This window comes from Bubalus bubalis, chromosome 18, assembly GCF_019923935.1.
Source record: "Bubalus bubalis isolate 160015118507 breed Murrah chromosome 18, NDDB_SH_1, whole genome shotgun sequence".
NCBI lineage: Eukaryota > Metazoa > Chordata > Mammalia > Artiodactyla > Bovidae > Bubalus > Bubalus bubalis.
The window spans coordinates 54,100,645-54,153,698 of NC_059174.1; the positions used below are offsets into that span (position 1 = coordinate 54,100,645).

The 53,054-nt window shown below is 52.9% G+C and overlaps 4 protein-coding genes and 2 non-coding genes across 8 annotated transcripts; 4 read left to right on the forward strand and 2 right to left on the reverse strand.

Moving 5' to 3' along the window:
• Positions 1-3,765: 3,765 nt before the first annotated feature.
• EHD2 (EH domain containing 2) lies at positions 3,766-8,905 on the forward strand. The gene is made up of 3 exons (XM_045163507.1): positions 3,766-3,912; positions 4,146-4,310; positions 7,083-8,905. The coding sequence occupies exons 1-3, from the start codon at positions 3,781-3,783 to the stop codon at positions 7,632-7,634; spliced, it is 849 nt and encodes a 282-aa protein (XP_045019442.1). The 5' UTR covers positions 3,766-3,780; the 3' UTR covers positions 7,635-8,905.
• A 1,654-nt stretch (positions 8,906-10,559) lies between these two features.
• Positions 10,560-19,295, forward strand: NOP53 (NOP53 ribosome biogenesis factor). Of its 2 annotated transcripts, XM_006067435.4 has the most exons (13): positions 10,560-10,812; positions 11,243-11,307; positions 13,095-13,203; positions 13,819-14,018; positions 14,388-14,458; positions 15,541-15,636; positions 16,844-16,948; positions 17,030-17,230; positions 17,568-17,743; positions 17,970-18,036; positions 18,728-18,804; positions 18,912-18,968; positions 19,236-19,295. In XM_006067435.4, exons 1-13 carry the CDS (start codon positions 10,589-10,591, stop codon positions 19,240-19,242), a joined length of 1,455 nt encoding a protein of 484 aa, XP_006067497.3. In that variant the 5' UTR covers positions 10,560-10,588; the 3' UTR covers positions 19,243-19,295. The 2 variants fall into 2 exon arrangements, with proteins under 2 accessions (XP_006067497.3, XP_006067498.3); XM_006067436.4 differs by lacking the exon at positions 19,236-19,295 and having other exon boundaries at positions 18,912-18,972.
• Positions 18,075-18,183, forward strand: LOC112580488. The gene has a single exon (XR_003104886.1). It is a non-coding gene; the product is annotated as a small nucleolar RNA SNORD23 (small nucleolar RNA).
• A 5,023-nt stretch (positions 19,296-24,318) lies between the features above and the next one.
• Positions 24,319-24,390, reverse strand: TRNAM-CAU. The gene has a single exon. It is a non-coding gene; the product is annotated as a tRNA-Met (tRNA).
• Positions 24,391-33,442: 9,052 nt separating this feature from the next.
• On the forward strand, positions 33,443-37,643 carry SELENOW (selenoprotein W). Of its 2 annotated transcripts, XM_006080946.4 has the most exons (6): positions 33,526-33,683; positions 35,473-35,497; positions 35,617-35,670; positions 35,844-35,918; positions 36,021-36,119; positions 37,270-37,643. In XM_006080946.4, exons 1-5 carry the CDS (start codon positions 33,655-33,657, stop codon positions 36,099-36,101), a joined length of 264 nt encoding a protein of 87 aa, XP_006081008.2. In that variant the 5' UTR covers positions 33,526-33,654; the 3' UTR covers positions 36,102-36,119; positions 37,270-37,643. The 2 variants fall into 2 exon arrangements, with proteins under 2 accessions (XP_044786738.1, XP_006081008.2); XM_044930803.2 differs by lacking the exon at positions 36,021-36,119 and having other exon boundaries at positions 33,443-33,683.
• Positions 37,644-45,706: 8,063 nt separating this feature from the next.
• LOC102415392 (retina and anterior neural fold homeobox protein 2-like) lies at positions 45,707-48,125 on the reverse strand. The gene is made up of 3 exons (XM_045163508.1): positions 48,064-48,125; positions 47,438-47,607; positions 45,707-46,948 (listed from the first exon to the last, which is right to left on the reverse strand). The coding sequence occupies exons 1-3, from the start codon at positions 48,086-48,088 to the stop codon at positions 46,457-46,459; spliced, it is 687 nt and encodes a 228-aa protein (XP_045019443.1). The 5' UTR covers positions 48,089-48,125; the 3' UTR covers positions 45,707-46,456.
• Positions 48,126-53,054: the final 4,929 nt, after the last annotated feature.

Sequence of the window (53,054 nt, forward strand, 5' to 3'; positions counted from 1 at the left end):
TCCCCCTTGCTCCTGCAGCTCCTCTGTGGCTCCCCAGTGCCCCTCAAGATATGGGATCTACTTTGACCGAGCCTCGGTGCCCTTCCCCTGCCCTGTGTCACCCGCTCACCCCCCCCACACACACACCTGGTCCAGCCATCACCCAGCCGCCCACACCATTCACCTCCCCACATGTTTTCCCCCAACAGTACAAGGCCTCTCCTCACTCTTGGTAACTACCCCTCTATGCCTCAGTTTCCCTGTCTGTAACGATCTAGGATGTGGGTGAGCCCTCTGGCTCTGCCCTTTGTTTGAAGCGACAGCTGCTGTTAGAAGGAGCGATTTCCATGGGCTGTGTGACGCTTGAGCACAGATCAAGACCCTTGATGGGCAGGGTCTTGGGAGGTTCTAATTCTAAAGAGGCCAGGGTGCCCTGAGCCTTCCTACAGAGCTCTCTGAAGCAGCTCAGTAGCTTTCATTCCACAGAAACTGAGCACCGACACTGTGCTCCTGTACTGTTCTAAACCCTGGGGATGCCGCAGGAAACAAAAGCAGATAGTTTCTTTCCTTGTAGAATTGCTTTTTAATGGGGAAGTGAGTATTAAACAAATTCAGCTCTAATACACTGAGTGTGATAAGGATTATGAAGAAACATGAAGCAGAGGAGAGACTGGTGGGCTATTTAAGGGACTAGGGTCATCAAGGAGGGTCTTCTGGAGGAGGTGATTCTCAAGCAGAGAACTAAAGGAGGGGAAGGGGTGAGCAGAGTGGAGATATGGGGGAAACTGTACCCAGGCAGAGGGAATAGGAAGTGCAAAGGCCCTGAAACCAGGACATGCTTGAATATGGAGCCCAGGGTGGCTGGAGGAGACAGGATGGTGGAGATGAAAGGATATGAGGATTCAAAGCCAGCCAAGGTGTCACCAGAATGTTTAGCATTCTAAACCTATGACTCATGAAAAGGAATTTTTAACGAGTGTTTCTAATTGAACATTTAAGACCATCTCATGGGGAAGCACTCATGTACTGTCAAAGGTGCCCCCTCCCACCCCTGACCCTGACAGCCCTCAGGTTCTCTTTCCCGCAGACAACCCCCAGGAATAGTTTCTTCTTTTTCCAGATACATTCTATTTTCACTTAAGCATATCCATTTAATTATTGAGCTTCCTATTTAAAAAAATAGGGCTTCTCTGGTGGCTCAGATGGCAAAGAATCTGCTTGCAATGCGGGAGACCTGGGTTCCATCCCTGGGTGGGGAAGATCCCCTGGAAGAGGGCATGGCAACCCACTCCAGTATTCTTGCCTGGAGAAGCCCATGGACAGAGGAGCCTGGCGGGCTACAGTCCATGGGGTCGCAGAGTCAGACACAACTGAGCGACTAAGCACAGCACATTTAAAAACAGGACATATGAATGCCGGTTTTCTCTCCTCGTTTACTTTTTGATAACATACGAGATTGTGGCTCAGAGGTTCTCAAGTTCACTGGTTTACTTCACAAATATTTCTTGAGTCTTTTCTCTGCACACTGTGCCAGCGCTGGGGACAGAGGAAACAAAAAGGTCCCAGCCCTCCTGGAGCGCATTCTGATGAAAGGAGACAGAATAAGTAAATAACGGATTGTGATAAGTGCTGTGAATGAAACAATGAAAGTAAAGATAGAGAGAAATTGGATGGTGGTGCTTGGGGCACCCGCTTCCCACAGGATGGTCTCTGAGGAGGTGACATCAGAAGGAAGCTGAAGGGTGGGATTTCCCCAGTGGCCGGGCTGTTAAGCCTCTGCCTTCCAGTGCAGGGGGCACGAGCTCAATCCCTGGTTGGGGAACTAAGAACTAAGATCCACATGTAGCCTGGTGCGGCCAAAAAAGAAAAAAGGAAGCTGAAGGACTCAGTTGTTGGAAGACTGGGGCGGAATTCCAGGCAGAGGGTAGCATGTGCAAAGGCCTTAATGTAGGAGAGTTTTGCAGGCTGATTTTTTTTTTTAAAAAAAAGGAAGGCTGTTGAGGAAGCTTGAGCAGATAGGGGCAGGGGGCAAGGCATGTCGAGCAGTGCTTCTCAAACCTTTCCATCTCAGGACATCATCACACTCTTAAACATTATGGAAGACCCCAAAGAGTTTGTATATACACAGATTAGATCTTTCTGTATTAACCATATTAGGAAACTGAGGGAATTCCCTGGTGGTCCAGAGGTTAACACTTGGGGCTTTCACCACCATGGCCTGAGTTCAGTCCCTGGTTAAGATCCCACAAGCCTCGTGGCACAGCCCCAAAAAGAAAAAGTTAAAACTGAGAAACGTTTCACTTTCTCTCATAATATTAATTAACTAACAATACTTATATCAGCCTCACCATGAGGCTTGTAGGATCTTAATTCCCCAACCAGGGATTGAACCGGAGCCCTTGGCAGTGAAAGTGTAGAGTTCTAACCACTGGACCACCGGGGATTCCCAAACAATACTTATGTACTTAATAGTAGATAACAATTTATTATAAATGTTATCAATACATTATTGATCATGCCAATGTATATTAACAGATATTGATAGTCTTATCAAATCATTTAAAATAGCAAGAAAACCCTATTGCCTGTTAACCTAAGTAGCAGATGTTTTGGGCTTCCCTGGTGGCTGAGATGGTAAAGAATCTGCCTGCAATGCAGGAGACCTGGGTTTGATCTCTGGGTCAGGAAGATCCCCTGTAGAAGGAAATGGCAACCCACTCCAGTATTCCTGCCTGGAGAATCCCATGGACAGAGGAGCCTAGTGGGCTACAGCCCATGGGGTTGCAGAGTCAGACATGACTGAGCGACTAAGCACAGAAACACACAACAGATGTTTTATGAAAATTAACTGTTTTCCAAACCCCCCCCCAAAAAACAACTTAGAGAGGACAGTGGCCCTGTTTTGCATGCTTGCAAATCTCTTTAATGTCTGGCTTCAAAGGTGACATCTGGATTCGAACATCTGTTTCTACATTCAGTTAGTTGCAGTATCTTTTAGCCTTTAAAAATTCCACGATTCACTCAGGAGGGAATGAAGGTAAAAAAGACAAATAGCACCTCAGCATTCTTGTGAAAGTAGTTTTGAGTGTGCAACCCCCTTAAAGAGTCTTGGGGACCCCCTGGGGATTCCCCAGACCACACTTGGAGAATTGCTGCCATAAGGCCTTGGCGGCTGTGGGAGGAATTTTGCACTTGGATAAGAAGCAAATTGAAACTTGGGAGCAGTGTCTCATGGTCTGGCACTTGTTCCTAAAAAAACAAAAAACTCCAGCTGCTGCTTCACAGGGAAAGGATTGAAGGGGCCAGAGGGTGAGCCAGGAGTCCAGTGGGGTGACAGGTGTGTCCCCCACCAGGCAAGAGATGGTGAGGTGGAGAGAAATGGAAAAATGGGAGAGAGTTCAAAGGAGTTCAAAGGAACGACTGATGAAATGGATGTGACCAATGAGACTGCTAAGTCACTTCAGTCGTGTCCGACTCTGTGTGACCCCATAGACGGCAGCCACCAGGCTCCCCTGTCCCTGGGATTCTCCAGGCAAGAACACTGGAGTGGGTTGCCATTTCCTTCTCCAATGCAGGAAAGTGAAAAGTGAAAGTGAAGTCGCTCAGTCGTGTCCGACTTTTAGTGACCCCATGGACTGCAACCTACCAGGCTCCTCCATCCATGGGATTTTCCAAGCAAAGTACTGGAGTGGGGTGCCATTGCCTTCTCCAATGAGAAGGGAGGATCAAATCAGGAGTAATTTCCAGATCTCTGGGCTCCACTGGGCAGGCGGGGGGGGAGGGTGCCATTTGCCTCCAGAGATGGGCACAGCTGAGGGTGACACGGCCGGGCGGGGCCTGAATTCCACCACGGGCGTCCCCGAGATGGAGCTGTCCAGGAATGTTGACAAGGCAATCGGCTCTGAGTCGAGCTCCAGGGAGAGGCCGAGGCTGGTATGTAGACTTGGCAGTGGACATGGAGGGATGTTGAAGCCACGGGAGGGGCTGAGAGGAGAGGGGAGAGCCCCTGTACCCACGGCAGCAGCAGCTCGCCTGTAACTGTTAGAAATTCATACTCTCAGGCCCCATGCCAGACCTGGTAACTTGGAAACTCCAGCCAACCCATGTTTTAAGGAGCCCTCCTGGGTGACAGAGGCAGGCTCAGGCAAGAAGTCTCCTCCCTACAGGTTCACGCCTACATCATCAGCTACCTGAAGAAGGAGATGCCCTCCGTGTTTGGGAAGGAAAACAAGAAGAAGCAGCTGATCCTCAAGCTGCCCGTCATCTTCGCCAAGATTCAGTTGGAGCATCACATATCTCCTGGCGACTTCCCAGACTGCCAGAAGATGCAGGTGGGTGGACGCCCAGGAGGGAGGGGCAAGGGGTGATGGGAAGGAAGGTCAACTCCCGTAGGCTCAGGATGGGGCCTTGAAAACTAGAGGGATGGATGGCAGGTTCCTGAAAGCACCTCCCACAAATGGTTCCGTGAGAGTATGGTTGTGTGAGTTAGGATAAGGGAGTGAAGAGAAAACCCAAAGTAATAGTGGCCTAATTAGGACTAGAAGTTTATTTCTCTCCTTCATAAATATCCTGGAAGATGGTCCAGGGCTGGTTTTGTGCTTTACAGAACCAGTTCTCTTCTGTCTATGCCTGGCCCATTCTCCTCCATGCCTGGCCTCCAGGCCCAAGAACTCCTCATGGTACAAAATGGCTGTGGAAACTCCAGCCATTGTGTTTGCATTCCAGCCAACAATAAGTGGGGGAGGGGTAGTTAATGGTACAATCTCTCTAAGAACGCTTTTTAGAGCAGTGCCGTCCAATACTGCTTTCTATGATGATGGAAATGTTCTATGCTGTGCTGTCCAATGTAGTAGGCACTAGCCACATTAAACCTGAAATTTTAGGTTTTAACTAATTTAAATAACCATATGTGGCTACTATATTGAACAGGGTAATTCTGTATTTGCAAGTGCAACCTGTGCTGACTTCTGGTTGGCCAGAACATAGTCACATGGCCACAGTGCTGCAAGGGAAGCTAGGAAGTGTAGTTTTTCCTCTAGGTGCCTAGGTAACTCGGGGATTCTATACTGAGGAGGAAGGGAAGATGGATATTGGGGGATCACTGAAGGCTCCTCCCATGTTCAGGCCCAGGATTAACCAGTGACATGGAAAGCACTGGGTCTGGGGGTGGCAGCCTGGGGTAGATGGAGAGCCGCTGGAGGTGGGCCCGGGCAGGAGCAACCAGTGGACATGGGACAGAGGTACGAGCTCAGGCATGGAGGTGAGGACTAGCCCCTTGCCCAGGCTCTGCTTTGAGGCTGTGTTGGGGTGATACTCAAAGCCTGTGACCTTTGGGTTTGCGATGTTTCTACTCCAAGACTGAGGAAATATAGTACAGTAAAATTCCTCTTGGCCACTGACTAGCTCCGTGAACCTGTGCAAGTCACTCACTTTCCTGAGCCTCAGTTTCTTCAACTGGAAAATGGGCATCATCCTGACTGTATCTACCCTGAATGCTGAATTGACTGGTGTTAGTGACTTCCTTAGGACAGTATCTAGCACTGAGTTTGGGCTGGATCAAGGTTTCTCAACCTCTGAGCTACTGACATTTGGGACTAGAAAATTCTTCACTGTAGGGGGCTGTCTTGTGCATTGCAGCCCCCTGTGTTTAGCAGCATCCCTGGGCTCTACTCACTAGATGTCAGTAGCACTCCCGAATTACGACAATCAAAAACATCTCCAGATATTGCCCACTGTCCCCTGGGGGATACCACCATCCCTGGTTGAAAGCCGCTGGACTCGATAAAGAGCAGCTGTGAAAATTACAGTGACGTTTACTGAGCACTTGATCCAGATGAATTCATTTAGCCTTTGCCACCTCCCAATGAGGGCAGCGCTAGTTCTCAACCTGTTTTACACATCTGAAAACTGACAGGGAAACCAGAGAGGTCAAGTCACTTTCCTGAGGATGCACAGCTCCCAAGCTGGGTTGGAACCTGGGCAGCCTGGCCTTGGAGTCCTCCTCACTCACAACCATCACACCCCTGTCACTTTTTTGTTGTTATGATTTTTTTTCTGGCTAGGCTGGGTCTTTGTTGCTGCTCAGGCTTTTCTGTAATTGTGGCGAGCGGGGGTTACTCCGGTTGTGGCGCGTGGGCTTCTCACTGCGGTGGCTTCTCTGTTTCAGAGCACAGGCTTCAGTAGTTGCTGCACCTGGGCTCAGTAGTTGCGGCTCTCAGGCTCTAGAGTACAGGCTCAATAGTGTGGCACTTGGGCTTAGGTGCTTCGAGGCATGCGGGATCGTCTCAGATCAGGGATCAAAGCCGTGACTCAGGCATTGGGAGACAGATTCTTTACCACTGAGCCCCACCAGGGAAGCCCCCATACCCTTGTCTCTTTATGGTCTCTTATGATCTTTATGCCTTGGCTCTGGAAATTTAACGTGGCGCCAGAATGTGGATTAGTCTTTGCAGCGACTATCCTGGTGCAACTGACTTAGCAACGGTGCACGTGAGAAGCAGGGTGACCACAGACTCCGCCCAGCAGGGGCTCAGCTCTTGCACCAGATGACTTCTTGCCTGGGGCCAGGATTTGGGGGTGGGGTGGGGTGGTGGGGGAGGTCCCAGGATCTCCTGATAACTTGTCCATCCCAAACCTAACCACCAAATAAGGAGCAAGCCGCTTAGCCCTTTCTGTGTGGTGGGGTAACAGAGCCAGTAGAATGGCAGGAATTGCATTTTCTTAATTTGCATGATGGTCGGGGGTGCTGGCTGGGCGCTGGGGTGCCTAGCGGGTGGGCAGGGCTGAGGGCTGTGCTCTGGTAAAGCTCATGTCACCATGTTGAAATCCTCCTCCACCGGCTGGCGGCTGCTCTGAGTCAGAGGTCCCTGTTCTCCCTCTCGTCCAGTGAGTCATGGGGCGGTGGGAACTTGCTGCCAAGTCTGTACTGAGTGGTGGGTACCCAGATGAATTGGGGTTTTCCCCCATAATCAGATACTTCTGCCCGTCTCCATCAAGAGCTGCCTGAGTGTCCTGGAGCCAGCATGGGGCTGGGGGACCTGGGGATGGTGCCTCCTGACTTCTCTGTGTCTCCCCCTCCGCCCCCGCCACCTCCCTGCAACCAGGAGCTGCTGATGGCTCATGACTTCACCAAGTTCCACTCGTTGAAGCCGAAGCTGCTGGAGGCCCTGGATGAGATGCTGACCCACGACATCGCCAAGCTCATGCCCCTGCTCCGGCAGGAGGAGCTGGAGAGCACGGATGTGGGTGTGCAGGGGGGCGCTTTCGAGGGCACCCACATGGGTCCCTTCGTGGAGCGGGGGCCCGATGAGGCCCTGGAGGACGGAGAGGAAGGCTCGGATGACGACGCCGAGTGGGTGGTGACTAAGGACAAATCCAAGTACGACGAGATCTTCTACAACCTGGCGCCGGCCGACGGCAAGCTGAGCGGCACCAAGGCCAAGACCTGGATGGTGGGCACCAAGCTCCCCAATTCCGTGCTGGGCCGCATCTGGAAGCTGAGCGATGTTGACCGCGACGGCATGCTGGACGACGAGGAGTTCGCCCTGGCCAGCCACCTCATCGAGGCCAAGCTCGAGGGCCACGGGCTGCCCACCAACCTGCCCCGCCGCCTGGTGCCACCCTCCAAGCGGCGCCACAAGGGCTCGGCCGAGTGAGCCAGCCCGCCGCCCCACCCTCGCCTGCCCGTTCTCCCTCCCTCTCGCCCTGCTGTGGCTCCCCAGCTCTGGATGGCTGCACACACGTCTCCACCCCCGCCCACAAGCGCGCTCCCTGCCCACTCTCCCAGCTGTAAGGATGGGGGTCCCTCTGCCCCCACCCCCCCACCGTCAAACAGTGGGGACCAGGGAAGGGGCAAGGCTTCTCTGCCCACCCTCCACGTCTCCACCCTCACGTTACACGTAGCACGTCATTCCGACACTAACACACGGAAGCACCCATCCGTGCCTCATTCATTCACGTATTTATTGAGCACCTTCTATGTTCAGGGCTCCTTCTAGACACTGGGGAGTAAAACAGACACATTTATCTGCTGCTCTCATGGAGCTGACATTCTCAGGAGAGAGCACGCCCAAGGGTCACTCACACTCAGACACACACCCAGCCCCAACCAGTCTGATCCCTGATTCTGAGAGAGACCCCTCGCCTATCCCCATAAGTGAGCCGCCGCTTGGTTGAAATGACTAACACAGGGGCCCCACCGCCCCACTTCCTCTTGCCCATTGGGGCAAGGCCCCTCCACCCCATCGGGTCCTCAGGACCACCGGGGGCTCAGAGCCGGGAGATGCAACCTCCTACTTCCTCCGCGGGACCCCTCTTAGCCCCGCCCCCAGTTCCGGCCACACCCCTTTCTTGACTAAGGATCCTCGGTTGACGAAAAACCCCCTCCACGCTTATTCCTCCCAAACCCGCGCACACTCGGAGGCCTTCTGTCCTCCAGTGCTCACCTGCTCTGGACTGAAAGCCTGGCCTGCTACCCGCCCCCCACCCCCACCCCCGCCCCCCAGGCTCCCCACAACTGATGGTCTGCATTTTAGACGGCGGGGGCACGGCCTCTCCGCCCACCGTCCATATTTAAGTGGAGCCCCTGCCAGATAGGAAAGCCCCAGGACGTCATTTTAGTCCCCTTTTCAGGGACGTCGTGGGGGGAGGGGTTCTTGGTGCTACAGCCCTCCCTCCCCTCCCCTAAAAGGAACTCTCACCCCCCACTACACACACCTTTTCCTGCCTTCAACACACTTTAGTGCTTGGCCCTGGTGGGGGAGCCCACGGAAAAGATGGGGGGAAGAGCGAAATAGATGGGGATGACGCCCCCTTCAGGGAGCTCGCTGGGATTCCCACGCCCATCACCTCTCACCCCGTGCCCCGGAGGGGACTGTGAACGGAATAGCGTTCCCAGAGTGCAAATAAAGCCAAGGCTTCTTTCCCAGTGCGAGTCTGGCTGTCTTGGGATGGGATGAGGGCAGGGATCGCTCTCGGCCCAAACCCCCTGGGGAAGGACGACCCTGGGCAGGACTTCACGGCGGGGAGGGGGGGGGGCGGTCCCTCCAAGCTCTCAGGGGCAGAGGTGGAGGCCATGACTCAATGCATCGGGAGCCTGATGACTCAGGCCTGGGCTGGGGGCCAGACCGACATATTTTCCGTAGAAAAGTTACTCTGGGGCCCTCCCTCTGGGACATCCCTCCTTCCTACCTCCTGTCGTGGGAGCCTGGGAACCAAGCCCTGGGGCGTAGGGTTTTTGTGTGTGTGTGTGTGTGTGCACCCCTGCCCTCCTCCCTCTCCTCCAACGTCCACCCACACAACCTGGATACACAGCTCTTGACATGTAACACCAGCGGGCTCCCGGAGGAGAGGCGGTGATGCTGCCCATTAGGAACACCAAGTGTGCGCACGCGTTGGCTCACACCCGAGGGACTCGGGCCTCTGCAACGCAGCGGACCCAGCTCCGGGTTCCGCGAACTCACACCCAGGCCACACCCACGGAGCCCGGGGACACGCTGTCCTCGCGCCTTCCCCGCCCACGCGCGCCCAGTGGTTCGGCTCCTGGCGCCCCCTGGTGGACGCTCGAGAGCTAGGCTGGCGAGTCGGTGACCACACCCCAAACTTCTCACACTGCCCGCCCCGCCCCCCCACCCCACCCTGCCCAGTCCCAGGTGATGGGTAAGCGGGTCTCCAGGGCCACAACCCGGGGGCCGTCACCTTTCCCATGCCGAATTCTGCGGTGTGAATCCCCGAGTGGCGTTTTCCCTCTCTGTGCGTTTATGAGGCTCTGGATCCCTATGAATGCTTGCCAGGACCCCAGGGCCTCTGAGCTTCCTTCCTTATTTGTAAACAGACTAGATTTGTTATAAGATGAAGTCTCAAGGGGCAAGGCAGTAACAATAGCTAACATTTAGCTCCATCTTAAGGGCTTTGTATATATTACCTTGTTTAATCTCCAGAATAACCTATGAGGCTCAGTATTCTGAGCGTGCGCTTCTAGGGTTCTAACATTTTATGTTGCTAACATTTGGCGTACGGCATGCATACATAACGTTCTGTGCTCCCAACCTCGACTTCTGAAAGTTCTTTAATTTCCAAGATTCTAGGATTGGAACATTGACAGGTCAAACGTTCTGAGATTGGAATGTGCCTTGTCCCGAATCTGCCCTGACAGTTCTTTTTTTTTTTTTTTTTTTGGCTGCACAGCAGGGCATGTGGGGTATCTTAAGTTCCCCACTATGTCCCGCAGTGGAAGCGCAGAGTCTTAACCACTGGACAGCCAGGGACGTCCCATCTAACTTTACTTTTTTAAGAAAACTAGACTTTTAAAAAAAATTAAGCAAATTAAAAATATTCAGATTAAAAAAGTACTTCTAGGCTGTCGGGAAAGGTATTTCGCCTAGGTCTAAAACCCGGAACCTACGACCCGGGCCCTGCCCGAATCTGTAGAAGAGGGAGGAGCCATTTATCCTTTACCAATATGGCGGCCTTCAAGCCTCTTTGTGGCTCCAGCCACCCTACCAAGATGGCGGACAGCGGAAGTACGTCACTAGAAGGGGCAGGATTTCGGCGCGCGCATGCCCCAAACCGGATTTCTGGGTACCGGCGGCGTGGTTCTTTCTTTAACAAGATGGCGGCAGGAAATAATGGTGGTGGTGGCGGGCAGTGCTCGAAAAGCGAGACCGATACCGGCTTCTTGGGGCTGCGGCCCACGTCAGTGGATCCAGCGCTTAGGAGGCGGCGACGAGGCCCAAGAAATAAGAAGCGAGGCTGGAGGCGGCTCGCTCAAGAGCCTCTGGGACTGGAAGTCGATCAGTTCTTGGAGGACGTGCGGCTGCAGGAGCGCACGAGCGGGTGCGTAGGGCCGGACTTCCGGCAGCAGGACCAGGTTCTGTGCAGCGGGGTGGGAAGCCGTGCTGCCTGGGGTTAGTTCCGGCGGGCTGGGAGCGCCTGTTGGGGCACAGCCGAAGAAACCCAGCAGGTGGGCCGGGGACTCTGGGCGAGAGGCTGGGAGACTTGATCAGGTTACCAGATACGAGACTCCCAGGTAAACCGCGAATAGTTTTCCTGATGTCAGTGCGTCCAATGACCCACCGTAGTTTAGTGCGTTTTACGTATTAAATTCTGCAAATTGGACGGAGGGACCCTGGCCTGGAGGGGACTCCAGGCGGTTAGTGCGTGGTTGAATGACCATCGTAAGAAAACCTGGCCCTGAGAGGTTAAACCTGCTCCTTCCGCAGCCCCCTCCGATCTATGGCTGACATTCTGCATTTCCATCTCCCAGTGGCTTGATATCAGAGGCCCCCGATGAGAAACTTTTCTTCGTGGACACTGGCTTCAAGGATAAAGGTGAGGAAGGGTTTCAGTGGCGGTTTATGGCGATTAGTCGTTACCTAAGCCACCTCGTGGAAAAGGAAATGGCAACCCACTCCAGTATTCTTGCCTGGAGAATCCCAGGGTCAGAGGAGCCTGGTGGGCTGCCGTCTATGGGGTCGCACAGAGTCGGACACGACTGAAGCGACTTAGCAGCAGCAGTAGCAGCAGGCCACCTCGGCCTCCAAAACACGGCGTGGCTTGGATGGCAAACACCATCAGAAAAGGGTCTCTGCTATAAACAAGAGGACCTGAAATGAGTAGAAAGCAAGCTAATGACCAACCTAAATAACTCATTTTCTTTCTGAAGTTTCAGAGAAATTTCAATGCCTAGAGAAGAAGCTAGTAGGGATCTGCCTTGATGAGGAAATAAGGACGTAACTTAGGAGGTCTCCGTTAATTTGCAGAAAAGCAAACTAAGGACTTGTAAGGAAACAGCCCTGTCTAAGTCAGTAAGATGGGCTTTAATGAGAACAAAAGGATCAACTCGAATGAGTTGGTAAGAAACTTGTCTTGGCCTGCTTGCTTTAACTTGTCAAAATACAGGGTTGGAACCTGGCTAAAATAAACAGAGGAGAAGCAAGCTAGGGTTTGCTTCAGTAAGGAATAGGGTTTACTCTCAATACGTAGAGAAGATAAAGAATAAGCGGCCTTCTTTAAGGAGAGGATAGAAAAGCTTAAGAGATGCATTTTAATAGGAAAGCCAATAGCTTTAATAAGCAAAACACCAGACTGCTGTTACAGGAGGGTACCCTTTATGAGCATTTATGAGATCAGTCAGGGGATCTGGTCTACGGAAAATGAAGGGCTGTCTGTGGTGGGTGGGTGGAGTCTTTAAGCAGGTCAGAAAGGGTTATTAAAGACGTTGGCTTTTACAGAAGTGAGGAGATTTGTTCTGTATACTGAAGGGTCAGGCAGGGAGCTGCCTTGGCAAGGAAGTAGTTATAGATTCTGTCTTAGTTTTTTTTTTTTTTAAACAATGACAGCGATTGCATGCTTTTGTGGGTGATCACTGCTGTGGGATCTTGAAATGCAACGGACCCTCGAACAGGACAGGGGTTCAGGGCACTGACCTTCCTACATGGTCGAAGGTTCGCAAATAATTTGTGATCAGCTCTCTACCCTTGGTGTTATATCTGTGGATTCTTGTAGTATTTAGTATTGAAGCAAGTCCGGGTATGAGTTCAAACCCGTGTTGTTCAGTGGTCAGCTGTAATCATATCTTCACCTGACCTCTAGGGTAGGCATTAAACATTCTTGTTTTGGCCGCATAGGAGCAAAGTCACTTCCGTCAGGTTTCGTAGCCAGTGGAAGGATACAGATTCTGTCCCAGCATGTTTTGTCCTGGAGTTCTTACTGTGCTTTAGAAGTAAAGGCGGGAAATGGCCCCGTGCTGAGAATCAATGGTCTTGGGTCCGTCCTGAGTCCAGCTCCCTGGGCCTCATGTCACCTCATCACTTTTTTCACTTTAGTATTGAAGGTTCTGTAGCCACTTCTCTGCTGCCTCAGCAAGCCTCTTGTGTGCAGGGCTATGGGGCTGGGTCCCCAGCACAGGGCTGCCTCCAGCTGGCTCAGGAAATGGGTGTGGAGGGTGGTCACAGCTTGGGCCCTGCCCTTGGGGGCCTCTTTCCTCAGGTGGGAGCCTGGGGCCTGCAGGTCTGATGGCTCCAGTGGTGGGGGCGGGGGGTTGGGGGGGGCTGGAAGGCCCTCCTGGGTAGTGAGGAGGCCTGAAGTGTGGACTCTCTGCTGTCTGCCAACCCCAGAATTGAACAAGAAGAGGACCAAAGGCCAGAAGAGGTCACTGCTTCTCAAGAAGCCCCTCCGGAGCGACCTCATCCTAGAGAACACCTCCAAGGTCCCTGCTCCCAAAGAGTGAGTGTTCCCTGACCCCCAGACTGTCCTCCCCTCCCCCACCACCTCCAGGTCTGGCCTCGTGCCCTTCTGTGGGACCCCTACTCACTTCTTGGCCCCAAAGGAATTGTAGGGAAAGGGGATGACAGGTGAAGCGTGCTGGTGGGAAGATGGGGTCGGATTAGGGGCTTTGGAGGACACACTGGAGGCAGTGAGGATGGGGCCCGGCTGGGGCAGGCAGAGAAGAGCCTAGACCTGCCCAAGGGCTTTGGGGCCGGAGGGCAGGGCTGGGCGGGCGCCCCCGTTGGGAGCAGGGTCCGGCAGGGCTTGGTGACTGACTCTGAAGGAGTGTGAGGGGGCTGGATGGGGGGTGGGGAGCGGAGGGAGACCGAGGTTGGTTTTGAAGCGACCTGTGAGTTCCCTGGAGGCCTCCCGGCTGAGGGCCCTGAGGCCATGGTGGTGTTGGGTCTGGAGCTCAGCAGGGAGACAGGTGTGGGAAGCGGGCTCTGAAGCTGCCGGCCTAGTGAGGAGTAGCAGGAGCCTGAGAAGGCGCCCCAAGGAGGGAGGAGATGCTGGGGGTGTCTGAGGGGCAGGGGCGACTCACCCACCGCTCCGGGCTGTTTCTCCCCCACCCAGCGTCCTCGCCCACCAGGTTCCCAACGCCAGGAAGCTCAAGCGGAAGGAGCAGCTATGGGAGAGGCTGGCGAAGCAGGGCAAGCTGCCCGGGGAGGTGCGCAGGGCACAGGCCCGGCTCCTCAACCCCCCAGCAGCCAGAGCCAAGCCTGGGCCCCAGGACACCGTCCAGCGGCCCTTCTATGACCTCTGGGCCAAAGGCAGTGAGTGTCCCTGCCACCAGGCCCAGGCCTTTGGGTTTTGCAGTGACCTCAGGGAGCACCCTGAGGGTGTCACTGAGCGTCTTCGGCATAGTCAGGTGTCTCGAAGTGGCTCCCTGTCCTTGTTCCTGCTCTGCTTTCCGGAACGGGCTGATGCCTGTCCCTTGGCCTCAGGTCTTTTCTGCTTTCTGGACCCCGTTCATATGCTTTCTTCCCTGGTGTTCGAAGCCCTTTGGGGTCTGAGAATCAGTCCCTCCTTGGCTATCTTTGCATAAGTACTTCGGTGCCATCTTTCTGAAGGGAGGAGGGGTAGCAGGGAGCCCCTTGGGGCCAAGATGTTGTCCCCACAGCCGCCCCTCACTGCCTCCACAGACCCTCTGGACCAGCCCTTGGAGGACCAGGATGAGTTTTTCCTGGAGCAGACCAAGAAGAAAGGCGTGAAGGTGAGAGAGTTCATCAGCAGGGCGTCCTCGGAGCTAGGGGTCAGAAGATGGGCCCATAGAGATGCCGTGTTAGAGCCCGAGCATCCTAGGACTGTGAACACACAGGCTGGAGCCAGGCCGTGCGCAAGTCTGCTGCCTCCGAGGGAGGAAGCGGAGCGGTGGGACGTTTTTTGGGGAGACGAGGGAAACCTTCGCAGGGAAATAAGATGCTGCAAATGGGTTGGAGCCCTGGGGTGGTGAGCGAGCCTTTGGAGATGGAAGGGCGGAGCCTCCAGGCAAGGGCAGGCCTGTGGGGCTAGCTGGCGGGGAGGAGAACTCAGCGGGCAGCCCAGCTCTGGCTGTGAGCTTTATCTCAAGTGCTTCTGCACAGGAGAGCAGTGGTGTTGTGGGGCGCTCTGGAGGTGGGGTTGTGGTGGGCCAGGCACCCCGGCATGGAGAGGAATTGGGGGTGACCCAGGAGAAGTCCTCAGGCAGAAGCACCCAGCCTGGCGGGCAGTGGGGGCTGGAGAGGGGCAGCCTGGTGACCCCCAGGCTTTTGCTGGGGTGGGAGCCAGCTGAGCAGGGACACGGGGGTCTGGCTGGGGGTTGCTGCTCAGAGCTGAGCTGGTGCTCGGGCCCCCCGGGGGCTGTTAGAAACCCATGGGCAGGTTTCAGCTGAGCTGGGAGCTGTGCCTTCGTCACAAGCTCACGGGGGCCTGCTCTGAGGGTCTGTCGGCCCTTTGTCGGCTGTGCCCTCTGCTGACAGGGACCCTCGTACCCTCTGCGCAACCTGGCTGCCGGTTGCAGTGGCAGCCTGATGAGTGTGCCGCACGATTTTGCAAGCGTCCCCCAGCACCTGGATGACAGGGACTCTTCTCAGGAAAGGCGAGCAGAGCTCCTGCTTGTCCTGGGGACGCCGCACCTGGGGTGCCAGTCCCTCTCTGCATCATTCAGATGCCACAAGCCCCTTCCAGGTTGAAGGCCGTGGGTTGTGCTGAGGCCTCTGCCACCTCCCAGGCCCGGGGTCCCAGCACTGGTGCCTGCGGGAGCTTGAGACGTGGGACTCCTGGGTCTCACCCAGCCTTGGTCTTGTCTTCCTCCAGCGGCCGCAGCATCTGCACACCAAGCCCTCCCAGGTACCTGCCGTGGAGGTGACACCCGCGGGAGCCTCGTACAACCCAACCTTTGAGGACCACCAGGTACGCCGGTCCCCCACCTCGCCAGGCCTCTCTCTGGTCGGCACTTGGCCAGTCAGATCCCTGTGATCCCAGGGATCACAGTCCTCTTGGGCAGACAGACCTCTTCCTGGACCATGATGTCTCACAGTGGGCAGGGCTGGGGTGGAGGGGCACGGAGGGAGTATCAGATCCAGCCTTGGGAATCAGGGAGGGCTTCCTGAAGGAGGGGGCATCAACACTGGGACTGGGGGCAGTTTGCTGTGGTAAGAGACAATGGGGTGTTCCAGAGAGAGGGAACAGCATCTGCAAAGGCCTAGAGGTGAGGGAGACAGTGGCATGTTTCAGACATAAATGCAAGAGGCTTTCAGCTGTTAGCAACAAACCACGTGACCACATGAGCCTTGCGGGTTGGCAAAGGTAGTTTAGCAACCGGAGAAACTGGTGGCGAGAGTCGCTGTTCGTTTCATAGGTGTCTGTTAGGCACTGATGTCACGAGCAAAGAGGACAGACCCCCGCCATTGGGGAGCTCAGATTTCCCAAGAGAAACCCAGGTCACTAGTGGACACAGGTGCTCTGTGCATGCATCCAGGGCTCCGTGCATGCATCCAGGGTCGTTTACTGGGGGATGGATTCCTAGCCAGTTGGGCGGGGGCCGCGACCCTCACCTGGGGAGTGGTGTCTCTGGGAGCAAACCCATGCTGAACTCTGAGAGGACAAGGCTGATCACCAAGGTTGTTCCTCACGGAGAGATCAGATAGTCTTTCTCTTTTTTAAAAAATAATTGAGATCTGATTCCCAGGCCGTTGTGATTTGCCCACATAGAGGGCACAGTTCAGTGGTGTAAGGTATATCCAGAGTTGTGCAGCAAGTCAGTTTTATACCATTTTCGTTACCCCGGAAAGAAGTCTCATGCTGGTCAGCCGTCACCCCCCAATGCCCTGTCTTCCCTGGTCTTGGACAGCCCCCGCTCCGCCCTGTCTGAGGAATTTCCATGTACTGGGGCGGAGTAGACTGTCCTTGAAGAGGAAGGGGAAGAGCAGGGGTGAGGTTAAGAATTCGAAGTCCCTTGGCTGTTGTAGGGAGGCCAGGGTGAGGAGCAGAGCCTGAGCCAGTGCAGGGGGGCTGGGCACCAGGGTGGGGGTGCAGGTCGGAGGTGGGAGGGCCAGGTCTGTGACTCGAGAGGGCCCCCCGGATCTGGGTCCTCACCCGTGTCCCCGTCCCCTCCCAGAACCTGCTCTGGGCGGCCCACGAGGTGGAGCTGCAGCGGGAGAAGGCGGCGGAGAAGCTGGAGAGGCAGCTGGCCCTGCCGGCCTCGGAGCAGGCTGCTACCCAGGTGAGCGCAGACCCACCCTCGCCGCCCGCCCCGCCCCTGACCCGCCCCCTGGCCCACGTCTGACCCGCCCCCTCTCCCCAGGAGTCTGCCTTCCGGGAGATGTGCCAGGGGCTGCTAGAGGAGTCGGATGGGGAGGGCGAGCCGAGCGAGGGCCAGGACGAGGGGCCCGAGGCGGGAGACCCGGCCGCAAGAGGGGAGGCCTCACCCGTGCCCGGCCGCCCGGCTGCCCTGGAGAAGAAGACGGAGCAGCAGCGGCGGCGGGAGAAGGCCGCCCGGATGCTGGTGAGCGCTGCGGGCCCCGGCCTGCTTCTCCCAGGCTCACAGCCTGTCTTTCGGGGCTGTTTGGGATTCCTGAAGCCACTTGGTCAGTGGAGGACTAGTTCCCGACCTCATCTCTGAGGACACAGTGGGGAACATTCTAGGTCAAGCCCCTGCCGCCGTGGGGCTGATGTTCGGGATGAGGGCTAGGGAAGGGTGTGTGAACTGTAGAGACAAAGGGGTCAGGATCAGGAAGGTGGGCTCAGCAAACAGTCCCCGTGGGGACATGCCTGTGACCTGGCAGCAGGTGGCCAGGGCGGGGTGGCGTCTGGCCAGGCCCCTGACCCTGCTGTCCCCGCAGAGGACGCAGCAGGCTGTGGTGCGGGCCACCCGCCTCCGGCACCAGGAGCTCTTCAGGCTGCGCGGGATCAAGGCGCAGGTGGCACGGCGCCTGGCGGAGCTGGCCCGGCGGCGGGAACAGCGGAAGGCAAAGCGGCTGGCGGAGGCGGACAAGCCCAGGCGGCTGGGGCGGCTCAAGTGAGGCCCGGCCCGGGGGCTCCCCGGGAGGCCAGGAGGGGTCCCCACCCCATGGCGGGCGCCCTCCTACCTTTGCTTAGCCTGGGCTCCTCCCGGGAGACCCTCTTTCCCCAAAGCCCCAGGTTCTCGGACCCTCACCGCTGGGCCTGCGGTTCCCGGGAGCAGCCCCAGGTCCTGTGTGCCAGGCTGGGCTGACCCCCTGGACACCCCGCCCCGTGTCCTCCAGGTATCAGGACCCCGACATCGACGTGCAGCTCAGCTCAGAGCTCTCTGACTCGCTCAGGACCCTGAAGGTACTTGTTCGGCCAGGGTGCTGAAGGGGAGGCGCCCGTGCCCAGTGATGACACCATCCTTGCTCCCCGTGTCCGCAGGGACTGTGGGCGACATCACGGCTACCCCCAGGCGGGGCCGGTTGGGCTAATGCCTGGGGGCTGAGGGCACGGGGTCCCCCAGGGTGATGGGCGGGTGATGCGATGGTTGGAGCCTGGGACCCTCAGAAAGTCTTTTCTCCTGGGCTGTCCCTGGTCCCCCAGCCCCACCCTCCGTGTCTTTGGTCCCAGAGGGGTCTCCCTAAAGCTCAGAGCAAAGCCTGTTCTTCCCTCGCTCAGAAGCTGCTGTGGCTCCCCGGTGTCCCCAGGAGAAAACCCGGCTCCTCGCATGGCCACGGGCCCTGTGTGGTCCTGCCTGCTTCGGGGGTCCGGGCAGCAGGCCGCCCTGCACCCTTCTCCCTCTGACCCTCCAAGCCCCACTGCTGGCCCCACCCGTTCCCACTTCTCCAGCCGCCTCCTCAGGGCTGGTCCACGGGTCAGTACCTGTCAGCCCACGAGCTCAGGACCAGGCCTAGCCCCTAGTGTACACGAGGCCAGACTGGGCGCCTTGGCTCACGGGGGGACTGCAAGGCTGACTCCCCACTGGCCCCCGTGGAGAGGTCAGGGCCCGAGGGTCTGTGCCAGGCGCCCGCTGAGGCCTCTCTGTGTCCCGCAGCCCGAGGGCAACATCCTCCGTGACCGGTTCAAGAGCTTCCAGAGGAGGAACATGATCGAGCCTCGTGAGCGAGCCAAGTAAGGGCGGGGCCGTGGCAGGGGCGGGCCTCCCGGACCTTTCCGAGGGAGTGGGGGTGGGGTGGGGGGGCTGGTGGTCGCTGACTGCTGTCTCCTCTCTCCTCCAGGTTCAAGCGAAAGTACAAAGTGAAACTGGTGGAGAAGCGGGCGTTCCGGGAGATCCAGTGAGTGGCTACCCCTCTCCCCAGGTGTCTCCAGCTGATCCCGGGGCCTTTCCCATACCCAGTTGCCGTGGCCAGGGGTGGAGAGATGCTGCCTTGGCCAAGCCCAGGAGAGGCTCAGCCGGCCAGAGCCACCGGACCCCAGGGTCGGGCCAGGGAGGGTGCCGCAGGGGATGTGGGGTGGGGGCCCCTGCCAGAAGAAAGGTGTCACGTGGGCAGGATGTCGGGCCCCCTCCCCTGGTCTTCCCTCAGCCTCCCCTTTGTCCCCAGGTTGTAGCTGCCAAGGGACGCCAGAGCCCCACCCCACAATAAAGCATCTCCTGACCAACATCTCGGGCCTCACTACCTGTAACTCGTGACTCGTGTCCCTTCCGGGGGCAACTGCTACCCCTGCCCGCCCTGCTTAGCACACAGGGATGTGGGTGCCAGGACCTCATTTCCACCGAAGCCTGGTGGGAAGCCAGGGCGGGCTGACGGGCAGAGGAGACAGGCCTGCGGTGTGGGTGTGCACTTGGGTTTCTGATGCAGGGGATGGCTATCATGTGGTGGGGAGGCAGACCTTGAGAGCACCCCCGTCACAGGGCCTGCCCGTCCCGCCTTATCCAGCCACCAGTTCAGGAGGCAGGAATGATCTGTCCCCCTTTTAAAAGTGAGGAAACTGATGCTCATCAGTAGGGGTTAATCCTCTCCCGCCACCGTAAAGGACTTTTTCAAATCTTTATCGTACAAGTAGTAAAGTGTGGTCTCACTGTAATTTGTCACTGTGGTTCATAAATGTACCAGAGAAAGGGTGAATATCGCCCTTGACCTTTGACCTCCATTCCAAACCTCTCTGCACAGGTAGCTAGATTTCTCTGCAGTTTGCTGTGAATGGCTCCACCCTGTGAGAGTCTATTAAATTATATACACGGGTGTCAGAAAATAGAAGTCTTCATTTTTCTGCATTTTGGATAGGATGATATTAATGTGGTTCTATAATTTGCCCTGTAGCGCATGTTGGGGAATTTTCTGCATCTGTGTAGGCTCATCTTTATTGTTTTCTACAGCTGCATAGAATTCCACTCACCCAGGCCCATATTACTCCTGGTGAAGCTGGAAGGGGATGGCTGTGTACCTGTGCCATTTCACATGAGTTTGTAGGACAGGTACCTGGAGGTGGATCTCTGGGCTGCAGGGCAAGTGTCTAAAGGGTCGTTTGGATTAGCCACATTGCTCTCTGCGTAGGCTGTGCTGGTGTTTGCCCTCCAACAGCCGAGGCGCCCCCTTGCTTGCTCAAAGCTCTACTACTGTCTGCTGCTGCTGCTGCTAAGTCACTTCAGTCGTGTCGGACTCTGCGCAACCCCACAGACGACAGCCCAGCAGGCTCCGCCGTCCCTGAGATTCTCCAGGCAAGAGCACTGTACGGCCTCATGACTTTTTGAAGTTTACTGTGTGATTACCAGTGAGGTTGAGCAGCTTTTCAAATGATCACTCGCAGTTTCTTCCATGCTTCTCCAAACCTTTGGACTGTTTTCCTCTTGGACTGTTGTTTATTTGTAGTAGCTGCTTGTTTATTACGGATCTGAAGACTGTCATACATGCTACAAACACTTCTCCCAGGCTCTTCGTTTTGACATCATGCATGGTATCTTGCCAGAAGTGTTTATTGCTTTTTGGTTTTCCTTTAGTCTTCCTCTGGTTTTTTTTTTTTAAACCACAGCCTTTAGGCGGATTGCTCCAGGACAAGATGTTTATAAAAATAGAGCAGGCAATTTATAAAACACAGCTGAAGGGAGAGACTAACGTCAGAGCCTCCCCTTCCCCCCACATCACGATTTAAGGGTTTCTGCTGTTCCTCCCCTTGTGCCATCTTAAAAATAGAAAAGAGTGTTGTACAGACAAGGAAACCACTCTGTGTGTATATACAGGAGGGGTCAGAAGAGGGTAAGTTGAAGTGAAAATGAAAGCTGCGTCTGGTAAAAGCCATAAGCCTCAGCCTTTTGACCCAGTAATCCATCCTGGGGAGGGAGTCTGAAGGAAGCTAAACTGCTGGAAGAAGGGAGATTGTTAATGTCCATAGATGGCCCGCGGAGCATCTGCCAGGTACTAGGACACCTGGGGGAGGGGGGTGGTCCCAGCTACCGGAGGGCAAGTGCTGAGGTCTCAGCAAGTGCTGTTTAATGGCCCCGGGGGAATGTGTGTGTTCCTGTGTGCAAAAAAAAAAAAAAAAAAAAACCGGGGGTCAGCTGCAAAGACAATGTGGGTTTTCCTGCACGGAATTACATTTCCACTTCTGGTTTTTACATTAAAAGAAAAGAAAATGCTGAACTCTGGTTAAATGATTTGCAAGCTGCAGTGATATAACCCCATGATCTGCAGCTTCTTTTGAAATGAATAAAATAGTAAGGGGGAGTAGGGGACAGATCAGGGAGGGATAGATACCTAGATTCGACTTCAGACAAGCTCAGGGAAATGTGATGGTGGAATCGAGGTGGCAGTCCCAGGAAAATTCTTGCCTTTACTGTCTGAAAATCTTCCTAATAATTATTGGGGGAAAAGTACATTAGGATTTAACATGATGCTGGTGAAGCTTAGGTTCGAGGCCAATTACTTGCACTAGTCCCTTTCAAGCTCCTACACCACCTCCTGAACTTGTAACTTGATATTTTTCCTACAGTGAGTCCCCCAATTGTAAAAAGCTTCCAGCACCATAGAACCTGTATCTGCCTGATTGTGGTATAAAAATGGAATTAGCCGACCAGCTGGGTGATGACGGAATAAATGATAGTACACTGATACTGCAGAGTGGCCGTGAGTTGGCCTTCTAAAGCTTTAGCTACTAGGGGCTTCCCTCCATCCTTGACCACTACCCTGCTGGTGGTGGTGGTGGTTCGGTAGGATAGATTCTGCGCAGCCAACGCAGGGGGCGTGGTTTCATTCCTGGTCCGGGAACTAGATCCCACACGCCGCAGTTTGCATGCTGCAACTAAGACCCAGTGCAGCAAAAAAAACCCACCTGTAGACAGGAGCCTTAAATTGTGGTTAGGAGCGTCGGCTTGGGAGACAGTTTCTGATTTTACACCCCAGCTCTCTTACCTACTAGCTGTGTGACCTTGTGAAGCTGTGTGACCTCTCTGTGCCCCAGAGTCCCTGTCTCCAAGTGTGGGTTATTCCAAGGATGGAATCAGTACATAAAAGTGCTTAGAAAAAGGGCCTGGGACAGAGTAAGCCCTACAGGAGTGTTGGCTATTATAATAATGTTCGGGAAGAAACAAAATGGTTAGGGGAAAAAAAAGTATGGAAACTTGCAATCTGTGCCAAAGACTTGTCATACATGTTCTTACCTTTTGACCCGCTGATTGCACTCTTGGGAACATACCCGAAGGAAACGGCCGGAAGTTTGGGGAAAAAACATAATGTAGAGACAGGTTGGTCAGAGGGCTGTGCAGAATGGAAGGAAGCGTGGTAATGGCTGCGGGGCGGGCGGGCCCCTTGGGGGAGGGAGGCCAGCCTCTGCAGCCGTTACCCAGGGTCGGAAGCGTGTGTAATACCCGGAATGTGTTTGTGTTCTGCTCTTTTGTGGAATAAAGCAAACAGGATCTGCCCACATCCACGCTGCGGTTCACTGAACTAACCCCAGAGTCTCTTGGGTGGGGGATTCCAGGGGATTCTTTTTCCTTAAACTTTTCCCAGTTTTTCCACATTTTTTTTTTTTCCAAAAGGAATTCAGGAATTCAAAAGATGCCTCGATGGATGCAGAGATGTCAGCCATTGTGCTGTTTGGAAGACGGAACAGAAACAGTTGAAATTAGAAACAGACTGTCCAAATGTAGGCAATAGAAATGGTCTTTACAAGTGGGATGTCTACACAATAGGATATTTCATCACCATTTAAGAGAACACCATCTTTGGGGAGAACTTTTTGGGAAGGGGAAGAATTTTTAATGATCAGGGGAATATACTTAAGGTCTAAGAAAACTGTTAAAATAGGGAAGGACACAGTACCACTCTGACCAGTTTATTTATTTTTACAGTATTTGTATTTGGCTGCACAGGGTCTTAATTTCGGCACGTGGGATCTAGTTCCCTGACCAGGGTTGGAACCGGGCCCCCTGCATTGGACCGCAGAGTCTTAGCCACTCGACCACCAGAGAAGTCTTCCTAATTCTTCTAAGGGTAAAGGTTAGATTAGAGTGTGTTTTACCACAGTTAAAACATACATAACTCCCATTGCCATTATTTCCTGTAAGAAATGATAACAAGATCATTGTTTAAAAAAGAATATCTGGAATGTACCAAATGCCACTGAATCCTACAGCCTAAGATGGTTAGTTTTATGTGATGTGAATTTAACCTCAATTTTTTAAAAAAGGACCCCCCCCCCCCCCGCCTCACACACACCCCCCCCCTCCCAAAAGAAAACCTCTGAAGAGGCAGTGTGTCGGTCGTGTTCCGGGAAAAGCAAGGAGCGCAGTGTAGTTGGAGCGTCGTGAGGAGGGTGTAAGATCAGAAGGTAAGCGGGAGTCGGAACATAAGTTCCGGTGGTCCACGCCGGTGACTGCGGGTGAGGAAGCCAGGCGTGAGCGGCCGCTGGTGTGGACTGGCGCCCCCTGGTGGCCGTGTGGGGAACAGACTGAGGGAAAGCAAGGCCTCCCTGAGTCCCGCCCGGAGGTGGTGGCGGCTCCATCAGCGCCAAGCAGGTCGGGGTGCAGAGGGGTGGGTGCATCCAGGATACATTTTGAGAGTGAATCCACCATCAATGGCTGACCTGCAAAGAAAAAAGCCAATGGACTTTTGCCTGATCTGGAGTTGTCATTTCAGGATGGGGGAAGACGGGGGAGAGGGGCCCAGAAGTGGGGTGGGTGAATCAGGAACTCCGATTGCTGGTGCCCGTTAGACGCTCAACTGGCTGTGTCGAGTAGGCAGTTGGATGTAAAAATCTAGCATTCAAGGGCTAGAAATATGCATTTGGAATCTGCATTAATTATATCCTATACCCATAAAAAAATGCCAATCTCTCCCTACTTAGTGCTGTGCTTAGTTGGTAAGTCGTGTCCGACTCGTTGGGACCCCTATGGACTGCAGCCTGCCGGGCTCCTCTGTCCATGCGGATTCTCCAGGCAAGAACACTGGAGTGGGTTGCCCTGCCCTCCTTCAGGGGATCTTCCCAACCTAGGGTTCAAACCCAGGTTTCCCACATTGCAGGCGGAGTCCTTTACCGACTGAGCCACCAGAGAAGCCGAAGAATACTGGAGTGTTAGCCTATCCCTTGTCCAGAGGATCTTCCCGACCCAGGAATTGAAGTGGGGTTTCCTGCACTGCGGGCGGATTCTTTACCAGCTGAGCTACCAGGGAAGCCCAAAAACATTGCAGCTAGCAGAGAATGGTTTCGATCCATTGACCTCTGGGTTATGGGCCCAGCACGCTTCCGCTGCGCCACTCTGCTAACAGTGCAGTAGAATTTAAATTTCATAAAGCAATTCCTGGCAGCCCACACACAATGGAACAGCGAACAGTATGGTGTAGTTTGCATTTTAGACTTTTTTTCAGGCACCGCCCCCTCTCCATCTGGGTCTGACCCAGGGTTATCAGTTGAGTCAGGGTCTCCAAACCACTCCCATGTTCAGCGACTTGCTAGGAGGTCCTACAGGAATCAATATAGAGTTTATACAGTATAGTCAATACTGTAGAGATGTAGAGATCAGGACACGCAGCTGATCAAAGGGGAGAGTCCCCTTCCTGCCTCTGGCTCTTCCCAGCAGGGCTGCCCCAGCACGTTTCCCTAGCAACGAAAATGCGGCCACGTGTATTCGTGTATTCAAAGTTTAGGCGCAGAGAAATGCGTTAGAGACTCAGGACCCACCTGTGAATTTGGGGGAGGCTGTTCACGTAGGCACAGTCTACCCAGCATGTACCTAAATTCCAGACTTCCAGAAAGGAAGCAGACACCAGCAGCATAAACCATACTGCTTTATAAGTCCAGGCAGAGAGAGCAGTTCTTAGCTTCAGGAAAGTTTTGGGTTAGGGGAGGAAAATGCTTATCAGTCAGTTTCCCTGATACAGAGGGAGGGCGGATCTCGCCTGCAGTCCTTTCTAATGCTAGTAATTGTTTCTGGCGCTCCAGCCGCCCCCACCTCCCACCCCTTGATGCCTGCCGTCAGGCTGAATCTGTATCTCTCCACTAGCAGTGATGGATTTGAATGAGACAAGAAGCCAGGTTAGAAAAAGAAAGCCTAAATCCCCAAAGCAGAGCTAAAACCATTAATCTTCTTTAAGAAAATATAGGCTCATGGGTTAAGAATCGGCCCGCCAAAGCAGGGGACACAGAAGACGCTGGTTTGATCCCTGGGTGGGGGGAAGATCCCCTGGAGGAGGACAATGGCAACCCACTCCAGTATTCTCGCCTGGAAAATCCCATGGACAGAGGAGACGCAGGCTACAGTCCACAGGGTCGCAAAAAGAGTCAGACACGACTGAGTATGCACACACAGGTTTGATATAAACACCTTCAATTCACTTCACTCGCTCAGTCATGTCCGACTCTCTGTGACCCCATGAACAGCAGCACGCCAGGCCTCCCTGTCCATCACCAACTCCCGGAGTTCACTCAGACTCATGTCCATCGAGTTGATAATGCCATCCAGCCATCTCATCCTCTGTCGTCCCCTTTTCCTCCTGCCCCCAATCTCTCCCAGCATCAGAGCCTTTTCCAATGAGTCGACTCTTCGCATGAGGTGGCCAAAGTACTGGAGTTTCAGCTTTAGCATCATTCCTTCCAAAGAAATCCCAGGGCTGATCTCCTTCAGAATGGACTGGTTGGATCTCCTTGCAGTCCAAGGGACTCTCAAGAGTCTTCTCCAACACCACAGTTCAAAAGCATCAATTCTTCGGCGCTCAGCCTTCTTCACAGTCCAACTCTCACATCCATACATGACCACTGGAAAAACCATAGCCTTGACTAGACGGACCTTTGTTGGCAAAGTAATGACTCTGCTTTTCAATATGCTATCTAGGTTGGTCATAACTTTTTCCAAGGAGTAAGCATCTTTTAATTTCATGGCTGCAATCACCATCTGCAGTGATTTTGGAGCCCCAAAAAATAAAGTCTGACACTGTTTCCACTGTTGCCTCATCTGTTTGCCATGAAGTGATGGGACCCAGATGCCATGATCTTCGTTTTCTGAATCTTGAGCTTTAAGCCAACTTTTTCACTCTCCTCTTTCACTTTCATCAAGAGGCTTTTGAGTTCCTCTTCACTTTCTGCCATAAGGGTGGTGTCATCTGCATATCTGAGGTTATTGATATATCTTCCGGCAATCTTGATTCCAGCATTAATCTTTAAGGAAATGCAATTTTATTTTAATTTTTAAAGTATTTCATTTTTAAAAAAAATGTATGTATTTGACTGCACCTAGTCTTAGTTGCACGTGCAGGGTCTTGGACCTTCATTGTGGGATGCGGCATCTTTAGTTGTGGCAGGTGAGCTGTTACATGTGGTATATGGGATCTGCTTCCCTGACCAGGGATGGAACACAAGCCCCCTGTATCGGGAGCTCAAAATCATAGCCACTGAACCACCAGAGAAATCCCGACAAACGCAAAATTAACACAATGAGATAGTTCCCCAGGCCCATTGGAATGTTGAAATGAAAAAAAACTGAGTCTTCCAAATGCTGGTGAGGGTTAGGATAGGGATGAAGCAACCAGAACTCTGGCACCTGGCTTGTGGGAATATGAAATGTTACAACCTCTATGGACAACAGTTCAGGAGTTTCCTTAAAAAATGAACCATACGCCCCACTATGATCCAGGAATTTCACACCTAGGTATTTATGCCAGACAGAGGAAAGCCTATGGCCATGCAAAGACGTGCGTACACGAAAGTACAGAGCAGCTTTGTTTGCGTGTTTGTGAACAGCTGGGGGAGCTCCCTGGGCTTCCCAGTTGGTGCAAGTGGTAAAGAATCTGCCTGCCAATGCAGGAGACGCAAGACTCAGATGCAGTCCCTGGGTCTGGAAGATCCCCTGGAGAAGGAAATAGCCACCCACCACGGTATTCTTGCCTGGAGAATCCCATGAACTGGGATTTTAGAGGAGCCTGGCGGGCTACAGTCCATAAGGGTGGCAAAGAGTCGGACACGACTGAGCAACTCATACTTCAGCCCGTGGGACAGGCTCCAGACTCGGGGCAGCCCTCACCATGTGGGAAGGGGGGTGAACCCCCCAAGGCCACCCAGCCAGGTGTGGCTCCAGGGACCTGCGGGTCCCAGGTCAGCAGCCTCAGGGAAGATGTAGTGTGGGGAGGAGTGAGGGGGTAGCCCCCGACAGCGAGCGGCACCCCGAGATCACTGTGCCCCCTCACACCCCTGATGCAGGGCTTCTCCCCACCCCCGCCGGGGCTCCCGGTACCTCGGCTCCCGTCGCCCCCCTGGCCGCCTGCTCCTGCGTGTGCAGCACCTCGGGGCTGTTGGTGAAGACGCAGGTGGGGTGCAGCACAGTGCCCTTCTGGGTCTGGGTGTGGAAGATCCTGCTCTTCCCGCTGCCAGGTTCCCTCTTCCAGGAAGCCCTCCCTGACACAGAGCCTCGGGTAGCATCTTCCCTGGGACAGGGATGAGGCAGAGGCTGGATCTCCTGGCTTTTCAGAAGTCCAGGCCTCCTTCACCCCCTTGGAGCTTTCAGCGTTAGTCGCTCAGTCATGTCCGACTCTTTGTGACCTCATGGACTGCAACCCGCCAGGCTCCTCTGTCCTTGGGATTCTCTAGGCAAGAATACTGGAGTGAGTAGCCATTCCCTTTTCCAGGGGACTTTTGGATTCAGGCATCGAAACCGCGTCTGCAGCATTGCAGGCATATTCTTTACCATGTGAGCCACCAGGGAAGCTTTCGAGGTCCCCGACAAGTCCCCACCTCACCCTATCCCCACCTCCCCACCCTGCTTTTATCCATCGTGCTGACAGGAAGCTGGTTCAGAGCACAGGCTCTGCAGTCAGACAAGGCCTGGTGTGACCTCAACCAAGTACCTCAGTTTGCCCATCTGTAAAATGGGATGATTACAGTTCCTGCCTTTTAGGGCCCGAAGGAGACTTTTATGTCTTTGTATATTCAAGGGCTGGCTGCTTTTATTAGTAACAGAGCTGCATCCCCTGATCTGTTTATAAAACTCCCCACCATCCTTCCTGGCTTTATTTTTCTTCCCAGCACTTGCTACAGCCTCTTGAAATCCCTGTTTGTTTCTGTTTTCCTGTGTCTGTCTCCTTGACCATAACATGAGTCCCAGAAGGCAGGGACCATGTCTGCTTACTGTGTGACCCCAGGCCTGCGGAGCTTGGGTGCGGGTCACTGCGAGGCTGTGGGTGGGAGCCTCTGTGTGCCATGTCATTGGGCTGCAGTGTCTCTGCCTGAGTGTGTCTCTGGGGTGGTGTGTGGTTGTGCAATGGTGTTCAAGTCGAGAGGCATCCCAGTGAGTCTGGCTGGGTTATTGTGTTAGTTAGTGTTGTGTGTGTGTGTGGTTGTACTGTTGTGTGCTGGGGTCTGCCTCCCAGGGTGGCACTGTGGTTGTATAGTCTCACTGTGTGTCTTGTCCCTGCCATGGTGATGTGTACTATTGTATTACTGCGTAATTGTGTGCCTTTGTCTCTTGGGAGCAGGTGGGGTTGTCTGTTGCTGTGTGCGTAGGTCAGCGGGCATTAATGATCCTGTCTGTGTGTGCAGCTGTGCGGTTGTGTATCAACGTCCGTGACCAAATCCAGTGGTGTGTGCTCTGTATACAATCGTGTGTCCCAGTGAGCAGGATCTCAGGGTGGGCTGTTGTGTCTCTGGCTGGATATGGGTGTGTTGTGTTATTGTGTGTCCAGGGTACAGTTGTGTGTTCCGCCACATGGCCGAGGAGAGGCGGCAGTCATTGTGAATTGTGTGTTTGGAGGTGTTGATGTTGTGATCCTGGCTGGGCTGTTGTGTATTGAGACTGTAGGGTGTTTTTGTGTCGCTGTGTAGCAGAATAGAGGTATGTGGTGTGTTGTGTCTCTGGTTGGGCTGTGGTTTGTCTGGATGTGCAGTGGTTTAGCCAGATGAAGGTGAGAGCTGTGTGTTACCATTTGTGTGTGTGTGTGTGTATGTGTGTATACACGTGTGTGTGTGAGGGAGAGTGAGCAAGCAAGGAATGGTTCCCCAGCTCCAGAACCATGACTAATGCCTCCAGCCTCCCCCATTTCTTGGCGACAGAGACCTTTTTGTTCTCAGTGGCATAAAGGGGGTGTTTCACTCTTCAGGCCCCTGGCAAATTCTCAGCCTTAAGTCCGGTCAACAAAACAGCCTCTGGGTATTTGCCCTGTGCCCAGCCACTTGCTGCGTATTTGAGAACATCAGACCTGGGACAACCAGAGCGGTTGGGGTAGTGATAGGGGAGCCCTACAGGGACCCTGGCCAGCCTGAGGGCTGTGGGCGGGCTTCCTTGATGACAGCATTGTTAGAAGATAATTGTGGGGAGAAAAGACTTGGGGAAGAGACTTTGGGGAAACCGAGACTCATACAGATCTAAAAGTTAACACGTGTTAAAGATTTCACTTAACCCTGTGAAGTGTTACAACTGGTTCAGAGGAGACTCAAAGAACAGACACACTGACTTCCCTAGAAGTCCAGTGGTTAAGACTCCGCACCTCCAGTGCAGGGGGCGCAGGTTCGATTCCTGGACGGGGAACTAAGATCCTATGTGCTGCAGGGTGTGGCCAAACAATAAAAAGTTAAAAAAAAAAAAGAACAGTTGCATTTATAGATCAGAGATAGTGAATCAAAAATGCAAGTAGAGGCAAAACATTGGGGGGGGAGTCTTATGGTCTCAAAATTTGTGTTTCCCCCAAATTTATATGTTGAAATTCTGCTCCCCAAAGATGATGGTATGAGGAGGTGGGGTCTTTGGGAAGTGCTGAAGTCATGAAGGTGGAGCCCTCGTGAGTGGGATTAGTGCCCTTAGAAAACAGGCTCCAGGGAGCTCCCCAGTCCCTTCCACCTGGTGAGGTCACAGCGAGAAGGCACCAGCCATGAACACGAGAAGGCCCTCATTCAACCATGCTGGCACCTTGATCTTGGACTGCCAGCCTCCATAACTGGGAGCAATACATGTCTGTTGTTTATAAGCATATAAGCCGTAGTATTCTGTCATAGCAACCCAAATGGACTAAGGGAGGTAGGGTTTTCCTTCCAGACAGAATTTATGTGCATACCTCTATAGAAGATTCATCGTGGAATTTCCCTGGTGATCAAGTGGTTAAGACCCTGCACTTCCAATTCAGGGCGTGCGAGTTCCATCCTGGTTGGAAGACTAAGATCCCACATGCTGTATGGCACGGCAACCCGCCTCCACCGCCCCCCCCAAAAAAAACAAAAACACGAACAAGCAAACAAAAACAGATGTATCTTGTGTTGCCATCACTTACCTACAGTTTATACAGGGTTGTAAAACAGACCCCATAGAATCAGGTAACTCTGAATGATTGGTTACAGTTCGAATTATCTCCCACCCAGAATTCGTCTGTGAAGTCCTAACCCCCAGCAGCTCAGAATGTGACCTTGTTTGGAAATAGGCTTGTTGAAGATGTAACGGGTGAAGAGGAGGTCATTCGACATAGGGCAGGCCCTAACCTAAAATGACTGGGTCTCATAAACTGGGGAAACTTGGACCCAGACATGCGCACTGGGAGCGTGTCCTGTGAACGTGCAGGCAGAAACTGGGTGATGCGCTTATAAGCCAAGGAACACCAAAGATTGCCAAACACCAGAAGCTAGGGGAGAAGCAGGGAGCAGATTCTTTCTCACAGCACTCAGGAGGAAACAACCCTGCTGACACCTTGATCGCTGACTTCCGGCCTCTAGAACCATGAGATAAATGTCTGTGGTTTAAGTTACTCAGTTTCTGGTGCTTAGCAATGATAGGATGATTAGCAAACTAAGACCAGTGGTCCTGTACGATGTGAGAGTTGGACCATAAGGAAGGTCAAAAGAGGGACCATAAAGAGAGCGCCAAAGGATTGATGCTTTCCAACTGTGGTGCTGGAGAAGACTCTTGCGAGTCCCTTGGACAGCAAGGAGATCAAACCAGTCAGTCCTAAAGGAAATCAACCCTGAATATTCACTGGGAGGACTGATGCTGAAACTGAAGCTCCAATACTTTGGCCACCTGATATGATGAGCCAACTCAATGGAAAAGACCCTGATGCTGGGAAAGATTGAAGGCAGGAGGAGAAGGGGACGACAGACGACCAGACGGTTGGATGGCATCACCAACTCAATGGACATGAGTTTGAGCACATTCTGGGAGATAGTGAAGGACAGGAAAGCCTTGTGTGCTGCAGCCCATGGGATAATAAACAGTGACCACAAGGCTTAGTGACTGAACAACAGCAACAGATGTATTAATAATATGGAGAAGCCACAGTTTACCAAAACACAAAAATTCTCCTACAATATGTTGGAACTGATTCCTGGAGGATGAGCAGGATCAGGGAGCAGGGAAGGGTAGAAATAGCTGTGCAAAGGCCCAGAGGTGGGTGAGTGGGTGAGGTCCAAGATTCCATGTGGCTAGGGCACTGAGAGGGACCAGAAGGGAACAATGGGGCCAATCAGGGGCAGAGCATGCTAAATCTTGGGTTATCTTGTTGCATTTTTTTTTTCTTTTGGGCCAAGCTTCCCCTTCAGTTCAGTTCAGTCGCTCATTCATGTCCAACTCTTTGCGACCCCATGGACTGCAGCATGCCAGGCTTCCCTGTCCATCACCAACTCCTGGAGTTTACTCAAACTCATGTCCATTGAGTCAGTGATGCCACCCAACCATCTTGTCCTCTGTTGCCCCCTTCTCCTTCCGCCTTCAATCTTTCCCAGCGTCAGGATCTTTTCCAATGAGTCAGTTCTTCGCATCAGGTAGCCAAAGTATTGGAGTTTCAGCTTCAGTAACAGTCCTTCTAGTGAACATTCAAGACTGATTTCCTTTAGGATGAACTAGTTGGATATTCTTGCTGTCCAAGGGACTCTCAAGAGTCTTCTCCAGCACCACAGTTCAAAAGCATTAATTCTTCGGCATTCAGCTTTCTTTATAGTCCAACTCTCACATTCATACATGACTACTGGAAAAACCATAGGTTTTACTAGATGGACCTTTGTTGGCAAAGTAATGTCTCTGCCCTTTAATATGCTGTCTAGGTTGATCATAACTTTTCTTCCTAGGAGCAAGCGTCTTTTAATTTCATGGCTGCAGTCACCATCTGCAGTGATTTTGGAGCTCACAAAAAATAAAGTCTGTCGCTATTTCCACTGTTTCCCCATCTATTTGCCATGAAGTGATGGGATCAGATGCCATGATCTTAGCTTCCCCTTAGGAGATCCCAGTTTCCCCACCAGGGACTGAACCCTGGCCACCATAGTAAAAGCCTGGAATTCTAATTGCTGGACCACCAGGGACTTCCCAAGGCTTGGGTTTTTGTTCTGAGCACCCCGGGAGCCTGAAAGACACCTGATTATGGGACACTGATTACGCCCAGCTGCGTGTTAACTGCTCTGCATCACAGGCTCATTATACTGACACCTGCCCAAGACCACTGAGATCACACAGCTGGCAGCAATAGCGGGTGGGAATTGAACCTAGTCTGCCAGGAGCCCCAAGATATCAGGATCACGGCAGGTGAGGATCAGGGGGTCAGAGACAGAAGCTGGGGCGGGAAGACCTCGGGCAGGGCTGAGGGCAGGGACTTCGGCTATTTTTCCATTGCTGTATCTTCCTATGGCATCACCGACTGGATGCACATGAGTTTGAGTAAGCTCTGGGAGACGGCGATGGACAGGGAAGCCTGGCCTGCTGCAGTCCATGGGGTCACAAAGAGTCGGACAGGACTGAGCGACTGAACTGAGCTGTATCTTCAGAACCTATGACTGCAGCAAGGTACCCAATAGGTATTTGTTAAATGGGTAAACATTCTCTGAAGGCATTTATGCCCGGAAGAGGAAACTGAGGCTCAGAGAGATGCATCGACTTTCTAAGCCCTAATAACTCAGCTGCCAACTTCTAGCACTTTCCATGAACCCCTTGCCTCGAAGAGGTCTGGAAGGCGCAAAAGGGTGGGTGGGTTGGTGGGGAGTGGGGGACTTCAGTGCTGATTAGACGGCGCCCGGGTCTGGATGCCAGGCTTTATTTAATAAGGCAGCGGGTACCCCGGACCGCTCACTGAAAAAAACCTCAGCTTCAGGGGCCGCCCATGTGTACCCCGAATCCTTGCGAACTCGGCCCCCTTTCCCCCTCAGGCCGCCCTCAAGGTCCTCCCAGCGAAATGAGCAAGGTCAGTTGCAATTCCGTTTGCAACCGGCAGCGGTTGGCCCTGAACCCCCGCCCCATGAGACCGTACCATTCTGGCTCGGAAGAGGGGGGCCGGGAGCGGGGTGCGCAGAGGGCTCTCCTGAGGACCCCCTCTGCTAGGGTTTTCCCTGGCCTCACAGCGGGCGAGGGGGAAGATTTGCGTGGCGGGCTCAGGGCGGTGGGCGGCAGAATTCTTCTCGCCCCCGCTCTGGGGGCCTCTCCTCATCCCCCCCTCTTCCGGCGTTGGTCCGCGCTGCGGAACGCGGAGTGTCAGGCCTGTGTGCGCACGCCCCGCCCGGGGCGCAGACCTCACCTTCCCTCGCCCGGGTTGGGATCGCGAGTCCGCGCAGCAGCGGGCACCGCGGTCCGGAGCTATGGCGGTCGTCGTCCGAGTAGTTTATTGGTGAGCACGCGGGCCAGAGGTGCCCTCTTCGAATCCCGCCCGGGCCCCGCCCTGTCCCGGCGGAGCTGGGCTCTGGGGGAGTCGGGGATGCGCGGGGGTGGGGGCAGGACCCTTGGGGAGCCTTGCACTGGGGAGAGGGTTCCGTGTGGGTGCGGTGGGCGTGGGAGGAGGCGGAAAACAGAGGACGTTGATTTCTCGCCCCCCCCCCCCCCCAATTTGTGACATTCTAGACGTCTCAGGTCCTAAAAGGTAAAACTGAGACACGTGTGTGTCGTTTTAAACGGCTCCCCCCGCCCGCCCCGATTCCCGGGCTCATGGTGGGGAGCAGGTGGGGGTCGGCTTGTAATGCAAGAGGAACCTCCCTGGGCGCCTCGGTCTCCCCTCCCCCGGGACCGGTCGTCGGGTGGGGCCGGCCAGAGTCAGTAGGTTCCAGATCGTCCCGGCCTGTGTTGGGCAAGGACTTAAACCCAGCCGGTGGATGCTTTTTTCCTATTAACGCTCCCCGTTTTCTGACCCCACTTTCCCCATCCGTAGAGGGAGTGATTTTCTTAAAATTTATTTTTGATTGTAGCATCATTGCTTTACCATTTTGTGTTGGTTTCTGCCATATGTCAACGAGAATTGGCCATAGGTGTACATATGTCCGCTCCCTCTTGAACCTCCCTCCCACCCCTCTAGGTTGTCGTCTTAATGGTTATGGCGGAGGGAGTGCGGTGTATTGGGTGTTACACATTTGATCTAATTGCCCGCTTTAAGGGTGAAAACGTGTCTGCTCGGCAGGAAGTGTTCTGTCCCGTAGACCGTGTCACAACCCTGGCGCCTTGGACTGTACTGGCCTGCACAGGCATGCTGGCCTGTAGGCGCTTAATAAATACATGTTGCCTGAATTTCCTTTCCCAGAAACTCCCTGGGCGGGGATTTTAACTCCATTCTACAAGTGCGGAAACCGAGGCTGGGAGTGGGGCACGGGCGGATCACAGGGGTAACCCGCACCCGGGTCTGCTGGCTGTCCTGTTTGAAATGTCCACTTGGGGCGGGGGAGGAGGGTCCCTGCCTGGGGCTTTGAAAGGTTCAGATCTGTCACTGCGTTAGCAGTGTCCCTGCCCGCAGAGTCAAGCAGAGGGTAGAGTGACATTTTGAGGCGCCTCCCCTTCCCCTCCCCCTGCTTTGCCTGTGCCCCAGACTCCGGTCCCGAAATAGTCTGCGTGGGGGTGGGGCGGGGCGGGGCGGGGCGGCGGTTATCCTTCACCCTCAGGCATGGGAGGGCCTTGGGAATCCTGCAGTAATGGTTTCCCTGAGGCTTGGGTACCGGCTGTGGGTGGGGCTGCTGTCGTGGGGCAGCTCTCCTCCTGACCTGGCTCTCTCCATTTTGCCTCCCTCTCCCCTCTGCCTCGCGCTTGTGCTCTCGCCTCGTCGCCCCGGATTCTGTGCCACCCCCCCACCCCACCCCACCCCACGCTCTGTCTCTCGTCTCCCTTGCTCTATGCATTTTCCTTGTGTGGCTGGCTCCCTTCCCGTGCCTCTCCATCTCTGTGCTGCACCCCACCCCCGTGTGCCCCTGTGTCTTTCCTCTCTTTTGAGAGTGTCTGTCTCCTCCTCCTTGTATCATCCATGTCCCTCTTCATCTCTTCCTGCTTCCTCCCCCCATTTGCCTCCGTCTCCTTGCCTGCCTTGCCTCTCCCCTCCCATCCCTGGATCCCCACTGTCCCTTTCTCTCTCCCCTCTCCGGATCTCCATTGTCCCCATCCTCCTCTCCCGGGACCAACTCTCTTGGACACGCTCCCACCAGTGGCGCTTGAGGCTACAAGCCCAAGGTAAGCCATGTGGTCCCAAGAGGCTGCCCTGGAAAGTGGAGGGGGGGGTTAGCCCATGGGGGGGGAGCCCGCCCATGTGGCTTCTGTGGACCTTGGTGTGACCACCCACCTCTTTCCAGTATCTTCAGCTCAAGAAGAAGTTAGAAGATGAGTTCCCTAGCCGTCTGGACATCGTGAGTCTGGGGAAGGGGAAGGAGTCAGACATGGGTCTTGTTTGTATGTCCCTCAGCCCTGGTGGCAGCGGGGGTGGTTTGGGTCAGCCCCCTGTGTTCTCCCTTCCCTGGGAAGGGGCAGGTGTCCGCAAGGGGGCATCTCTGCCCCTCCAGCATCTCTTCCTTCTCCCCAGTGCGGCGAGGGGACTCCCCAGGTCACCGGCTTCTTTGAAGTGTTCGTAGCGGGAAAGCTGGTTCACTCCAAGAAGGTATGTCTGTCCATCCTGCCTTACTGGGGGCCAGTGGGGGGTTGGGACTGGGGTTGGCGTCTTGGTCCCAGCCCACCCCTCCCCTGGTCCTCCCTTCTCCAGGGAGGCGATGGCTACGTGGACACGGAGAGCAAGTTTCTGAAGCTGGTGGCCGCCATCAAAGCCGCTTTGGCTCAGGCCTGATGTGGCCTGAAGGCACAGGTGAGGGGGGCCCCGCCCTGAGGCCACAGAGCTGACCCCTGGTTCCCAATGGACTCCAAACCCGAGGGCTAGTTTCCAGCCCAGTACATTCCGGAACAAGTAGCAATTTCCACTTTGTTCTCTGGACCATAGCACTGCTTTTCAGCATCTTCTGAGCCTGGTTTTCAGTGTTCGAGCTTCTGTGTTCCAGATGAGCCCCAAATCGAGCCTACTCTAGAACTGGGCCCTGGTCACTAACCTAGTCCATAACCAAGCTCTGGCTCCTGGCTTTTGAGATCCTGGAAGCAGTTTCTACCCTCCATCTAAGCTTGAGTTGCCGGTTCCTGCCCCACGTGTGCTAGAATTGAGCGTCCGTCCCAGGAGCCTGTGGACCCAGCCCCCTGCCCCCAGCATGCTTTGCACCAGCAACCTGGTTCTCAAATGCTTTGACCTCGAGTTCCATTTCTCCTCATCCTCACTGGAGCAGAATGAGGCTGCTTTCAGTGGGAATTTGGACCTGCAGTACAATTTGAATTAATGCAGTACAAAAATACAAATGTCTTGCCTCCTATGCAGGTCTGAAAAGGAGGGAGTCTCCCCAAATTACCCAAAAAAAAAAAAAAATGAATTGCATAATTGCAAAAAAAGGAAAAAGATGCACAAAGAAAAAGGAAAAAAAAAGAATTCCATAATTCCAGGCTGCATGAGCTGGCTATGCGTGGGCAGTTGCTGTCAGGAGGGAGGGAGTGCCCCTTTGGTGGGGGACTTGAATTCTTAAATGGAGCACATCTCTTGCAGAAACACACCATTTGCCACCTCCAGACTGTCAGTTACTCAAAGGCGTTTGCTTAAACCAGCATGAGGTTTGCTTGGATTCTCGAGAAGTCCACCAATGATGATTTTATCTAAGATAAGCCAAGATGGGATTCATAGAAAAGAGAGAGGGGAAGGAGTGACTCTTGTTCACAGGTTGCGTGCAATTTCAGGAGTCCCGAAACCCCCCGTCAGGCTCAGTGACTCTTGCAGGACTCAGAACACGGCAGAGCTGTTCCACTCCCCGTTACAGTTTATTACAGGGAAAGCTTAAGAGATGAGAGGCAGGGAAGCGACTGGTTTTCATCCGGCCTCTCCCGGTAGTCTGAACCCCGCTCCCCGCCTCTTCTCCGCACAGACCAGTAACCGTGGCCCAGCCCCTCTCGGCAGACGCTTCATGACAGGAAGGACTGAAATGTCTCGTGGACGCCTGGTCCTTCCCTGATGTTCTCGCGGTCGCCGGTTGGAGCAGAGATGGACACCCCTGGTCTTTGCCTGTGCGTGTGTGTGTCCCCCCGCACGCTGGTCCTGGTGCCTTCCCCATCCCTCATCTCCCTGCATCTCCACCGCCTCCCCCATGTCTCCCTTCTACCCTGTGGTGTCTGGGGTGGTCCTGCTCCAGGCTTCCTTTTCAAGGGGAAGCCGAGAGGAGGATCAGGATGAGTGAGTATCAGATTTCAGCAGTGATGGCAACAGCTCACAGCTCAATAAATGGTGATGAGGTTAACAAAACAGGCCTGTGTCTGCGTGTGTCCATTTTCCCCTGGAGCCGCCTCCCGCTGGTCTCCGCTCCAGGAAATTAGTGACTTGGTAGTGTGGAGCTAGGACCAACTCAGGGCTGAACTTTCCAGTGGTCCCTCAAACCAAGGTGGAGGTGGTCTCTGGACGCCCCCTGGTGCTCCCTGGAGCCGCCACGGGTGTGCATCCTCCAGGTTGAAGTGGGTTCCTGGTTCCTGTGTTTGGAGGTAACCTGGCAGCGACTGGGAGAAAAGTGCTGGGTGTTGTGTTAGACTGTCTCACCCCTCCTAATGTCTGCCTGCCCCCTTTACCGTCCTCGCACTGGAGATGAGTTGTCCTCACCTCCTAGCTCGGAGTTTGATCCCATGACTTGCTTTGGCCAGTGGAGTGAGGCAGATGTAACCATATCAGGTCTGAGCCTGGACCTTCGGAGGCCTGGTGGTCCTGCCGGTGTCAGGACACTGGGCAGGGCCTGGCAGTCTCACAGGCTCAGTTCTTAAATCTCTCCTGTGGCAAGATGGTAAAAGTGATGGGAGTCTGGCCACTGATGTCCTTGTGTACAAAACTCAATTTATTTTGAGGGAAGTCCCACCATGGTCAACTTTGGAACATTTCCACCACCTCAAGGAGAAACCCTCATACTCTAGAGCACCCCTCCAGTCCTGAGCACCCCTTTGGTCCCCAGCACCTCCCTTCCCCCCGCCCCTCGCCCCCACCACCCCCCCACCGCCCTGGAGCAACTACTAATCTACTTTCTGTAGATTTCCCTATTGGGAGATTTCATAAAAATGGAATCGTACAATATGTGTGGTCTTCTGTGGCTCCTTTTGCTTGGCATAATGTTCTCAAGGTTCGTCCATGTGGTGATTGGCGCACATCAGACCGTCATTCCTTTTTATGGCTGAATAATTTTCCACTCTGTGGGCCACCATTTCATCAGTTGGTGAGCATTTGGGTTGTTTATACTCCTTGGCTACTGTGAGCAGTGCTTCTGTGAACTTCCGTGTACAAGTTTTTGTTTAAACACCAGTTCTCACGTCCTTTGGGCAGACAGCTAGGAGTGGAACAGCTGGGTCAACAGCAGTGATTTTTAAAAGAAGAACTTTCCTGGCAGAAGGTCATATGAAGACCATTAGATTTTGCTCAGAATTGAACTTTTTTTTTCTTTCATTTGAGGAACTTTTTTTTTTTTAATTGTTTATTTGGCTGCCCCGGGTCTTAGTTGCAGCACGTGGGATCTAGTTCCCTCACCAGGGATCGAACCAGGGTCCCCTGCATTGGGAGCGCAAAGTTGTAGCCACTGGGCCACCAGAAAATTCCCTTAAGAAACTCAATGCTTTTGGTGGCCACAAAGTCTGCACTTATTTCAAATATTCTAACCCAATGAACTCTCAAACCTTGAGTCACAGAAATGAAGTCATTTCTCCCCTAAGCCAAATGCTGACCCATGAGATCACACCTGTGCTCCATGGATCCATACCCAGTATCATCTGGAAAAACTCTCATGACAACCATCAATAGTACCAACAAGAAGCAAAGCCCTCACTCATCTTCGTTGGTAACAATTCTGACAATTCAGTAAATTCTGCCGGTTTAGATCTAAACCAGGTAGGTGGATTAGGACTCAAGGAAGCTTGAGCTTAACCCCACTGGAGCCTGCGTGGTGGTACCATCAGCTCTCCCTTTGGTTTAGCCATGTCACATCGTGCTACCAGTTGGTAATTGAAATAAGACTCTCAAGTCCTTTGTTTAAGCAAGAAATCTAGTGGGTCAGGCTAGGCTGGGTTCTGCTTCCGTGGAAACACACAAAAACAAACGCAAATCTCAATGGGTTAAACCTAGCATGTGCAAAGCCCTCTTCAGGGCAGGTGTCCTCCCTGCACCCATTCAGTGACCCAGAGCAGCATTTGTCCAGTAGGACTTTGTGATGATGGAATTTTTCTGTATCTGCTCTGTCCAGCACCATGGCTACTGGGCACATGCCACATGGTGCTATGGAGAGCTTGAAGGGTGGTGGATGTGACTGAGGAACTGAATTTTTAATTAATTCATTTATTTTTGGCTGTGCTGTGTCTTCATAGCTGTGCTCCAGCTTTCTCTAGTTGTGATGAGTGGGGGCTACTCCCTAGCTGTGGGGCACAGGCTTCCCATTGCGCTTACTTCTCTTGTTGCGGCCCACGGGCTTTAGGCACACAGGCATCAGTAGTCCTGCCGTCTATGGGGTCGCACAGAGTCAGACACGACTGAAGCGACTTAGCAGCAGCAGCAGCAGCATCCATAGTCATAGCCCACAGGCTTAGTTGCCCCGAGGCAAGTGAACTCTTCCCAAACCAGGGATCGAACCTGTGTCCCCTGCATCGGCAGGCAGATTCTTAGCCACTGGACCACCAGGCAAGTCTGGAACTAGGAATTTTTATTTTACTTTATTTCAACTGACATTCAAATTCATGGCAAGTGTGGTGCATGGCTATCTTATTGAACAGTGCAGATCTAGATAGAGATTCTCTTCTGTTGTTGCACCTGGACCCACAGCATCCTCAATCCTCATGGCTGGGAAAAGAAACACGCACTAGCTCTTAAAAGACCTTAGCCAGGAAGTGACACACGTCTCAGTTCTAGTCGAAGCCCATTGGCCAGAATGGTCACAAGGCTCCACCCACCTGTAGAACCTACCTGGGAACGGTGGTCAGGAAAGGAAGGGGACCCCGAAAAAATGGTAAGCGCTAGAAATATCTACCAGGCTCCTTTTGATTTTACCTATGCGTGGAGGAGAAACAGAAAATACCATGACCCTGTTGTGTCTTCAGTTCAGTTCAGCTCAGTTCAGTCGCTCACTCGTGTCCTACTCTGCGTTAACCAAAACAATTCACATCTTCAAGAAAAAGAATTCAGCAGGATCGTCACTGGAAGCCTGAACTGGGAGAAACACTGAATTCTTTTCCAACAGCGACACCATGTGGCCACTTTGGAGAACTGCAGCTTCCCACATCCCCTCGGATCACCAGGAATCAGTATGCACTGCGATTCATGGGGTCGCAAAGAGTCGGACACGACTGAGCGACTGAACTGAACTGAACTGATAGAATCATTTCTTTGAGATTTTCTGTAAAGTGAATCACCATCTTAGGCTTGGTGACATGACACTTTTTTTTTTTTTTAATTTTGCCATATGGCATGCAGGATCTTAGTTCCCAGACCAGGGGTCGGGCCCACACTCCCTGAATTGGAAAATTATAGTCTTTTATTATTATTATTTTTTAAAAGATGCATTTACTTATTGGTTGTGGTGGGTCTTCCTTGCTTTGGGTGGGCTTTCTCTAGCAGACGAGGGCTACTCCAGAGTTTCAGTGCGTGGGCTTTTCATTGCGGAGGCTTCTCTTGCTGCGGAGCCCGGGCTCTAGGCACACAGGCTTCCGTAGTTGTGGAGCAAGGGCTTTGTTGCTCGGTGGCATATGGGATCTTTCCGGAGCAGGGGTCAAACCGGTGTCCCTTGAATTGCCAAGCGTAGTCATATTCACTGGACCAGGAGGGAAGTCTCCCAGAACTTTTCTGTATTTTCATGTTTTCCTTTCTTTAGCTTGTTGGGTGTTCATGTGTTTGGTTTATGCCTCATGGTGGCAAGATGGCAATGTTTAAATCAGAGCCTCAACCAATTTCTCTCTCTCTCTTTTTTTTCCCTCTATTTTTGAGGACCATTATGAACCTGGAGAATCCCAGGGACAGAGGAGCCTGGTGGGCTGCCGTCTGTGGCGTCGCACAGAGTCGGACACAACTGACACGACTTAGCAACAGCAGCCTGAACCTATGGGTTTTTACGTATTTGATGTCTTTCAACCTGCTTGAGAACGTTCTTTTGAAGCTTTAATGGTCCCACCTTTGGTTTCTTCAGGCTGGCCCCCGAGCGTTTGGACAGAAACCCCATCATCTCTGAGAGCTTTTTTGTGCTTTTGCTGTGACGAGATGGTCTCAGCTCACCTTCATTTTTCTGGCCTCAGACCTGGATCCAGTCTTTATGCCAAAACTCGGGTTACTCCCAGAGGGAAATGATATTTAGAGATGATAATCTGTGCTCCTAGCAATCTAGATGAGAGATATCAAAATCTCCAGGCCCTCAGGGGTCAAGACGCCCCATGTCTGTGAGTGGGAGAAACTCCCCATGTCTGTGAGTGGGAGAAACCCATTCCAATCAACAGTGCCTCTGCCTCTGGGTCTCACTCCTCTGCCCGTTTCTTCAGGGTGCTTCTGCATCGGTCCCTGACAGGGTCTGTTAGATAAGCAGGAGGCGCTTCTGTTACATCTTGGCAGCCCCCAGAGCCGTGGATCCTGTCATGTCTGTCCAAACCCCCTCCCCAGCCTCCGTCACCTGTCACATGGCTCCCTTCCCTCTCTCTTCAATTTGGTCTAATTTTTCTCTCTGCTCTCCTGAGGCCTGGCCAGCATAAGAGGATTGGAGCATTTGCTAAATGGGACCAGGACAGGGTCAGAGGACCGGCTGTGGGGAGACTCAGGGGCCAGGACAGCCGCAGGAGGGCGGTAGGGGGCGGTGGAGGAAGAGGGAGCTGGAAAGAGAGGTGAGTGATGCTCCCACCTGAGATGGGAAGAAACAGAGGGAGAGGGAAGGTTTTAAAAGGGAGGATACGCTCCCTGGCTGTGATGGTTAGCAGTATTTGCATGGTTGTTCGTGCATTCGTGGTAAGTCATATCCGACTCTGTGATCCCCCAGGGACGGTAGCCTGCCAGGCTCCTCTGTCCATGTGGATTCTCCAGGCAAGAATACTGGAGTGGGTTGCCATGCCCTCCTCCAGGGGATCTTCCTGACCCAGGGATCGAACCCCAGTCTCCTGCATTGGCAGGCAGGTTCTTTACTACTAGCGCCAGCTGGGAAGCCCTTTGCATGGTCACGGGCTGCATATTTAAAGAATAAATAAGCTAAGCTATAAATGAAGAGGGTGTGAGCAAGAGGGGGATGGAGGGACTGTGAGAGAAAAGAAACATTGTCTGGAGTTTCAAGCAGTATGCACTAGTCACTGTGCAAAGGACTAGGATTCCATCAACTCCTCATAAAACTCTTTTATGGACCTACAAAAACTGTATATATTTAATATATCCAGCTGAATGAATTTGGAGATAAGTGTACCGAAATTTTGAATAAAAATGCAAATGCAACCAAGTATGTCTGTGATCTACACCGTGCTCCGTCCACTGCCCCAGTCACAACAGATCAATCAGGGCTAGAGGAGATCGGGCAGCTTCATCTTTCCTTCCTGAGAGCATCTCCCTGGGACTTATGTTGGGGAGGAGATCCTGGGGACCCCAACAGCACCAACTGCCGAAACAGAAGTCTCCTGGTCACCAAGGAAACACGGGAAGATGTGAGTGGGGGTCTGAGAAAGTTTTGAGTTTCATCTGCCAGTGAGTCCCATGTCCCCTTCAGCCCAGCTCTGATCGTGCCTGTGCTCATATTCTGCAGATGCTGGCCTGACTGGCCTAAGAGGTTGGGGCACGTGGTGAGTCAGACTAGGTCAAAGCCAAGGAAACCTGCTGGGGAGAAGTCCAGGGACCTGAAGGGGCGGGAGAGAGGCCAGAGAGAGGGAGAAGGAAGGGAAGCACACGGGGCAGAGAGACAGGAGATGGGTGAGTGAGAGGAGGGAAAAGATGGTGATGGGGGTCAGGGGGCTGTCTCAGCAGTAGAATAGTGCCTGCATGCGTGCAAACTCGCTTCAGTTGTGTCTGACTCCTTTCGACCCTACGGACTGTAGCCCACCAGGCTCCTCTGTCCATGGGATTCTCCAGGCAAGAATACTGGAGTGGGTTACCATGTCTTCCTCCAGGGGAATCTTCCCCGATCCAAGGATGGAACCTGAATCTCTTGAGTCTCCTGCATTGGCAGGCAGGTTCTTTACCTCGAGCGCCACCTGGGAAGCCCGGGAGGATAAGACCACCCATTTACTCAGCACTTCCTGTCAATCAGTGCCCAGTGTGGCACACGCCATGTAATTCACACCCACCCCCAGTGATGACTGTTACCCAAAGCCTCACAGAGGTCCAGCTGTCCACGTGGCTTTCTCTGAGTGGTCCAAGAAGCAGATAAACTTGGTAAAACTCGAGAGAGTGGAGGGGTTAAGGACTGAGGTCTTCAGCTGGGCAGCCTGGTTCACGCTCAGCTCAGACGCCTGCTGTCTTCTCAGAAAGGCAGTTGAAGGCTCTGCTGTTGGGTGTGACCTCCTGTAGGTAAGGGATTAGGTTGCTGACCTTAAAGGGCCTTTTGTAAGGATATTAGAGCATGGAGGTCAGCAGCTGTCACATGGAAAGTGACACATGCGGGAGGGACCTTGTCTGTTTTCATTTAGGGAGCAGGGCTGGGGTGCCTCAGTTCCCTTTCCTTTCTGCCCCACCCCCTAACTCCCCCTCTCTGCCTCTCTGTATGTCTCCTCTGCCTCTAATCTCTCTCCTGTGTCCCTCAGTCTCCTTGCAGGGTCTGTGTGGTTTTTTTTTTGTCTCCATTCCTACCAGGACCTCTCTGATAAACACGGTCTCATTCTATCCTCGCAACTGTCTCTCCACGCCCCCAAACCACAGTCTGTCACGTGGACCTCTAAATCCCTGCTAATTCTCACTGTATTTTGCTGAGGCTGGCCTGGCCTAAGAGGATTGGAGCATTTGCTAAAGGGGACCAGGATGGGGCCAGAAAATTGGCTGTGGGGAGACCTAGGGGTCAGGATGAGCAGCAGAGAAACTGGAAACAGAGGGAACAGGTAATTGGTATAAAGTTATAAAGATCGAGGACCCCAAATGAAGACTTTGTGGACATCAATCCATCTGTGATTGGACCCTTGATTGATGACAAATTAACCAACCTCTCCACTAAGTGACCACTGGAAATCCATGTGCGTGCTCAGTTGCTCAGTCGTGTCCAGCTCTGGGACTCCGTGGATGGTAGCCCCCCAGGCTCCTCTGTCCATGGGATTTCCCAGGCAAGAATACTAGAGTGGCTTGCCATTTCCTTCTCCTGGGGATCTTTCTGCCCCAGGGATTGAACCTGCGTCTCCTGCATTGGCAGACAGCTTCTTTACCACTGAGGCCCCTGGGATGGAAATCCATGAGGAAAAAAAACCCAAAAAGAAACCCTTACTTCACACCATACATCCACAATCAGTTCTAGTTGTTTTAAGACCTAGGAGTTAAAACTGTTATAATTTTAGGGAAGAAGACATTATCTTTATGTGATAATGAAAGATATCTTAAACAAGAGGAAAGAGAAGAGCAGTAGGGACTTCCCTGGGGGTCCAGTGGCTAAGAATCCTCCTTGACATGCAGGGGACTTGGGTTCCATTCCTGGCTGGGAAATTAAAACCCCACATGCTGCAAAGCAATTAAGTCTGCGTGCCACAAATACTGAGCCCTCATGCTACAATGGCTGCAAGGAAACAGCAACGATCCCACATGCCCCAACTGTGATCAGATGCAGCCAAATAAATACTTTTTTAAAAAGCAGTAATGCAGGAGAAGAAAAGAGCAACTCCTCCCTCCACACCCCTGCCCCAGAAACCCCTGTGTTAGTCGCTCAGTGTCCCACTCTTTGCAACCTCATGGACTGTAGCCTGCCAGACTCCTCTGTCCCTGGGATTCTCCAAGACAAGAATACTGGAATGGGTTGCCATGTGAAAGCCCTGAGCTATACTGGAAACAGAAGACTGGGAATCTCTGACTACTGTTATCTGTACACGGTTTTCAGCTTGTGACAAAGCAAGCAGACCTTGAATGTCGAGTTTTTTAAAAAAATTATTTTGGGCTGTTCTGGGTCTTCACTGCTGCATAAACTTTCTCTAGTTTATTGAGGTGGCTTCTCCTGTTACAGAGGCCAAACTCTAGGATGTGCAGGTCTTCGTAGCTGTGGCGTGTAGCATCTTCCTGGACCAGGTATTGAACTGGTGTCCCTGGCGGTGCAAGATAGATTCTTAACCACTGGACCACCAGAGAAACCCTGAACAGTCAGCCTTTATAAACTTTATGTCAACTTGAAAATGGGGGCCTTTCTTATAAAAAATCATTTTAAATTTATTTAAAAATTTTTATTCTATTTTTTTTCAGCGTATCATCGGGGTGTGCCACTGATGTAAATGAAAGAAAAACACGAATTCATCACAAAAGAGAACAAGAGGCACTGAAATACACAACATTAAAATCAAGAAAATTCTACTTATAGAAAATACACATGGGAAAAATGTTTGCAACACTTTAACCACCAAAAGAGATAGACATATAAATTCAAACAAATTGAGAAAAATGGAGGGGGCAGGGAGCACAATTTACAAGTAGTCCTAATGTCCAATTAACACCTGAGAAGAGCTTACTTAACTTCTGCATCATTGGAGGTATCAGTATTAAAACTACAAAGAAGCAGCAAGAGGGCATATCAGCAAACATGAAAATGTCTCAAATCCTCAACATTCGGGGGGCTGGGCGAATGATGTTGGTTTCCCTTGCACAGAAAGTTCTCCTGCAGCATCCACGAAGCCGGAACACACAGGAACTGCCAGTAGCGATTCCACTGTCTGCAGTTCCCACGTGCGCCCCAAACAACCGGGCAGGGATCTTCAGGTTTCGCGACCCGCGGTGGCCTCACAGTGACACAGAAATGCCCCCTCCCAGGCTGGATCAGGGGAGGTGCACACAGTAAGGAGCTGTGAAGACCAAGCCATCACACCTTCCCGGACGCGGGGGCGCCACGTGCAGGCTCACAGCGCCCTGGTCCTCTCTGGCCCCTCGGGGTCTGCAGGACTTTGCGGGGACAGATGACCACGACCCTATAAATTCGTGAACCGCTGGGAGCCTAAATCATCCTCGTCCACAGGGGACACAGAATTCAAGGGAGAGGAGGGTTCGGAAAAGAGCTCCTGGACACAGTCGGGAAGCAGAACCGGAAGAGGATCTGGGCAGTAGTTCGGGGCGTCGGGGTCCTGAGGCCAGCCCGGGGCCGGAGCCGGGGCCGGCGTTGGAGCAGCCGGGCCATACACGTGGACGCCCTGTGCCGGGACCCACGTGACCGGGTGGTGGCTGGAGATGCCAGGCTCCGGCGCTGGGAGCACCCCCGCGGGGCTGGGGGGAGGAGGGCGGCTGTAGAATCCCGGGCTGTCTGGGAAACTGGGGCTCGCAGCTGCGGCAGCAGATTCCGGGGCGGGGGCGGGAGTCCGGGGGGCTCCGGGGTCCGTGGGCTCATGGCCGGCCCGCTGGTATCCTCCCTGGGTCTGTCGTCGCTCCAGACGGGAGCGCTGGGCCCGGCGGTTCTTGAACCACACCTGGGTGGGCAGAGGGGACCGGGAGAAGGGGGTGTGAGAGGCGAGGGGCCCCGCGCTATATCGCCTTTGTACCGGAGGTGAGGCTGTCCAGCTGAGAATCCCGCCTCCCCTCTCCCTCCGCCCCCCAGACCCAATTAGAGGCTCCTGGGGTTCAGGAGGCAGCGGGAAGGGGTGCAGAGGGCAGGGGGCAGGGCTTGGGCGCCCACGGGGCAGGAAGGGGTCTGCCCGAGAGGGCCCGCAGGGTCAGAGACCCTGAGGGCTGGGCACCAGGACACCCCGGGGCGATGGGGGGTGTCAGGCAGGCCGCATACGGTTGGCGGGGTGATACAGCACAGGGTTGGGGCGGAAGGGGTCCAGCCCTGGGTCCACAGCGGGGAGACCCTTTGCTTGCTGCGGCACCTGGGGCAGCCCTTGCCCCTCTGGCCTCGCGGTCCCCAGCGGTGGCTCAGTGACGGCGGAGGGGTGGCCCCGGGGCGGGTGGGCTCAGACCTGCACTCTGTGCTCGTCCAGGTGGAGCCTGGCTGCCAGGCGCAGGCGGTCCTGGTAACTCGGGTACTCGTTCTTCAGGAAGGCTTCTTTGAGCTCCTCCAACTGCTCTTTGCTGTACACCGTGCGCTGGCGCCGCTTTCTCTTTGGGGGCGCTGACCTCCGAGTGGGCCCTGACCAAGGGGGAAACAAGGCCCATGAGCCCAGGAACAGGCCCCAGCCTGCCTGGCGCCCTCCCCCTCCCTGGACCAGACCCTTGTGAGCGGGTGGGACTCAGGCCCGAGGGCGGGAGGAGAAGCCTGGGGCATCTGGAGTGAGGTTGTTGGTCAGACCCTGGCTGTCCGCCCTCCAGCCCTAACCCCTGCACCTCTCTGGGCCTCAGTGAGCACAGCTTGGAAATGGGCTTGATCTCAGCCCATGGAGTATTTATTCCAGGGCCCTGCCCTGGGAAGGCAGGCAGGACAGGCTCCTTGGTGACCCTTGGTGCTCTCCCCAACCCCCCACTATCTCCCAACCAAGGGGGGAGCCACCCCAACAGGGGACCCCTGAGGACCAGGCTCTCTGCTCCTCTTCCCTAGTAATGTGATTCCACCCCCAAACTCCACTAAGTCCCAGGAGGCCAGACTCACTCATGACGGACTCGGGTTCTTGCATCCTCCTGCTGTTCTGCTGTCGGAGTTTGATGCTCTGCTCACAGGCCTGGGACAGACATCCCAGTTTTATGCTGTGCCCACCTTAGGCACACCCTAAGGGTCTTGAAACCCACCCTCTCTTGCCCCACCCTCAGCCTCCCTGCCTGGCAAGAGAGTGATTAATAATTGGTTAATCCTTTCATTTGATGTTGTTGTTCAGTCATTCAATCGTGTCCAACTCTGAGATCCCATGGACGGCAGTTTGCCAGGCTTCCCTGTCCTTCACTATCTCCAGAGTTTGCTCAAACTCATGTCCATTGAATCTATGCCATCCAACCATCTCATCCTCTATCACCTGGTTTTCCTCCTGCCCTCCGTCTCTCCCAGCATCTGGGTCTTTTCCAATGAGTCAGCTCTTCGCATCAGGTGGCCAAAGTATTGGAGCTTCAGCTTCAGTATCAGTCCTTCCAATGAATATTCAGGGTTGATTTCCTTTAGGATGGACTGGTTGGATCTCCTTGCAGTCCAAGGGACTCTCAAGAGTCTTCTCCAACACCACGGAAGTGTGAAATCGGGCTCCTGGGACCCAAGCTCCTGAATGCAACAGGGAAACCAGACCCAGTTCATTCATCCACGAAGGCCAGGCCCCAAGCTGTCTTAATACAGAGGGTTCCTGGTGCCTCCCAGGACAGGACTCACTTGCAGCTGCTCAATAATAAAAGACTATTGAAAGTCCCTTGGACAGCAAGGAGATCCAACCAGTCAATCCTAAAGGAAATCAACTCTGACTATTCATTGGAAGGACTGATGCTGAAGTGGAAGCTCCAATACTTTGGCCACCTGATACGAAGAGCTGACTCTGGAAAAGACCCTGATGCTGGGTGAGACTGAGGGCAGGAGGAGAACCAGGTGATAGAGGATGAGATGGCTGGATGGCATCACGGACTCAACGGACATGAGTTTGAGTAAACTCTGGGAGTTGGTGATGGACAGGGAGACCTGGCGTGCTGCAGTCCATGGGGTTGCAATGAGCTGGACATGACTGAACGACTGAACTGAACTGAGGCTGTGTAGACCTGGATCTAAGCATTGTGCTGAGTTCCTGGCTTGTGCCTGGATCTCCAGGGGACCATGGGCAGGGAAGAACACAGCTCATGATGCGCATCCCCGGGGACTTTTATTGTCATCGTCGGGAGATGACAAATAAGTGATCAAGTATGACATGAAACAAAGCAAAGAGATCTTGCTTTTCGATTTACGTCACTCTTTGACGCTCATGGGGGCATTTTGCCACGAGTGAACATTTACTCTGCTCCCTTTCTGCCAGCCTTCTGCCATAATTGGACATCTTTTCTGCGTCTTGGGCAGCTGGGAACACACTAGTCCCCAAGACTGCTGCTGCTGTCAATAGGGGCAAATATGGTAATGTCCTTGGTCTATAGGATGTAACCGGAGGCCACCTTCTCTCTACTTTTTCAAGGTAATAAATGGAACATCGTGATGTTTAGATGAGCAGTGACTGAGAAGAGACTCCATGCCGGGGACTGGTAGCTTTCTACCAGAATCTGGCTTTCTCATGCTTTGGGAGTGTAGGTTGGTATCTGAGACAGACTTGGTGATCACTGCCAATACCCTCAGCCTAAGACCATCAGGTGGACAGTGATGGTACATCTGTTCTGTCCAGAGACCTAAGTGGGTGATTCCATCCTCTTTTGGCGGTGCGCTCATGAGTTCAGGGGCCAAGGGTCAAGGGAGAACATGACTGACAAGGCTCACAGTCCTGGACACTAGAAATATATGGGAGATTACATTCAAAATTAAATATAACAAGGACTTCCCTGGCAGTCTAGGGGTTAAGACTCTGCCCTTCCACTGCATGGGGGCGAGAATTCGATCCCTGGTTGGGGAACTAAGAGCCTGCAAGCTGTAGTGCCAAAAAAAAAATTAAAACAGAAATGTTGTTATAGGTCAAGTTCATTGTTTTCAATTGCTGCTCAGTGTTAGATATAGAAAAGTTCCGTCATCTGTCAGCTCTTCCCTGTCAAGCCTAACAAATGTGGTGGGAAAGCAGGAGTGATGAGAAGAGTAATTTCCCTGCCTTCAAAGATTTTCTAGTGTGGCAGTTTATTTGGCCAATAAAAGTATACTAGATGGACTAACTCACGGATAATGTTTTAGGAAAATGTATACACTAAATGTGAAAATGTTCATGCCAAGCACTATTCGAAAAAACCAAAAGGTGGAAATGAAACAAAAATGTCCATCTATTGGTGGAGGGATAAACAAAACATCATTTATTCATACCGTGGAATATTGTTTTAACCACAGAAAGGAATAAGGTACTGATTCATACTGCAGCATGGCTCATAGAAAGAAGCCAGACACAAAAGCTCACATGTTGTATGGTTCCATTTATAGGAAATGTCCAGAAGAGACAAAGCCATAGGGACAGAAGGTGGATTAGCACGTCCCAGGAACTTGGGAGAAGGGAAAATGGGGACTAACTGGTCTATTTCGGGTGGTGAAAACATTCTAAAACGGATTATGGTGATGAATGGGCAACTCTGTGAATAAATTAAGAAACCTTGAATTGTATGCTTTAAATGGGTAAATGTTATGTTGTGTGAATACCTATCAGTAAAAATATAGTTATGAATGCAATGCTAACATTACTGCCTACTAGACTGATCAAGTTGGGTGGGACATAGGGATAGGGAATATGGCCTTCTCTCATTGCTGCTGGAATGAAGGTTGGTAAAAGATTTTTGGAGATTTTGGAGACCGAATTGGTGAAACTGAATAGTAGTGAATGAGTATAATACTCTTTTTTTTTTTTTTTTTTTATCAAGAGGGATTTACTCCTGGGAGAATTTTTTTTCTTGGCCACGGGAGGGATGTGGGATCTTAGTTCCCAGACCAGGGGTCAAATGCCCACCCCTTGCAATGGAAGCGTGGAATCTTAACCCCTGGACCGCCAGGGCAGTCCTAACCTGGGAGAATGCCTGACCACTGTGAACAAGCGTGGAAAAGTTTACTTGCGCTATCAATCAGCTGAACAAATCGGATCAACTTGTGTCCTTGAAAAAGAGAATGAATAAATAATTCTCGGTAACTTTAGACTGTGGAATGCTAATTAACAAAAGGAATGAGGCTCAGAACCTTTAATAACAATTGATGATTTTCAGTGTAGTTTTTGCTTTGTTTGCCTGGTGTATCTCTTTTGTCAAAATAAATGTGTCTGAAACATCCCAAATCTCCCAGTCTAGAATGAGAAAAACTCGAAAGTTGATGACTAATAATGTGCTAAGTGATCTGGATGAGTGTGCAGTTTTTGACGTGGAGTAATGTCTCAGATGGGCTTCCCAGGTGGCTCAGTGGTAAAGAATCTGCTTGCCAATGCAGAAGACACAGGAGACTCTGGTTTGATCCCTGGGTCGGGAAGAGCCCCTGGAGGAGGAAATGGCAACCCACCCTATCTTTTGCCTGAAAAATCCAATGGAGCCTGGTGGACTACACAGTCCATGGGGTTGGAAAGAGTCGGACAAGACTGAACTACTGAGCATGCACGCGATGTCTCAGACACACTGTTCACTTCTGAGAATATATACATTCAATAAGCACATACTATATATATATATATATATATCCATAATATATTTGCATTCAGTTCAGTTCAGTTCAGTCACTCAGTCGTGTCCAACTCTTTTCAACCCCATGAATCACAGCATGCCAGGCCTCCCTGTCCATCACCAACGCCCGGAGTTCACTCAGACTCACGTCCATTGAGTCAGTGATGCCATCCAGCCATCTCATCCTCTGTCGTCCCCTTCTCCTCCTGCCCCCAATCCCTCCCAGCATCAGGGTCTTTTCCAGTGAGTCAACTCTTCGCATGAGGTGGCCAAAAGCAAAAAAAAAAAAAAAAAAAAAAAAAAAAAAACCACAGCAAAATCAAGTACCCAGAGGCTGTGTTCATTTTTTCTCTTTTCTACTTCTTAACGGCTTTTATTTTTTAATTTGCAAGCAGGAAAACAAGGCTAGTTTCTGGTTCTGGGTGCTGCCCAAGGTCACGTGGATGCCTTGCCTTCTGTTTCTCTGACTTCATTTATCCCTGGGCTGGATGGAAGCCCAGAGGGCAGAGCCCATCCAGGGACAGCTGGGGAAAGCAAGCGTTCCTGAAGGTTCCTCCTTGGACAGAAGAGACAAGAGATGGGAAAGGAGTCGGTAAACATTGATGCTAAGAGGGAAAAGCTATTACTTTCATTTTTGATTCAATCCGAACAGAAGCAATGGCTCTCTCTCCATCCATCAGTTTCTTGATCTCTGCGGCCCCCTTTCTAGACAAACCCTGCTTCTAGCCCTCCCTGTATGGTTGCTCCATCTCTGCCTCCTGCCTGAGAGATGCCCATCGAGAGACCTCTCCGGCTCTCTGCAATGAGTGTATGCTAAGTCACTTCAGTCGGGTCCAACTCTTTGTGACCCTATGAACTGTAGCCTGCCAGGCTCCTCTGTCCATGGGATTCTCTAGGCAAGAATACTGGAGTGGGTTGCCACGCCCTCCTCCAGGGCATCTTCCCAACCCAGGGATGGAGCCCAAGTCTCTTGTGTCTCCTGCATTGGCAGGCAGGTTCTTTACTCCTAATGCCACCTAAGGCAACACGAAAAGAGCAATCTGGGCTTGGAAGACAAGGCTGGGGAGATGGAGAGATGGGGGCCAGGGTTTGATCTCTACCTTCTAGAACTTCCTGGTCTGTCTCTCCATCACTGTGGCTCTTCTCTGGGTCTCTAGACACTGCTCTCTGCCTCTTCTTTCATTTTTGAAATACAGTCCATCCTCACTATTTGCAGATTCCCTATTTGCCAATTTGCCTACTGGGTAAAATTGCTTCACAACAGCCGAAGCAGTCCAGCGTGTTTCTAGTTATTTGCAGACATGCACAGAGCTGTGAAAAACTCAAGGAGCCACCCTCACGTGCTCACAGCTGACCAGG

Bases quoted from the DNA above. Each gene is read 5' to 3' on its own strand.
- LOC102415392 (XM_045163508.1), bottom strand. From the start codon at position 48,088: ATGCAAGAACCCGAGTCCGTCATGA. The intron at 47,608-48,063 runs GTGAGTCTGGCC...CCCCTTGGTCAG, and splicing joins AGAACCCGAGTCCGTCATGA to GGCCCACTCGGAGGTCAGCG. The intron at 46,949-47,437 runs GTCTGAGCCCAC...CTGCCCACCCAG, and splicing joins TGGACGAGCACAGAGTGCAG to GTGTGGTTCAAGAACCGCCG.
- NOP53 (XM_006067435.4), top strand. From the start codon at position 10,589: ATGGCGGCAGGAAATAATGGTGGTGGTGGCGGGCAGTGCTCGAAAAGC. The intron at 14,019-14,387 runs GTGAGTGTCCCT...CTGCCTCCACAG, and splicing joins TGACCTCTGGGCCAAAGGCA to ACCCTCTGGACCAGCCCTTG. The intron at 17,744-17,969 runs GTGAGGCCCGGC...CGTGTCCTCCAG, and splicing joins AGGCGGCTGGGGCGGCTCAA to GTATCAGGACCCCGACATCG.
- EHD2 (XM_045163507.1), top strand. From the start codon at position 3,781: ATGGGCACAGCTGAGGGTGACACGGCCGGGCGGGGCCTGAATTCCACC. The intron at 3,913-4,145 runs GTATGTAGACTT...TCCTCCCTACAG, and splicing joins CCAGGGAGAGGCCGAGGCTG to GTTCACGCCTACATCATCAG. The intron at 4,311-7,082 runs GTGGGTGGACGC...CCCTGCAACCAG, and splicing joins CAGACTGCCAGAAGATGCAG to GAGCTGCTGATGGCTCATGA.